At 38.7% G+C, this 72,089-nt stretch overlaps 1 protein-coding gene across 3 annotated transcripts; it reads left to right on the top strand.

Moving 5' to 3' along the window:
* Positions 1–18,030: 18,030 nt before the first annotated feature.
* On the top strand, positions 18,031–63,830 carry GCH1 (GTP cyclohydrolase 1). 3 transcript variants are annotated; one of them, XM_025870010.2, is made up of 6 exons: positions 18,251–18,767; positions 45,034–45,143; positions 50,138–50,193; positions 61,583–61,614; positions 62,512–62,596; positions 63,538–63,830. In XM_025870010.2, exons 1-6 carry the CDS (start codon positions 18,428–18,430, stop codon positions 63,662–63,664), a joined length of 750 nt encoding a protein of 249 aa, XP_025725795.1. In that variant the 5' UTR covers positions 18,251–18,427; the 3' UTR covers positions 63,665–63,830. The 3 variants fall into 3 exon arrangements, with proteins under 3 accessions (XP_073751344.1, XP_073751345.1, XP_025725795.1); XM_073895243.1 differs by lacking the exon at positions 63,538–63,830 and having other exon boundaries at positions 18,031–18,767; positions 62,512–62,600; XM_073895244.1 differs by lacking the exon at positions 61,583–61,614 and having other exon boundaries at positions 18,040–18,767; positions 63,538–63,677.
* Positions 63,831–72,089: the final 8,259 nt, after the last annotated feature.

Below are 72,089 nucleotides of genomic sequence, written 5' to 3'. Positions count from 1 at the left end.
CACCTGTGTATAGGAAATTAAAAAGACTAAAAAGAAATACAGCAAATTGATGACAATTGTGGTGAGGTTATAGGAGATTTTAACCCTATCAAAAATAACTGTCATTATTTTTCAAATAAAAAACTGTACATCATTATTTAAAAATATGATTAATTTGCTTAGCAATCACAAAAAAAACCACTTTAGTGAATACCAAAGTAAACATCTTGCCTACAAGAATTCAGACAACGTAAAGTTTAAAAAATTCTATTTGGAAGGATAAAGGGAATTTAAAGTGAGGGATATTTACACTTAAAACATGGAAAATTTATATACTATTTGCTAAATGGTTTGGCAATAACTTGACTGTTGTTTTGCCTTAAAGGTACTTGCCAGCCTGTTCCCAGTGGAAAGAATGAGAAAATGTCAGGGTAGACTCTTGTGCAGGAAAATCAGATTATTTCTTGGGTGTCTCTTGATCATCAATAGTTGTTGAAAGTCCTGCCTTTCCTTCCGGTCGGAAAACCCTGGGAGTAAATCTGTTCTGCTCTGTTTGCATGGCACAAAAATACCTGCCCAGCTGCCTTCAAAGAGACTATGGTGGCCTTGGCTATGACTCTTTGCTCAGTATCATAAAATCTCAAGAGAAAGACAGTGTATAAACATAACATTTACTCATTTCCTTTGAGTAGGTATAATCCTAATGTTTGCGGAAGGTTGCAGTCACTTGATGCAGAAGCCAGGTGACAATAAATGACAAAGGAAATTCACCTGAATTGGTTCAAGATGTGTGTTGCTGGGAAACTATGTCTAGGGGCAAATAATTATATTGATTCCTGGAAAATGGTGACAGTATGTAAGTGAACAGACAGGTGCAGCCACACAAACACCCTTTAGGCTTTTTGTTCTTAGAAAGATGAAAGGCTTGCCCTTATTTTGTTTAAAGCTGATGGAAGATTTTAAGGAAAAAAAGAATAAAGCAAAAAAAACAGCAAATAAAAAATTATTTGCTGTTGGGCGCCTGGGTGGCACCGTTGTTTAACCATCTGCCTTCAGCTCAGGTCATGATCCCAGGGTCCTGGGATCGAGTCCCCCATCCGGCTCCTTGCTTTTCAGGGAGCTGCTTCTCCCTCTGCCTGCTGCTCCCCCTGCTTGTGTTCTCTCTCTCTGTCAAATAAATAAATAGAATCTTAAAAAAAAATAAATGCCTTCTTCTGTTAGTGTTGCAAGAAGGCTTACCGATCAAGGCTTGATTAGATCAACTGCTTTGATTAGATCAAAGCTTGCCACAGTTTTTCAACGGAAAAATTTGTTTAACTAGCAGAAACTGAATTGTCATTTAAAATGGACATAAGCAGGCCTAAATGGTGGATGGATCAGACTAGAGGGAAAGATTTCAGGGTATCTCTAGTAGGACATGGGAACTAGGTGAAGCGCTGTGTAACAGTAAAACTGATCCTCTTCAATTACATGAAATATAGGTTTTCACACCTTCTAGTTACTTCCGCCTCTGATGCTAATAACAGTATTTCTCAAATTCCCATGTGGGCTCTTAATGACATGTTGTGCTTCTGAACAAATTATTGGAATCTTTAAAATCTGACTTCATTCTTATTGATTTCTCAATTGCATGTCTTTCAACAGGCTTTGAACCTCTAAAATGGCCAACAAATAACAACTGTCATTCACGGGGTGCCGAGAATCTCTCAGGCACAGTACTAGGCTCTTACGTATGTCATTTCTTTCAACTTTAACAAAAGTCGAAAAGTGGAAATCTCAGTCAATTATCACTGCACCCGTCTCTCAACTAAGACCCTCCCCTCTCTCAAAGATAGCCAATACCTTAACTCCTAACATGTCAGATGAGTTCTCCTTGTTTGTAGAAGTTATATCAATGGGACCATATCATGTATGTTATATTTAAAAAATTTATTTCAGTAACTTTGCAAGGAGGATATTGTTAGTCCCATTCTCCAGAAGATGAAAATGAAGTAGAGTGGTTAAGGAATATGCCCAAGGTACAGAGCTTCTAATCAGTGGCTAAATTGGAATTCCACAGACCTGTCTGGATGCCAAACTGTGTTCTTTCTGTACATCATTGCCAAAATCAGAACGGACGGCTTTCAGAGCCTCTTGTCTCAATCTCTGCCACTGCTCACAGATTTCCATGTAAAGACTGTATTAGCCTAGAGCTTAGCTGAGACTTTCTCTTTTGGCTTGAGGGAGTGTGGTGAGGGGATATGGGGTGAGAGTTGAGTTTCTCTGCCTTCTGCTCATTTCTTGATTTCTGTTTGATCCTTATTTAGTTGGACGCCATTCTTGGCCTAGCCACAAAAGGGCCTGTTCTCTTTCATGGTTTGAATCATATTTAAGGTAGGTGATTACAACATACAAGGTTGGGAATATTTTTGTACACCCCTCCAAGGTTTTGGTTGTATGGGATGGCTCCTGGAGCTTTTAAAATACCCTCAGAAATAAGGACAATCATGACAGCCAGATGGTACTTGAATGACTGAAGCTTGGAATATACTGTTGAAACACATGCTCCTATCATGTTAGCATTCTGAAAAGTTTCACTGTTCTAAGTAAGCTATATTTCCCAAACTCATTCACAAATGTTACAACTTCCTACTCCTATATAATTCTGTGTAGATTTCAATAAGAAGATACATATATATAATTGATACACACACACACACACACACACACACACACACACATGCAGTTTGGAAATACGCTTCATTCTTTAAGTAATCATTGATATCATTAATATTAGGTATATAACAAAAGTGAAAAGGGCAGATTTTGGCAGGTGTGGAAGAAGCCAAAAGAAGAGGAAAGAAACAGGTCAAGTAAAACCAGGGAGTCAAGAGAAGGAAATTGATTTAGCTGTGGAGAAGAAAGTTTATACAACTATCCTTTTAGATTCTTCACAACTTTGCAAATATACAGACCCATGTGATGCCATTTCCCAAGACCCAGGACTTACTGTTGTTGTTGGGATATATCCCCTTTTCCAATTTTGTTGAAGCCTCTCTCATCTCCCCCACACCTCATAGTACATGGAAGCCAAAGACAGCTCTATTTAGAGTCTGAAGTTTGGGAGTAGAGGCTTCTTATCCATTGGAAACTGAGGGGCACTGAGGCTTTCCTGCTCAAGAATACCTCCCTACCAGCCTAAAATTCTAACATTTTTTTGTCTCTAGGCTTTCTCACAAAAATGTAAGTCTGATACCTGAACAGGACTGCACATTAACTCAGAATTTTTTCTGGGACCTCATGGGTATAAACAAACATATATAACATTACTATTAATGATCTCATTCCTTAGATTTAGAAAAGCAATTTGTACTATACAGATGGAGGATGAAGAAATTGTTAGGGCTTTAGATTGTTAAACTAATTAAACAAGGAGGCCATTAGACGGAGGTAGCTTTAATGCCTTTGTGGTCTGCATAAGCAAACCAAAACCTAAGCCTGTAAATGACTCAAGGTAAAGAAATCAAAACCCAAGGACAACCAATCACAAACAGCCAACTAGGCTTTCCCAAATAAGGCAGCTGCTTAAGCTATAGCCAATCAAATAATTTCCTTGCTTTGTTTCCACATCTTCTCTATAAAAAGTCTTTTCCCTGGCTCCTTTTGGTGGAGCATTCCTAACCACATCCAGTTTAGTGCTGCCTGACTGGGATCAATTTTTGCTCAAATAAACTCTTGAAAATTTAATATGCTTCAATTTATCATTTAACAGTATAAACTCAATCCATACGTCTTCGGTTAGGAGTTTCCTTTGTGGACCAAGCTTTTCCATGGATATTAAATGATATAGAACTGCAACAAATAGCTACAGGCTGGTTGAGGAAACTTTGGGATTGTGACATAATATAGGTGTAGAGGGAAAATGTTAGTTTGAGTTAATACAGAATTCTTTTTAGGGGAGAAAGTTCTATAATAAGCAAAATATATTTTAGGAGTATAAAGTACATGATCATCAGGGCTTAGCTAGGCTGAGCCCTAGAGTATAGATGACCTAATTAACAAAATAAATGGACAGGAATGTAATGGTTGACATGGTGGGCAAATAGAGCTAATCCTAAAAAGAAGGGAAGTGGTGGGAGAGGGGCCCAGCACCTGAAGAGAGATGGGAGCTTAAGCAGGGCTGAGTGGGATATGGCCCAAGGTTGTCTGCTATTTTTCTATTATCTAAAATGATGTCTGTATTTTTTGTACTATGTCAGAGAATTCTTACTCAAACTGTCATAGTAGTGGTGGGTGTTTGCTAATATAGTAATCACTAAAAATTTGACTTGTTACTTATATCCGTTGTGATTAGGTTTAACTTCATATAGTCCAAACCCCTAAATAGCAATGGTATGAATACACAAAAGATTAATTTTCTTTCTTGTAAAAGCCCTGAGGTAGATAGTGCAGGACTCCTATGGTTGCTCCTCAGTTATCACGAGCCAGATACCTCCTATTTTTCCAATCTGCCATCATTAGTGCACTCATTCTGAAAGTTACCTCATGGTCCAAGATGGCTGTTGGAGTGCCAGTCATCACCTCTGAATCCCAGGAAGGGTAAGGGGAAATGGCAAAAGGGCTTACATCAACTGTATGTCCCTCTTGATTAAGTCTTCCCATCCTTCCAACAACTTGTTTGCATTTCTTTAACCAGAACTACTACAACATGTTTCTGGGTGGGGGAGAGATTCAGATAAAAATTTCACAAAAAGAAATCATGAATAATGAGCATCCATTTCCAGGTTTTGTGTTTTGTTTTGTATTGAACTTCTGTTCAGATTAAAGTTCCATAATAAAGGAAGCGCTAAGTGCTAAGAAGCAACTTCCTTGCTTGATGAATACCTAACCGTCTTTAAGATGCATATCCAATGCCTCCTTCTCTATGAAGCCCTTTCCTAACTCAACCATTATTTCAAATTACTGCTTCCTCTGAACTCCCCAAATATTTCACACTTAACCTCTTTAATTGTATTTATTACACTATATTATAATTAGATTTACCCGTCTGTTTCCTTTAGTAGATGAAAAGGTCCTTTTCCCATTATCCTTTGTACTTCTCCAAAACCTAATATTATACTTGGCATATAATGGAAAATCAACAAATGTTAGTTGAGAATGAAAGGAAGAAAAAAGTAGAAAGGTAGTTGTAGATAAAAACTCAGGAGCTCTTGGAAAAAGAGGTAACAGGGTAACATATTTTAGGTATAACTAGTGTAACCAACCATCCTGGTTTGCTCAGGAATGAGGGGTTTTCTATGCTTTCAGTGCATAGAAAACGTACACTGAATCAAACAAGAAAAAACTAGAAAGTCAAAGGGAATGGCAAGATCATTTCTCTAATGGTGGTAAACAGTCCTTGACCGCTATAGAAAGGAATCTAGAGGCTTTGAGACTAGAGATCATCAGAGAAAGGTCTAATTCCAGGAAAGATTAAACAAGAGTTCTTTTTATTAAAATGTGGGATTTTCTTTATTCAATACAGAGTTCGACAACAACGATATCAGTTAAAGATTGATGAATCAGATAAATCATGCAGGATGCCAACATCATACGATTGACATTTGCATCTCTTTAAGTCTGGCTCTGAAGTCTAAATTATGTATCCCAGTTGTATTAATTAGGACATAAGTCCTGCTTCCCATAATGGAGGTCCAAAATACCAGTGGCTTAGACAACAGAAGAATGTATTTTTCTCTCAAGTATATGATTGGACTGACAATAGTGGCTCTGCTCCATAAAGTCACTAAGGCTCCAGGCTCCATCTCTCTGGTTGTTCCATTACCTATAGGGGATTGCTTTGTCTACATAATCCATTAAGCCCCTACGTTCCCATTCCAGGCTACAAGAAGGGAGATGCAATCTCAAAGTTGAATACATTCCTTTTCTTAATATCCCTTGTCCAGAAATCAGTGTCTTCATCTAAGTGTGAGGTTGTCAGGAAGGTATCTTCATTGAGGGTGGCCATATACCCGGATTAACATTAGGATTCTATTACTTTAGAAGAAGGGGAGAATGGAGACAGAGACATCTAGAATTCTCTGCTACCTAGTAACCAGCAAATGTTTATGCCTTACTGTTATAATAAAACAAATTCACAAGTTTGTTTTTTTTAAAGCATTAAGTATAAACATTAATCATTCCTACAGAGGGCCTGCCTCCATGGGCCATGATGCTCAGCCCATCCACCTCCTCACAGGTGGGTAGAAGGAGAAATACACAGCATGGTCAACCAAAGACTTTAAAAACCCAAACTCATAAGGTAATAGCAACTATCTCAGAGGCCAAGATCAGAATGAGGATGATGACAAAGAATGAAGAAAATTAATACTAAAGTAACATTAAAGTGTGGTAGTCAAGAGCTAGAACACTTGGATTAATCCTGGCTCTGTTACTTACTCATTCTAGTTGTGTGATCTCGGACAAGATGCCTAACTTATGTGTGCCCTCTATACCTACAAAACTATTATAATAATAATAGTTTCCCACTGACAGAACTAACATAATAATAATCTTATGTTATGGTGTTGTAGTGAAGAATAAGTCAGTTAATAAATTTCTTAGAACAGTGCCTGGCACATGACAGCATTAAAAAAGTGTTAGGTAGCGTTATTGTTTATTGGTTTTGGCTAGGACTGACTATCAGAAAGTCCAACTTATGTATGTATGTATGTATGTATTTTTTAAGTAAACTCTATACCTGTACCCTCTAAACCATGGGGCTCAAACTCATGACCCTGAGATTAAGAGTCACATGCTCTACCAACTGAACCAGCCAGGTTCTCCTCCAACCTCATTATTTAATTAATTTGTAAATTAATGTAATTAATTTATAAATATATAATTTATGATGTAATGTAATTAATCACTTTCTTGAAGGAAGGATGATAAACTAGCAGATAATGGTAAAACCAACAAAAGCAAGGTTCTTATCTATGCATGTTCTGAAGTGAGACAAGAATAAGATGATAAGAGTGTCCCATTTAGTGATTCAACAAATTCCTTTTAGTTTTCATATGCCAGGCACCATGCAAAGTACTTGGAGTCATTCCTCTCATTTATGTGCCTTAACTAGAATGGATTCTATAATGTAAAATGCAAAGAAAATATAAAGGACCATTCTTCTTATCCAATAAGAAGTCTGGGGGTGGCAGAGCTCGTCTGGAGTGACTTGGCAATATTCTCAATGGACCAGATTCCATCTATCTTCCTAATCTGCCACCATAGTGCTGACTGAAGCACAGCAAGCAAGGTAGAGCAGAGACAGTTTGATCAAATGCCTTGCCAAAACAGGGACCACTAGCTTTTCAGTCTCCAACAGGTGGATCTTTAGAGCCCTCTGTCCGAACACTTAGTTTCCAATTTTACCTGCAGCATTCCATTTACAGGTACCAAATTTTCTATCAGCTGGGATTTGTGTTTGGCTTTTAATGATAGGGACTCAAATACTAGTGGCACAAATTGTTTCACTTTTCTCAAGTAATGGGAAGCCTGGAGGGGGAGGTGATCCCAGGCTGGAATGGAGGCTATGCTGTGCTATCAGGGACTTAGGATCTTCTTATCTTTCTGCTCAGCCATCCCCAGTATGTACTTGCGGCTTCCTGGGAACAAGATGACTAATCCACTTCTAGTGTGGCTTCTGCACTCCCGGTAAGAGAAAGAATGTGAAGGACATAAAGTGCCTATTGGCTGAGCACCTATCCACACCCTTTGAAAGGTCTTTCCCAAGAGTGCCACCCAGTGACTGATAACTCTTTGGATAGAATGATGTCATAAGACCACTGAAGCTTCCGAGAGCTTGGAAAATATGTGTTTTTAGCCAAGTCCAGGCACATTGGCTCTCTGAACTAAGCTGGAGAGCTCTCAGTAAAAAAAGAAGGTGAGAGAGAATACTGGGTAGGCATCTAGCAGTGACTGCCAGAAATCAATGGTCAACCCAGTGCAGGGCTTCATCTTGCCATAAGGCACCTCTCTTATGAGAGATCATGGCTGCCCTCTACATGTGATTCTGCAAAGGACCAACCACAGTCTTGAAAGCATCAGATCATTACAAATTCTAATGTATCTTCCCAGACACCTCTTCGGGTAATAAAGATATTTTCAATATATATAGAATTCTTTCGCTGGTTATTTAACAAGTTAGTGGAATTTAAAAATGTATTAAAATTGCTTCAGATCCATCACTGTCATGAATGATGTTAGGAAATATTTGCCAGAAGCCAAACATTTGAATAACTTTAACCATGGCATCAGAAAAACTACAATTACATTCAGGAAAGAACTGCTTGATGTGTGACATTAAAATGCAGTTCCCCAGGCAACTGAGAGGAAGATACATTCAATAACAACAGAGCTTCCATAAATGGCTAAGATCTTACAGAATTTGCAACACCTTTTATTTATTTTTCATTGACAGTTAAATTACCACTTGAAAGCGTCTGCCGACTAGAAAACAAATCGTCTACTCTGGGTGAACTAAGCATCCTCCAGAAATAAGTACCAGGCTAACTGATAGAGGAGGTCAGGAAAAGCGGAAATTCTAGGATGGTATGTACAGCCTTACCATCGCACATGGCTGTGCTGGAGACGGCGCTCTCTAGATATATTTGGGTCAGTGTCCTGATCACCTTTATCTCGGAGGACGGAGCACTGCCTCATTCTTTCCATCACACATGAGTTTGCCAGCCTTTCTTGTTGAATCATGCTGTTTCTCAATGCCTGGTCGGGAGCTCAAAGTATGGGCATTTAATAAGAAATGTTATTCAGTGAATAGGTATGAGTCTGTACCTCCACGACCAGAGGTTGTACAAAGTGCATTTGAAAAGATACCAAACTCACGGTATTTACACAGTTTTACCTCACAACCCATTACTGAAAGACTTGAAACAAATATTCTTCTTGATTTATGTTATTTTAACTTCTGATTAGTTTTCAGTTAATCCTAAGAGATAACACTAAGCTTTTCTGGTCTGAACTTTAGGTTCCCTTGAGTAAATCAGCACTTAAATACTCCTTTTCCAAGGGATCTTTTGATAATTAAAATATTCTCTTTGCAGTTTAAACACCTTTACTGTTAACAACGGCTAACATTTATCACTCAATTGTTATGTATCTAGTGTTGTTGCTAAACTCTACATGGATTGTCTTACACGCACACAACAAGCCTATGAAGGTCTATTATTGTACCACCCATTTTTCCAGATGAGGAAACTGAGGCTTTAAGAAGCTAGGAGACTCGGGACACCTGCGTGGCTCCGTCGGTTAAGCGGCTGCCTTCAGCTCAGGTCATGATCTCAGGGTCCTGGGATGGAGTCCCACATCAGGCTCCTTGCTCAGCGGGGAGCCTGCTTCTCCCTCTGCCTGTTTCTCCCTCTGCCTGCTGTACCCGCTGCTTGTGCTCTCTCTCTGACAAATAAATAAATAAAATCTTTAAAGAAAGAAGTTAGGAGACTTGCCCATGGTTACCAAATTGGTAACTGATGGAGCCAGGGCATGAACCCAGAGAGTGTGACACAGGTTTTTTTCTTAACCACTATATGACATGACCCTTATTTTTTCTAACTTGTGAACTTACATAGTTTTACTTAAAAAAAAAAAAAGATTTATTTATTTATTTTCGAGAGAGAGAAATCGTGCGTGCGAGCAGGAGGAGGGGCAGAGGGAGAAAGAGAGAGAATCCCAAGCAGACTACCCGCTGAGTGCAGAGCTCACAGTGGGGCTCGATCCCAGACCCTGAGCTCTAGGATCATGACCTGAGCTGAAATCAGGAGTCGGCTACTTTAACCAACTGAGCTACCCAGTTGTCCCATACATAGTTTTACTTTTTAAGTGGCAATGGTCTCTAGAATTCTTCTGAAACCAATAATAAAAAAAAGCAGATATGTTGTAGAGGTAGCAACATCAAAGAACTTGTTGAATGAATGAATGTAAACTCCTTGTTTTGTTTTCTTTTTTGTTCACTGCTGCATTCCCTGTGCCTTGAACAGAGCCTGACATAGAGTAGATGTTCACTAAACATTGGTTGAATGACACTGATCTTGATGGCATGATGGGACCAGTGGGGCCACGGAAATGGAACCCTTCTCTGAAGTTTATTGACTCAGCTGGAGCAGATTACAAGCTTAATTTTTGTTAATCTCTGAAACCACAAATATTTTGCACATTGTAGGCTATAGACCAAAAAGGGCCCCCTAAACATACCCAGAAATTGACTAAAATCCTGAAAGAATCAGCTCAAAGTGAAAGCATTTGGACAATTTCATGAAACTTTAAATTTCTCCTTCTTGGCTTGGGATTCTCAAACTTAAAATCCACATCTGGTTTTGGATTCAATATAGAGTAGGGGAAATTGTCTTTAGGGGTCTTCTATTGGTGTCTATTGAACATAGACAAAGTTACATGGAACATGGATGGAAAGAGGCTTGTTGCATTTTACAGTGGGTATGCAGATGGTCCTGAGCCAGGGCAGTAACTGAAGGAAGGGATCCCAGGATCGAAGCCCCACTCTCACCACCGTCGTCAAGCAGACTGAAGAATGCTTCATATCTCGCTCTCCCCGTGAATTCCACAATCTTAGCACAAGTTAAGGTGGTGACATCATGTGTTGTCTGGCTTTTTTCATACCTACTCAGGAAGCAGGAACTTGGACTTCACTTTCTTTAACCATAGTTCCTGTGTTGCAATTAACATGTAGCTCACCCAGAGAAGAAACATGGCTATAACAGCCTTTCCAGTGTGGTATTTACCTGATTGCCCACTCTGGGCATCGGGATCCAATCTTCAGTTGAGGTACTATGTGGCTTATTCCATACTTGGGACTTCAATGGAATTTATAACTGAGCCTACCCTATAGAATGAGAACCGCATACAGTTTATTGGAGTGGTAACTATGAATACCATGCAGTGGCATTCTAATATGAATTTTCAGCTCTTCGCTAAAAGCTGGTTGAAACCCTTTGCCAAATGGCATCCTATCAGAAATTCTATTTTTAATAGAAACACATTCATTTTATTTGAACTTAATAGGAAGAAAAGGGATCTGAAGCAAATCTGAAGGAAGATATTTTAAAAAATCTGTATTAGGTTTCTCCAGAGAAACAGAACCAATAAAATATATATAGAGAGATATATATAAGAGGAGATTTATTATAAGAATTGGTTCATGTGGTTATGTGGCCCAAAAGTCCCAAAATCTGCCTTCAGCAAGCTGCAGGGCCAGGAAAACCAGGGCTGTACTTTCAGTCTGAGTCCATAAGGCCTGAGAAGAGCGGTGGGATGAGGGGGGCTGACGATATAAGTCCTCATCTGAGTCAGAAAGCCCAAGAACCAGGAGCACTGATGTCCAGTGTTTGAGGGTAGGGGAAGATGGATGTCTCATTCCAAGCAGAGAGACTGAATTTACCCTGCCTCTACTTTGTTGTTCTATTCAGGCCCTCCAAATGTTGGATGATGCCCACCCACTTTGGGGAGGGCAATCTTCTTGACTCAGTTCACCAATTCATATGCTACTCTCTTCTGGAAACACCCTCACAGATGCACCCAGAAATGTTTTACCAGGTATCTGAGCAACGCTTACCCCAGTCAAGTTGACACATAAAATTTCTCTGTGGTATTTCTTTAACAGTCCCTCTAAAGTTAAAAAAAGAAATTACAAAAACCATGAAGATTTTTTTGATTTTTTACCAATATGTTTCAGTTTATTTTTATTTTTTTAAAGATTTTATTTATTTATTTGAGAGAGAGTGAGCGAGAGAGACAATGCCATTTGGGGGGGGGGGGGTTGGCAAAGGATGAAGCAGACTCCCCACTGAGTAGAGAGCCAGAAACAGGGCTCCTCCATTCTGGGACTCCAGGATCATGACCTGAGCCCAAGGCAGATGCTTAACTGACTGAGCCATCCAGGTACCCCTAATATGTTTCAGTTTAAATAATATTATTGACTCCTTTTTATGAAGGGTGAAGACTGCCCATCTCCCTTCTCCAAGTCTCGGTTTTGGTTAGTTGTATTATTCTTATATTGTCCGGGTTCATACTGTTCATGTTCTGTTCTGTAACAATGATTTCAAAATGATTTAGTATTGGCTTTGTATTTAGAATTGTTTTTTTATATTTAAAAAATTTTAATTGGTTTTATATTTATTTATTTATTTATTTATTTTAAAGGTCTTTTCCTTTTTTTTTTTTATAGATTTTATTTATTTGACAGAGAGAGACACAGCAAGAGTGGGAACGCAAGCAGGGGGAGTGGGAGACGGAGAAGCAGGCTTCCTGCCGAGCGGGGAGCCCAACGCGGGGCTTGATCCCAGGACCCCAGGACCATGACCTGAGCCGAAGGCAGACGCCTAATGACTGAGCCACCCAGGTGCCCCTTCATTTTATATTTAAATATTTACGATAACTTCTTCATTCTTGAGTTCTTTATTTTGATTATCTCTTAATTAGCAGGATCTCATATCGAGTGGTTTTCTCAATAAGAAACTTGTATGAGTTGTGTTTTCTGAGTTCATACATGTTTAAGACAGTGTACCCTTGGACTTAAATACTCTCCTGAGTAGGTATAACTTACTTTCTTTAAAGCTATAAAGCTGTCTCCTCCAAAATAAAATCAAAATTTTTTTAGCAAAGACTGTTGCTGTGGAAAAACCAGAGGATAGCTTGTATCCTTACTCGCAAACCTTTTTAGGCAATTTGTTGTTTTGTTTTGTTTTTCCGTGGCTGCTTGAAAAACTCAATCCTTGAAACTGTCTTTAACCTTGAAGTTTATCCAGCTTGGCGTTGAGCATTCTGTCTCAAATTTTTCTAGAACATATTGTTCTAGGAAAGTTATAGATATATTTTGCAAATTTTATTTTTAGTTTTTAAGAGAAATATCCTTTTTATTGAGATATAATTCAGATACCATAAAATTCATCCTTTTAAACTGTACAGTTTAATAGTTTTTAATATATTCACAAAGTTGTACAAATATCACCACAACTTCCAGAAAATTTTCACCACCCAAAAAGAAACCATACCCTATTAGTGGTCACTCCATGGCAACCACTAATCTACTTTCTGTCTTGATGCATTTGCTTATTCTAGGCATTTCATACAACAGAATTACACAATATGTGGCCTTTTGCATGTGGCTTTCTTCATTTAGTATAATGTTTTCTTTTTTTAAAGAAGATTTTATTTATTTATATGACAGTGAGAGAGCACAAGCAGGGGGGAGCAGGAGAAGGAGAGGGAGAAGCAGGCTCCCCGCTGAGCAGGGACACTCCCCCCCCCCTCACCCTGACGTGGGGCTGGATCCCAGAACCTTGGGATTATGACCTGAGCAGAAGGCAGATGCTTAACCATCTGAGCCACCCAGGCGCCTCTAGTATACTGTTTTCAAGGTTCATCCATGCTATTGGATATATCAGTACTTCATTTTTCTGGCTGAATAATATTCCAGTGTACATGTATATCACACTTAGTATCACACTTAGTTTATCTATTCATCAGTTGATGGACGTTTGGGTTGTTTCCACTTTTTGGCTATTGTGAATAATCATGCTATGAACATTCATTTACAAGTTTTGTGTAGGCATGTTTTTGTTACTCCTAGGTTTCTACTTGCTGTGGAATTGCTGGGTCATATAGGAATTCTATGTTTAACTTTTTGAGGAATTGCCAGACCATTTTCTAATGCAGCTGCACTACTTCATAGTCCCACTAGCAGTGTATGAGAATTCCTATTTCTTCATGTTCTCAGAAACACTTGTTATCATCTTTTTGAATACAGCTATCCTAGGGGTTGTAAGGTAGTATTTACTCATACCCTAATTTGCATTTCCGTGAAGGCTAATAGTGTTGAGCATCTTTTCATGTGTTTCTTGACTAGGTGTATACTTTGGAAAAATGTCCATTCAAATCCTTTGTCCATTGAATTATTGCCCATCGGTTCTTGGTCTTTTCATTGAGTTGTTAGAGTTCTTTATATATTCTAGATACTAGTTCCTTATCAAATGCATGATTTGTAAATATTTTCTTCCATTCTGTGTGGGTTTTATTTTCTCTTTTTTTGGATGGTGTCCTTTGAAGCACAATAGTTTTAAATTTTGGTGAAGTCTAATTTATCTTTTCTTTTTCCCTTTGTTACTTCCACTTTGGGTGTCTTTTTTAAGAAATCTAATGGGCTGATCCAAGGACATGAAGATGTCTATATTTTCTTCTAAGAGTTTTATAACTTTTGCTTTTACATTTAGATCTTTGATCTATTTTGAGTTAATTTTTGTATATGATGTGAGTGATCCATGATGTTATATTAGTTGCAGGTGTATAACATAGTGAATTGACAATTCTATTCATTATACAGAGCTCACCATAATAAATGTAGTCACATTTGTCACCATATGCTATTATGATATTACTGACCACATTCCCTAGGCTATACTTTTTGCCCTCCTGATTTATTGATTTTATAACTGGAAGTTTGATTTATTGATTTTATAACTGGAAGTTTATACCTCTTAATCCCCTTCACCTATTTCACCGACCCCCCCACCCCAAGTCCTTTTTTTGCTACATGCAAGAGGATGTCCACTTGCCCTAGTACCATTTGTTGAAAAGACTTCTTACCCCATTTAATTGTCTTGGCACTCTTGTTGAAAATCAATTACATATAAATATAAGGGTTTCTTTCTGGTACAGAAATATGCTTGTATTAAATGTTTGACTACATTCTCTCCCATTTGCTGAGTTCTCTATCTTCAGAACCCTAATTATTCTTATGCTAGATCATCTTTGTCTTCTCTAAAAGCTTTCATCTTTCTCTCTTTTCTGCATTCATTCACCTGCCTTTCTTCATGTCAATAATTATATTTTCTGCAGTGTCTATTTTATACCTGATTCTTTTTAACAAATTCCATAATAATGATGGTCCTCAATTCATTTCCTTAGATCTGTAACTCCTTTTTCAATTTTATTATTCTATTATCTTGTTTTTTTTATCATATTGAACTCATGTTTTTATTGTTTTGTAGCATAAAAAATTTTTGAGGAATTTTCTTCTGTTCCATGAGCTTTATTTCCTACTCAGCTGCATTTTTGTCTTTGTGTCTTCAATATGGTATATTACTTCCACCTTTGTTTAGTTTAGTTTTGTTTGGCTGTTGTATGTTTGCAATGGTTGCCGTGTGGTTTCACTGTTCCGTCCATGCCTGATATTACTGAGGATGACTTCTTTGTGTTCCCATTATTGTGGAACCTCATTTGTTTTCCTGACTCTGCTACAGTTTGGGACTTGAGGTGACTGTGATATATCCTTTCTTCTATAAGGGACTGTGAAGGTTGGGACACTGTTCATCTGTGGTAGAATGCACTCTTCATTAGTATCCCTCTTTTTAGTACATGCTAGTTCTTTTGAGGTGTTATTTAAGATCCTCTGCCAGGGACATGTGATATTTGGGGTATATCTACCCTTCTCTTGTGAGGTAACTTTGGGCTGTGGACACCTTCCTTAACTCAGTATAGAGCCCTTGATCATTCGTTTCCATCTCAGAGAGTCAGCTCAATGTTCCATTTTTCTCTCCAAAAGTTGTTCCATTCCTCCTCAGTCAGAGGAAAAGAAAGGTAAGGGCTCAATTTAGTTTGCTTCTCCTGACATTTGGGGGGATTTAGTGAGACATCTCAGGATTGCATTGACTTCACAGTTCTTCTTCTGGAAGTTAGGAGTGGAATAAGGACACTTTTCTTGTGTATCTTTCCACCTTAGTCAAGAATATCCTCTAAAGTGTGAATCTCAAATATAAAATCTTCATCAAGTGCATTTAAAGAAATTTACTTCTTTCTTTTCCAGTTACCGTTGCCAAAAGCCTAAGGTTAGTTTATCTGTTACCCTTGGTAAGTGACTATATATTTCTATAGCACTGCAGTATTCAATCTCTGATACTGTATCCCACTCATCTTCTTCTCTGTTCTGCTACTGTCCTAAAAATGGGAGAATTAAAAAAAAATCCTCGATTTTTTGATAGAAAGCCACTCCCAGATTGGGTCCAAAGTGAAAATGGGTCCCTTACTGGGTTAGAAACATAGATAGATGTCATTACAATTTCTAGCTGTGAATGCTCATAGTTTTACTGTTGAAATATTTTGTGCTAATAAATTCTGTGGAGTATGTCCCTCCTATTTTAGTTTATTCCTCCTTCTTCTCTCATTTCTACTTATAACCACCCCTGCCAACAACCTACATTTCGCCGTTAAACTGTTTATATAATAGTGATTGTAAAGCTTCCTTGTATTACCTTTGGGCATTTGGCTGAAAGGTACTGCCTCCATTTAACAAGTAAGTATTTTATAGAACAAATCCAGAGACTTTGTACTATTTGGTAACAAAAATGCTGATGCCTCAGTGGCAGTGTTTATAAGAAAATTTAATTTTTAGGGTAAAAATTTAAGTAGAAATTGTCTTTGGAGAATACGATATTAGTTAACGTTTACAAATGCTTTTAAAGGAAGGCACAAGGTTGCCACTAAAAAAACATCTTATTGAAAATGTCCCCATTGAATCCTTCCACTTTTAAAAGTACCTCACTTGGTATTTTTGTTTTCATTTGCTAAATACAAGGCCATTCTTTAATGTTGTCTCCATCTATGCTGACACATTTTGAGACCCAGTGGATAACTCTGACCAGAAAATATCAGTGGACAGTGGGCAGTGCAGTTACAGGGAAAAAATGTTACAGGACCTTGCTGAAGGGGGAAAAACCTTACAAAAATATTAGCAGACTGACAAAGAACCCAAGGGATGGTCATATTTCTTGATTTATGTAGTTTGGTATTTCATGCGTATAGAAATTCAATAATTATCTTTAAAAACCACATTGGCATGAATACTTCTTCTATTTTAGACTAAAGGTGCTGAGGAGGCCAAGGAATTTCCATATTTCTTTCCTTGATATTTAGAACAGGGCTATGCCTGGAGCAGATATCCAATAAATACTAATAATTGTAATGACTGAGCTACTGTATTAGTATAGAATAGTTTCAGGGGCTTCTCTCCTGGTTTGTCTGATCCGAAACTTTTTAAAAGCTGTATATATGTCAGAAAGCCAGCATTAGAAACTCTCTGAAGCAGGGGCACCTGGGTGGCTCAGTCGTTAAGTGTCTGCCTTCGGCTCGGGTCGGTCCTGGAATGAGCCCCGCATCGGGCTCCCTGCTCAGCGGGAAGCCTGCTTCTCCCTCTCCCACTCCCCCTGCTTGTGTTCCCCCTCTCTCTGTGTCTCTGTCAAATAAATAAAATCTTAAAAAAAAGACTCTCTGAAGCAAATCATATATTAATTTGATATGTATTTTAAAACTTACCGTTGGCATTATGAAATAATTCCTCAAGTGAGGAAAAAAGCCCATTTTTTTGAAAAAGCCCATTTTTTAATCTTAAAGAAAACAGTCAAAGCAGATGTCACTGGTTCCGAGTCCAGCTGATCAATAACGTTTCACAATTTGTACCAACACCAGGGGAAAGGAGCTTACTTAGCCCGTCACTCTAAAACGATCAGTACCAAATTTCCACAGAGCGCAAATGGGTTTTTAATGAAAGTCCTAACTTTTCTTCTCTTGTAAATCAATTTCTCTCCAGGGTCAAAGTTCTGACCCTCACAAATACCATCCACCTAGATACAGAGACTCACGCGAGTGTAACTTCGTGTAACACTCTCCCTCAGAGCGGCGAGAGGGTTCTCGTTGGTGGCAGGAGCGTCGGACGATTTTTAACTAACCAACGCCAAGAGTTTCGTGTCATATTATTCTCTTGCCCTACAAACATTAAGAGCTGGTCTCCTTACCCACAGTCTTTTCCCCTCGAGGCCACCTGTTTGGTCATCTTTCACAGAGCGAGGGGACCAGAGCACTTCAGAGGCAGCGTTTTCTTCGCCTAAGAGGAGAGGGCTGACCGTGCGCCCCCGGCACGCATCCCCACGACAAGGTTCCAGCACCCGACGCCTGCCTCCTTTTGGATTCGGTTCACACTGCAACAACCCAAGTGGTCCAACCCCCTCCTCCTGCCTGGAGCCGGAGGAGTCCCCAGCGGGTCAGCTTCGCGGCCCCCGGGGGCGGCCTTTCGGGAGCTCGCGGAGTCGATCCCCGGCCTCGCGCCCCTCCCTCGGGACCGCCCCCTCTCAGGAGCCCCGCGGAGTAATGGCCAAGGGGCGGGGCGAGCGCCATGACGCGCGGAGGCTCCTGCCAATGGGAACGCCCCGCGGCGCCGGCCGAGCCTCTGGCAGATAAAAAGGAGGCACTGCCGAGCGCTCTAGCCTTCCACTGTCTCTGGCTGGGAGTGTGTCACTGGCCGGTCGCCTACTTTCCTCAGGTGATCCTGGGCACAGCCTATTGCCTGCGGCCGCCGGCGCAATTTAGTTGCAGTCCCCGAAGCGTCCCAGAGTCCCTCCGGAGCGGCAGAGGCGGGTCCATGGAGAAAGGTCTGGTGCGGGCGCCGGCGAAGCCACGAAGCGCCAGGTGCAGTAATGGGTTCCCCGAGGGGGAGCCGCCGCGACCCGGGCCGAGCGGGCCGGCCGAGAAGCCGCCGCGGCCGGAGACCAAGAACGTCCAGCCGGCGGACGGCTGGAAGGGCGAACGGCCCCGCAGCGAGGAGGATAATGAGCTGAACCTCCCCAACCTGGAGGCCGCCTACTCATCTATCCTGCGCTCGCTAGGCGAGGACCCCCAGCGGCAGGGACTGCTCAAGACGCCGTGGAGGGCGGCCACAGCCATGCAGTTCTTCACCAAGGGCTACCAGGAGACCATCTCAGGTCAGTGCGCCTGCCGGCCGCGTGGGCGCGGGCTGCTCCGGCTTGCGGGACACGGAATAGGTGGCCGCGGGAGGCGCGCGCCGGTTCCGGGAAGTTTCCGGAGTTGCCTCACTCTTGGCAGAGGACAGAGTGATGTCACCTTCCGAACCCTACCTTCGGCCCTGGACCCGCTGTCCCGCCCAGGCGAGGGCCTTGCGCCCGAGGTGTGGCTCAGCCCGTCCCTGCGGGATCCTCCCGGCCCTGCGCGCAGCCCTCTCCTTGAGCCTCGGGTTGCGGGTCCGCGGTCACCGAGCTAACTGGCGGGTGGGAGGCAGGAGCCCCTGTCGCCTGAGTTCCCAGGGCCGGATGCTTGAAGCACGTGCCGAACCCAGACTTGCCAGGATTAGGATCACCTGGCGCCTGTGGAAGGGAGGGCTTCCTAGGTCGTTCTTCTTCTTGAGGTCTAATTTTTTGGTAGGTCTGGGGTGAAGCTTTGGCTTCGTCTGCTTGGAGCGCCGGGGTGATTCTTTGTGGCAAACTCGGAGGCCCGCACGCTCACTGACTTGCCAGGGCACCCGGGTCTTTGGAAAGTTGTAATTCTCTTTTGTCCACTTAACTCCATCTCAGGACTTTCCCAGGATTTGGCACAGCTCAGGGCATGGACTTGCCGAGAGTTTGAGGCGTGAGGTTTCTCTGGCTGGTTTGCTGTTTGAAGCCCCCGCCCCCATTCTAAAAGCTCAAAAGCAATAAAGTGACTCGCCGGGAGTCGGGAAAGTTTACTGGGCTCTGGGACCCCGAATCGGAGTACCTCCAAGCCGGGTTTGCCCAGTGCTATCCGTGCCTAAGGCGGGTCAGTCTTTCCCCCAGAAGACTGGAAAGCTGTAGGGGATGGGGGAGGGAGAATGGAAAATGAGGACTTCGCTGCGTATTTGCTGGGTGAATGGTGCCGTTCTTTACAAAAAAGAGAAAGCGTCTGACTTCTGCAACTGGGACCAAGGACGTTGTTTTCCAGCTTAAATCTTTTGTGCCTCTTGGTGACCTTTAGTTATTTGGCCTAAGAAACCTCTGACTTCACCGTTTCTTGAGGAAGAACAGTGTTGCTTTGCAAGGTAACTTCTCCGTCCCTGTTACTTTCTTGATGGAGTATCCGGCGACTCCCCTAATAGATCCTGGGAAGAAAAAAGTTATTTTTGCCCAGTCTTCCACACCACAAAGGAAGGATGGGAAATCAGTGTGAGAGGGGTGGGGCCCCAAAAGGAAATGATACTACATACTAAAGCCAGGAAAGTTCTAGTTCTTTGTCCAAGTTCACTTTTTTACCTCTTGATGGTAAAAGTTCAGAGATTGAAAAGCCGAATTTCAAAATGCAAAGACTGAAGAATAAGGAGTCTTCATTTGGTGAATATTCTATCACTTGGTGACATTCCACGATGTAATGAAGAAACCTCTTTTAGGGCCTTACTCGTTCTGCCTTTTGAGGACACTGAAAGCAGTCTTCTTCATAACATTGGTCAGACTTTGGGAATCTTGCCAAATTCATAGGAGAGGGGGATTTCTGACTCCCAGACAGGTCACAAAATTACCTAAAGTGAGTCACAATGTTTATTTAAACAAATGGTGAGCAGAAGTTTGTCTTATGAGTCATAGGGCTAATGAATCCAAAGAACACTTCAGTCTACCCTAGAAAATGGTTTTACAAGTGTTAATCTATTACTTCAAAAGTCCATGGACCTACATATAGAGAGCAGATTAGGGGTTGCCAGAACCTGGGAAAGAGGATAGAATGGGGAGTGGCTGCTTAATGGGTTTCCTTTTGGGGTAATGAAAAGGTTCTGGAACTAGAGAGTGGTGGTGGTGGTGGTTGCACAGCATTGTGAATGTACTCAATGCCACAGAATTGTACACCTCAATAGTTACAATGAATTTTTTTAAATGATGACTTTTATGTATATTTTACCACAATAAAATCCACAGGCCATTAAAGAATTATTACTAGCCATTAACTGAATACTTTTTATGCTTTAACTGCTTTATGTGGATGGTCTTGGTTAATCCTTAGTTTTGAGATAGACACTGTTCTTTTATTCCCATGATAAGGAAACTGAGGCAGAGAAGTTGACAGCTTCAAGTGGTAGGGCTGGTGTTTGAATTCAGACAGCCTGAATGCAGAACTCTTACCTACTTTCTTATTGTTATTTTGATGTGTCCGTGTATCTTATCTCTAACTATTTCAAACTGTGAGCTATGACCTAACAGTTGGGTTAGCAGCATTAAAAAAAAAAAGGTAGAGTAGAATGGAGAAGGTCAGTTTATCATATGTAGTAAGGGTACAAGTTGTGAGGAGCTTCTGTGTAGGTTTTATAGGTATGTTTTTTTGGTGTGTACTGGCTCTAGAGGTAAATATATTTCTTCACTGTGGCTTGTGGTCAAAAGTTTGAAAGCCTCTATCTAGGGGCTCATGCTTATGGACTTAATACCTATTTCTTAGAGGCACATAGTTAGAAGACAGAGATGGGAGGACAACAAAGATGGTGCTGAATTTAAAGGAATAAACCTCAAATGGTGGTGGTCTAGACCTTGGCCCAGCCTGGGTGGGAGAGAGAAGGAAGGATATTTTAAATCTGTAGAAAATATGGCAGAGAATAATAAAGAAAACAATCCTGCACAATCCCTAATTTTTATTTCTTTAGAGAGCATAAGTCAGTGACCACTATAAATTGTTTTGGAAAGAAACTTCTTTGAAACTCTCACTTTTCTATACATGTAAACAAGATACTCTGTATCTTTCATATCTCTGTGTAGTAATTCCTGGTTAATGGTATCGACTTCAGTGTTATAAAATAGAAAATAACTTGGTGTTTTACATTCTTCAAATAATTTCTTGTTACTTCCTCCTGAGTGGATTGATGCTAACTTCTGTCATTCTGGGGAATTTGTTATTTCTCCCTGTACTGCCTCTTCTCTCCATGACCCTTGCTTAGTGTACCTTTCCTCTATTTTCCAGTGTGTACCTTACCATGGGTACATCTATGATCACCAGTGATGGGGCTATGTCATGGTTGTGCAAGTCTCCTGGTCACTGTTCACCACTGGGTTGGGAGAGGATGCTGAAAGAGACACTGTGCCCTCTCCCAAGAACTGGCTCTCCTTTGAATCTGGCATCACATTGTGATCCTCGGACCAACTCATCTTTCTCTGTTGCTGTCCCATTTCCATTTAACGACATCATAGTTTTCTTATATATTCTAAGTCTTACCTTCATGAGGTCTCCTTTTTTTTTTTTTTTAAGATTGATTGATTGATTTTAGAGAGGTGGGTGGAGAGGGGCAGAGGGAGAAGGAGAGAAGCCGACTCCACATTGAGTGTGGAGCCCAACGTAGGACTTGATCTCAGGACCCTGAGCTCATGACCTGAGCCAAAATCAAGAGTTGGATGCTTAACTGACTGAGCCACCCAGGCACTCCAATGAGGTCTCCTTTCTAAATAGGAAATCTTTCCTGTATTTCCAATATTTTATTCAGAACTTTAATTAAATTGGAGGGTCTACTATTCTTTGAGGTTCTTGGTCTTCTTGTCCCTGTGTCTGACCCTTCCCATTCCCTGTCCCCTCCTGGGTATAAATGGGAATAACCTCTTAATTAGCATTATCTACCAAAGGTTAAATGCATATACCTTGTTTCATTAATTGTCCTTTTTATGAGTTTATGGGAACACACAAGAGTCTTGACTCTTCTGTCATATTTCTAATTAGAATAGGTTTTAACTTGTCTTATCCAGGATGCCAAAACAGTTTTCATAAATCAGTTGACAATGTCCCAAATTTTAGGAGACACGTGAGCATGTATATAATGCAGCATGAGGAGATGGTACCACAGGTGATAGACTTCTTGACTATCTTCCCACCGGGGTTGAAGAGTCTTGTCCTTGCCTCAATAATTTTCACTGCCAGATGATATCTATCCTGGGTGCCTGGGTGGCTCAGTTAGTTAATTGTCTACCTTCGGCTCGGGTCATGATCTCAGGGTCCTGGGATCGAGCCTGGTGTGGGGTTCTCCACTCAACAGGGAGTCTGCTTCTCCCTCTCAGTCTTCCTCTCTCTCTGTATCAAATAAATAAATAAAATCTTAAAAAAAAGATATCTATCCTTTAAAGATAACACAAGGCAGGGCACCTGGGTGGCTCTGTTGGTTAAGCGTCAACTCTTGACCTCGGCTCAGGTCATGATCTCAGGGTTATGAGATCACCTGTGTGGAGCTCTGTACTTGGTGTGGGGCCTGCTTAAGATGCTCTCTTCCTGTGGGCCCCCCAGCCCCCACCATGCAGACACTTTCTCTCTCTCAAAAATAAAGAAAGAAAGAAAGATAACAAGGCAATCAGAGACTTTGTTTAATCAAAAATGAGTCTTAGCTACTTCATGCCGAAATGTTCTAGTACTCACAAAACTTTTTTTTTCTTTTTGAATCACAAATCTTTGTGATTTACCAAATCAGACCAATGATGAACTGAAAATTATAACAATTTATAAGGTATGAATGGGAACAAGAATCACCCATATTGTGGGTGAAATGTGAGTTTATATCCCAAGTTTTAAAGTATATTAAAGAAAAATTACTCTCATCATTGAGAGGTGCTATTTTTGGATGTATGTAGTTCATTTAAATATTCTCTAATAATTTTTGTTTTAATTTATTTTGCTAATAAATACTTTTGTAGGACTTAGTTCTGTTTATTGCTAGAAAGAGTACTATGAATAAAGAAGAAAAAATAATGAGGCTGTTGAAATATATGACTGGAATTTGGGAGTAGTCAAAGTTGATTAAAGCTGTTAAGAAGTCATTGAGAATGGAGGAGAAAAACTTGTCTTAATGGTTTCTTTTATTTTTTAAATTATTTTTTAAAGATTTATTTATTTGGGAGAGAGAGAGAGTGAGTGAGTGGGAGTGGGGCAGAGGGAGAGGATCTGAAGCAGACTCCTTGCTGAGTGTGGAGCCCATCTTGGGACTTGATCTCATGCCCTTGAGATCTTGACTTGAGCAGAAACCAAGAGTCAGACACTTAACTGACTGAACCACCCAGGGGGCCCCCTGAGGTTTTCTTTTAAAAATATATTATCTATAAACAATTTTTCTGGCCTGGGAGAAAAAAATTCACTACACATAACCTTGAAATACCAAACAAAGCCATCAGGTTGGTACTTGTTTTAGTTTCATTGAGCTGATATAAAGTACCACAAACTGGGCTGTTTAAACAACAGATATCTATTGTCTCACAGTTCTAGAGACTAGAAGTCCAAAATCAAGGAGTGGGTGGAACCATACTCCCTCTGAAAATTGTAGTGGGAGAACTTTTTTGCCTCTTCCCAGCATCTGGTTGTAGCTATCAATCCTCAGTGTTCATTTGCCTGCATTATTCCAATCTGACTCTGTTGATGTTCAAATTTTCCTCTTTTAAAGACACCAGTCACATAGGACTGAGTCTATTGTATTCCACTATGTCCCATCTTCCTTTAGTTAATGACATCTCTCATTACTCAGTTTCCAAATAAGTCACATTCTGAGGTACTGGGGTTTTGGGCTTTGACGTATCTTTCTGGGGAAGGAATACGATTCAACCTATACCTATGCCAGTGCTAAATACTATTTTTCATAAGACTGGCAAATTTACAGTTTCATGTAACAAATTTATTGAATGCCAGGCTCTACACCGAATGCTGGGAACACAGGATGAGTAAAACCAGATATGTTTTCTGCCCATATGGAATTTACAGTCTTTTGGACAAAGACAGATATTCATCAGAATCACATGAGTGAGTATGTGATTACAGATTGAGAAATGTTAAGGATAAAATGGACACAGCTCAATGAGAGCACTTAGCAAAGGAATTTATCTGTGCTGGGAGATAGGAGTGTGGATGCCTGAGCTGACATGTGAATAGCAACAGACACTACCGATGACTTACTAGGTGCTGAACAGTATTCTGAGTTCTTTACATATAGCGCCTCGGTTGCCCTCACAATAGCCCTAGAGGGTAGGTGATGTTATTCCCATTTTACAGATAAGAAAACTGAGGCACAGAGAGGACCTGCCCAAGATCATATCTTGAAAATAGCAGTGTTGGGAGGATGATAGAGAATGAGAGTCATATTCTCCGACATTCTGTTTAATTTTAATAATAATATGGTACTGATTTATTTAAATTCCCTCCTCCCTCTCTCCATTTTTTTGTATTTTCTCTGCTGTTTTCTTTGTTTGGCTCTTGAAACTCTTCCATGGCTGGGTTTCCCCCACTGACTCATTTGCTGTTTACTCCTGTAATTTGAGTCCAGTATTAGGTTGAGTCAGACTGCAGTATTAAAATTTGCCAGGAGAGGGCAACTATCTAATCTTTGATGAATCCTGGATTATATGAACCATTCTTAATTCCAGTTTATATAAATGAATATATTCCCCATGGTTCTGTATTCTCTACTGAATCTATGGCAATTAGATCTGGGGATGATTTGGGTTCAGTTAATCAAAGATTGTCTGAACTGAGGTAAATTTGTTATACTCAAGGCTGAGAGGACATTTACTCACTGGAATTTTGTCCGATTATAAACCTCAATAGCAGTTTTTTAGACCCTTTTAGAGAAGATGGACTGTTTGTACTTCTCGTTGCATCCCTAGCAAACTTCCCAGCACATGTTTGAATTAATTTCATAAAGACAAAAACTCCTTCCTAATTCTTACCTTTCTTCTACCACAATCCTCTGTGTATAGATGCTCAATAAATGCTAGTTGTTTTACACACTAAAGAAAATTCAGAAGACTTGTCTTTAGGGGAAAAAAAAGCCACAAGTTATTCCAGCTGGATCTCCTGAATACTTTTAGGTCAGAGGTCATCCTTTAGACATGTTTGTAAAGTCAGAATCCTCCATCTGCCGAAACTCACCTGTTTGAGATAGCTTCTGTAGTCAGTCAGCATATTATTTCAAGGTATCAATTAAAGTGACTCGCCTGTTTCCCTGGCTCAAAAAATTATCATGGGGAAAAATCTCTAGAAAATCTGTCAGGATTGCAATCAGTTTCTAAACTATCATAGAAATGTTCAAATGTACGCCGCATAGTATAATGAGCTGCTGTGTGCCTATTAGCTAGCCTCAACTATTAACATAAACATAGGTCTAGCTTGTCTCATCCTTTCTGTCTTACCTTCCCTCACTGAATTGTTTTAAAACAAATCCCAAATATGTCATTTCATTGATAATTACTTCACTATATCTAAAATAAAAAGACCTAAAAAATATTATGCTTGAAATTAACAGTAATTCCTTACTTCCAAATATCTATCCAGTGTTTACATTTCTCTGATTTTTCCACAGGGGTCTCTTTACAAATTGGTTTCTTTGAATAAGGATTCAAACAATATTCACACATTATATTTGATTAATGTCCTTAAGTTTCTTTTAATTTGTTACAGTTTGCTATTCCTTTTTATCCCCTAATAATTTGTTGAAGAAACAGGGTCATTTGTCCTATAGAATTTCCCACATTCTGGGTTTTGCTCATTATTTTCTTATGATTTAGTTTAACATGTTCCTTTAGTTCCTGTATTGCTTATATACTAGTAGATTTAGAGGTGTGCCTCCCTGTCCCACCCCCAAAAAACTCTTAAATTTAGTCAAGAATAATTTATAAATGGTGGCATGTGCTTCTATGAGGAGGCAGCTAAATATCAAGTTGTCTGTCTTTTTGTGATGTTAAAATTGATCAGCATTAGGTGTTATCAGCCTGATTTATCCATTATAAAGTTCCCCACCAGTCTTTCACCTACTACTTTTAATAGCCATTGGTGATTATCTAGATCCAGTAATTATAAGTTGCAAATAATGATGTTTGGTTCTTTAATTCCTTTTGAATTTATTGACTGGATTTCTATAAAGAAGGTATAAAAGAATGCCTTAGGCTATCTTTGCAACTATTTAGTAAGTTTTAAAGTATTTAAAATTTAAAAATATGAGTTAATTTCTTTAATTCTGCAGTGAGGATCTACCTCATTGTGACTTAATCTAGAAGCCATAAAGGAAAATAATTTGACTACATAAAAACTATGAATTTTTACATGTGAAATACCAACACGAATGAAGTCAAATGACAAAATGGGAAGAAATATTTACAACTCCTCTTGAGATGACAGGATAATCACACTAATATGAAAAGAGATGCTAGAAATTAATGTGAAAGGCCAAAAACAGAATTGAAAAATTGGGAAGGCCTGTAAGCAGACAGTTCATGGGACAGGGAATACAAATGACTTTTAAACACTTGGAAAGATGCTTGACCTCACTCCCAATAAGAGAAATGCACACCCCCCCCCCGCCCCTGCCAAGATACATTTCTTCCTTGTTAGATTGACAAAAGTCCAGAAACTTGATATTGCATTATGTTATTGAAGTGATAGGGAAACAGATATTATTGTTGAAAAGATAACTGTCATTATGGAGGATAATTTGGCAACATCTATCCTATACAAAGTTATATATGCTACTTGAAAATCCTGCCTCTGGGAATTTATCTTAGATAGATACTTGGACACATGAAATATGTATGCTCAAAGTTAGTCACTATAGACTTGAATGTGTAAGTAACCTCAATGTCTAGGCCCTTAGAATGGCTAAATTACTCAGAGGAGTCATTTTTGTAGGAAAAATAGGGTGGGAGGGGACAATAAAATGTTGTTTATATTGGTATTAAGAGAGGATACACAGCGCTTACATGTTAATCAGGATTATGAAATGGGCAGCTAGCAGATAAGTGTAGGAGCAAGACTTTTCACTATTTTCAGTTTTTGATTTTTGAAATATGTGCGTGTATTTTCAAATAGATAAAATAAAAATATTTTGGCAAAGTTGTTTCAAATCTAGGAGTAAAAGAAATACCTTGTTACCTAAGGGCTAGCTAACAAGAAAGATCTGGTAACTGAAAAACATTTACCCTAAAATCACAGAAAAATAGTTAGATATATATATTTGTGAGCTTGATCTTCATTGTGATCTTTACTGCACGTAGAAAGAGCCTGAGTTTGAATGTGACCTTCTCTTTTAACTATCTGTATAATTACTGGCATGTCTCTAAACTTTGTCATTTTTCCCTTTTTGTAAAGGGTAGGTATGGTAATAACTGCTTTGCCTGGGCTCTTCTAAGAATTAAGGTAGGTAAAAAGCACCTGATACTTAATCTATTCCTTCTTTATGGTGGGGAAGAACTGTGGGACACTTTGGAGCCCTAAGCCACCATGTAAAAAGTCCAGTTACTCTGAGACTGCCATGCTGTGAGGAAGCTCTGCCACATGGAGAGACCACATGGGGGTGTTCTGGCTGATGACTCCACCTAAGGTCCCACCCAACAGCTAGCATTGAACAATAGACATGTAAGTTGATTCCCCCAGGTTGTTCCAGCCCCCAGCTGGAACAGCTGACTAGCTATCTCCACTGAGGCCCCAGGTATTGAGGCATGGGGGCCAGTTATCTTCTCTGTGCCCTATCTGGATTCCTGACCCACACAATCCAGGGACATACTAAAATTGTTGTAGACCACTAAATTCTGGGGTGTCTTCTTATGCGCTAAAAGCAACTGGAATGAATTTTAGATGAGGGTGGTTAGATTTGCATTTGTATAGAGGAAAAGGGAGTGACTTAAATAGGCCAAGAGACTGCATGGTGGTTTAAGGCCAGAGATTTAAATTTGTGAATTATCAGCATAAGGTTGACAGTTGAAGCTGGGAGAGTGCCTGAGTGTCACAGGAGGCAAGGAAAACAAAAGCCAAAATGAACTATTGGGACTTCATCAAGATAAAAATCTTCTGCATAGCAAAGGAAACAATCAACAAAACTAAAGGCAGGCTACAGAATGGGAGAAGAGGGGATGCCTAGGTGGCTTGGTTGGTTAAGCATCTGCCTTGGGCTCAGGTCATGATCCCAGAGTCCTGGAATCAGGTCCCACGTCGGGCTTCTTGCTCAGCGGGGAGTCTGCTTCTCCCTCTGCCTGCCGCTCCCCCTGCTTGTGCGTGCGCTCTCTCTCTCTCTCTCTCTGACGAGTAAGTAATAAATAAAATCTTAAAAAAAAGAATGGGAGAAGATATTTGCAAATGACATATCTGTTAAAGGGTTAGTATCCAAAATCTATAAAGAACTTCTCAGACTCAACACCCAAAAAATAACCCAGTTAAGAAATGGGCAGAAGACATAAATGGACACTTTTCCAAAGAAGACATCCAGATGGCTAACAGACACATGAAAAACTGCTCAACATCACTCATCATCAGGGAAATACAAATCAAAGCCACAATGAGATACTACCTCATACCTGTCAGAATGGCTAAAATTAACAACGCAAGAAACAACAGGTGTTGGTGAGGATGCAGGGAAAGGGGAACCCTGTTGCACTCTTCATGGGAATGCAAACTGGTGCAGCCACTCTGGAAAACAGTATGGAGTTTCCTCAAAAAGTTAAAAACAGAACTACCCTACGACCCATCAATTGTACTACTAGGTATTTACCCAAAGGATACAAAAATACAGATTCAAAGGGGTGCAATGCACTCTGATGTTTATAGCAACATTATCAACAATAGCCACACTATGGAGAGAGCCCAAATGTCCATTGACTGATGAATGGATGGATAAAGAAGATGTCGTACACACACACACACACACACACACACACACGCACACACACACACACAATGGAATATTACTCAGCCATCAGAAAAAGAAACCTTGCCATTTGCAATGACATGCATGGAACTAGAGTGTATTAATGGTAAATGAAATAAGTCAGAGAAAGACAGATACCACATGATCTCACTCATATGTGGAATTTAAGAAAGAAAACAAATGAACATATAGGAAGGGAGAAAAGAAAAGAAGGAAATAAGTCACAAGAGACTCTACACAACAGAGAGCAAGCTGAGGGTTGTTGGAGAGAGGTGGGGGAATGGGCTAGATGGGTACTCAGTATTAAAGAGGGTACTTGTTGTGATGAACCCTGGGTGTTGTATGTAAGTGACGAATTATTGCATTCTACTCCAGAAACCAATATTACACTGTACGTTAACTAAAATTTAAATTAAAAAAATAATAAAGATGCTTTCTAAAAAAAAAAAAAAGAGAATGAGAGACAAGGAACAAAAGGAAGAGGTCATGAGGCATCGTGGACTTGGGCCAGATTGCCTGGCTTCAAATCTGTTACTTATCAACAGTGCCTCAGTAGCTTCATCTGTAATATGGGGCTATTAATAGTACTTATCCATCTTACAGGGCTAATGTGAGGATGGAATGAGTTGGTACACAAAAAGTGCTAAGAGAAATGCCTGTGCTATGGGACGTTCTGTAGACATTTTGTATATGTTAGCCATGAGTGCTGAGATTTGATTTGAAGGGGATGTTAGTTTTAATAGCTTAATGTAGTCAGAAGCCAGATTCCAGGATTTTAGGGAGTAATTTGGCAAATTATAGAAAGCAAGAAAATTTTTGAGGTTTCTTTTCCTGACTGGCAGGATCAAGTGAGTTTCACCTTGGTGTATATCAAGGCATCAACGTGCTGGGTGCTGGATATTGGTGAACGAAAGCCTTAGGTGTCAGAGAAAAGCATGGGACTCAAAACTCTGTGAGGATGGGCCAGGTTGTGTACGTGTGATCTTACATGATGATGCTCCTGTCAACTTGGAGGTCATACCTATTCTAAAGAGGTGGAAACAGAGGAGGCTCAGGTTAAGTCACTTGCCAGAGGTCACAGAGCAGAACCCAGGCGTTTGTGACTACAACATTCATGTTCTAATCGATATCATGCCCCCTCAGTTTTTAAGTGCCTATGTTACAGTTTCATATGGAGATCCATTTAATATGTGAGGATTATAATATGTAGGAAATCTGCTTTTCTTCTTGAATCTTAGCAAAGAGAAAGCCAAGTAGGTTTAGTTTTGAGGCATTTCTTACTATCCTGACTGAAAGATATTTCATGATGTTTTTGATCTGGGGAGTTCATGAATAATTGCAAAAATTTTAGCTAAATTGCATTCAATTTTAAGGTGGATTTATAACAAACTTTTTCCCATTTAATCCTTTGAGAGAGATATCTGAAGACCAAAATTTTATATATTTTGTTTAAAGCATATTTAATTGTGTTGTGGTCATTTTATATTTTATAAATGTCTTTTAATGGTTTTATTGTTTGGAAACTTTCCTGTTTTAAATATTAGTTTTTATGGCTGTACTTTTTATTAAATGCAGTTATAAATGCTTAATAGTTTTGAGTAATTTTATCTATAACTACAATAGTATATAAATTTTGGAGATACAGACTCCTTTTTGAACAATTAGGCAAATATGCAACATAATTATGTTCCATCTGTACTAACATATCTAAATTGTGTTCCCTACTGTATAATTGCAACTCTCTCAAAACGGATACACTTGCTTGTTGTATATTGTTTTTTTTTAGTTGCTTGATTCTTATTGTAAAATATACATAACATAAAATTTACCATTTTAACCATTTTTAAGTGTATAGTTCAGTGGCATTGAGTTTATTCACACTGTTGTGCAACCATCACCAATACCCATCTCCGGAACTTTCTCATCCTCCCAAACTGAAACTGTAGTTATTAACCAGTTAACCACCTATTGCCCTTTCATCCCAGCCCTTGGTAACCATTACTTTCTGGGTGAATTTGGCTATTCTAGGTACCTTATTTGAGTGAAATCAACATGTTTGTCCTTTGTGTTTGGCTTATTTCACTTAGCATACTGTCTTTAAGATTCATCCATTTTAAAGTTAGAAAAGACCCATTTGGTCCTTGTTTAAACCAGTAACTCATTCTGTAGAATGTTGTATATTCTTAAATTTATACGTGTTAGAGCACTTGAGTGGCACAGTTAAGTGTCTGACTCTTGGTTTCGGCTCAGGTCGGGATCTCAGAGTCTTGAGATCGAGCCCCGTGTCAGGCTTCAGTGTCTGCTTAAGACTCTCTCTCCTTCTCCCCACCACTCACTCTCCTTCTTTCTCTCTCTCCCTCTCAAATAAATAAGTAAATCTTAAAAAATTTTGTCATATTTTTATTTTCTTACTTTAGAAAATCCTTAGAATTGAAGATATATTAAATGTATGTGTTTTTATGTATCTAGTATCAGCTCTATGAATGAGCCTGCACTAACTGTTAAAGGGGAAGCAAAAATAGCTCATCTGGTATTGGCCCTGAAGGAGCCTGTGGTCCATGCTAGCAGGGACCAGACACGAAGTTCCTGAGAAGAGGAGCATATGGAGTTTTGTGTGGTCAGAAGGGAGGCAGATGTTTCTGGTGGAGAGACTTGAAAACACAGATAACTATGGAGGAGGTAACTTTTAAGCTGAACCTAGAAGGAAATTCATTTTGAGGATTTAAAAAAAAATTTTTTTTAATTTTTTAAGTCCTCTTACTACACCCAACTCAGAGCTCAAACTCTCAACCCTGAGGTCAAGAGATGTATTCTTCACTAACTGAGCCAGCCAGGCACCCCAAGTGTTTTGTTGTTGTTGTTTATGTATTTATTTTTAAAGATTTTTATTTATTTGAGAGAGAGAGTAAGCAAGAGAGAAAGAGCACAAGGAGGGGAGAAGGAGAGGGAGAGGGAGCAGCAGACTCCCTGCTGAGCAGGGAGCCCAATGCGGGGCTCGATTCCGGGACTCCAGGACCATGACCTAGCTGAAGGCAGACGCATAACTGATTGAGCCTCCCAGGCACCTCTGTTGTTGTTGAAACAGAAATTGTCCATGCTGGTTTAGAGAAGACTACAGTCTAAGTGTTCTGGATTAAAAAGAATATACTAATAGTCATAGTTGTTGGTACCATAGAGCTAAAATTAAATGAAACTTTTAAAGCAATTTATTGTCAGTTTTTTAAAGGTCAGCATGGAAGGCATTAGAGTTGGCTCCTCTCTCTGATGTTTTAAAAGTCCATTCTGGGCAGTCAGCACTTCTGTGAACTTTACCTGAATGCATATTGCTAGTTGGTCTATTTGGTCTCATTGGTCTAGTCTTTATAATCTGGTTGTCTGTTTTATCTGTGATTCTTTCTTCTGATTAATCTCTGATCTTGCTTACTTGTGCTTCAAGTCCTGACTCTTGTACTTGTCGAGTATCTCTAGACTCTGTCTCATCTTTTCTTGCTGACTCTTTGTCATCTCTGACCAGAAGTACAGTGACTTCCATTTCTTGCTACCTAGCTTGTGCTGCTCCAGTCTGTTAGTGCCACTGTTTTTTACTAAAATTGAATAGTTTTTATCCTTCTGAAAATACTTGCCTGATTTTTTTTCTTGTTTGTATCACCATGGTGGTGAGGTTTTGTTGTGTTCCATTCTCTCGACTGCATTTTTTCCCCTTTCTGTTCCATCACTGTTCCCCTCATGAGGGGCAGTGTAGTATCTTAGTTTAGTGCAGAGTCTATCTTGAAAAATCATGCTGCCTCATTTCCATACTGGAGCTGGAGATCAAGGCAGACATTCTGCCTGAGGCTCGTTTTTCCAAAATATTTGGCCCTTGTTATCTGTTCTCTTCCTCTAATTTTTTTTTCACTATCCTTTTTTTTGATTTTGGTTGCTAACCATGATGATCCCCACCCACTACCCATGTATCAATAGCTATTGCTTCTCTAGAGTTCTGTGAACAAGAAACCAGATTTAGATGAGGACATTGGCTGTTGCTGAGTTCTGCATTCAATTTTTTTTTGAGGTCCAGTTGGTCCAAATGCTGTTTCAAGTGAAGAGCTTTGCCAAGAACATATGGCTTTTGCTATGAGGTATGATATGTTTTATGTATCTAGATGGGTATTTATTTTTCGAGGTAGGAATCAGAACCCATTTCAACAGAGGCCATTGACAAATGTCCCAAATAAGGAAACTCTCCCTAAAATAGCTGAAAACGCAATTATATCTATTGTATGGTAAGCTGTGCATGAGCAGCTATGAAGATGTCAGGTGCTGGAGTTCAACTGAGAGTGGGGACTTTGCCAAAAGCTAACTGACTACCCCTTCAAAATATAAGTGCTTCTGTTAATGCACAGGCAATCACGGAGGTGTGCCACTGATTGCCATCAGAAACAATTTGGCTTTCAGCAGCACAGAGTGATTAGCTTACAGCCTCCAGCCATTAGAGCCCTTGCTCTGCCTCGGTGGAGGTCATGCTTACCCCACACTGTTTTATTCTTTCATCTTCATATCCATTTCTTCCTATTCCTCCACCACCACTATAAACTGAGCTTTTTGAGGGTGGGGCTCTTTACAAGTGAAGTACTTTATAAGAGAGATAAGTGTTCCAGTTTTGTAGTTAGTGTGTTAGAAACTTTGTTCACTGATAATCCTTAGGTCCATTTGGTGTTTCTTAAACTATTTTAGTGTGTCAACAAACTCATCCTGGAATAATGGGAAGAACAACTAGTCTGGACTAGTTACAGCATCCCCACTAATTTATGACCCTAGACAAGTTCTTTTCAAGGCTTTCTTGATCTCGTCTAGAAGGAGGGGCAGTTGGACTAGGAGTGGAATTTGTCCCACCTGCCTCTCTGTACTATGGGCGTGTCTGTCAGAATTGTTTCATTGCTCGCTCTGTTGAATTCCTGCAGCTGACAGGTAAGGTTCTACCAAGGACCTCAGGCTTCTTTCATTACTAGAGGTGCTGTTTTCCTTTGAAACATTCAACCACACTGATAGTTTCTATGGTAACACGTCTCTCTCTTTTTCTCTTGTGACGCAGATTTTTGAAAAGGTTCTTCATCTATATGCTCTTTAGGGCCTGTGGTCTTCTAACCTACCCCTTTGATTAGACAAAGCCTTTATTTAAAGGACTTTTTCCTCAGGAGTATTGTAGACACTTCTAGAAGAATCAGCAGTTGCTAGTCATACTAGCGCTTGAGGTTTAGTCCGTTAATAAGGTTTCCTATCAATTAGAAGTGGAATTGTTGGATTGCTTGGTAGCATAGTAATAACAAGAAAACCAATGTTCTCTGTTAGGATTGTGACATTTTATTTTATTTTTTAAAAAATTTTTTAAAGGATTTTATTTATTTATTTTAGAGAGAGCACACTTGCATGAGCAAGGGGAGGGGCAGAGGAGGAGGGAGAGGGAGAGAATCTCATGCAGACTCCATGTTGAGCTTGGAGCCCAAAACCAGGCTTGATCTCACTAGCCTGAGATCATGACCTGAGCTGAAACCAAGTGTCGATGCTTAACCAACTAAGCCACAAGGTGCCCTGTGACATTTTATTTTACTTTTAATTTTTTTATATAAAATTTTCAAACATAAAAATGGACAAAATTGTATATGGACGGCTAACATACTTACTACCTAGATTCAAAATTAATGTTTTGCCATATTGGCATGGCCTATTTTACTGAGAACAAATCAGACATTTATTTAGAGGTGAAATGTCACCCTAGAAAGTGTTTTTCTTCTTAACCACTTATACTATCTTTAGTAAAACTATTAATTTCTTCGTATCATTTAATACCTAATCTACATTCACAATAGTAGAATTAACACCTAATTCTACACCCACAGTTGTCCCAAATGTCTTTGACTCATGATTTGTTTAAACTAGGACCCCCTCAAGATCCATACATTTGCATTTGATTGTTAGGTTTTAATCTAGAAGATTTCTTGCTACGCCCACCCCCCACCCGGGGACACTGATTTATCAGAGATTGTAAATTGTCCTATAATATATTCCACCTTTGGGATTTGTGATTGTTTTCTTCTTGTTTTCATTTAACTTGTTTCTTTACCTCTCATATTCCTGGAACTGGGAAGTTAGGTCTAAAGACTTGATTAAATTCAGGGAAAACATTTTTAGCAAGAATGCTGTTTTCTTCATACACTAGGAGACATAAAATATTTGGATCTTGAAGATTTAAAGACTGTAGTTGGTTTGAAAAGTGATTCTTTACTAGTTTCCTAGGATAAACTTCTATAGAGATGTTCCTTTTTTTTTTTTTAAGCCTTTTTATTAGTTTGAAGATTTAATGGGATTCTCCTTTCCCCTGAAACCGGTTCAGTTTCATTTCAAAAAGTAAAGGTCAAAGTAGCATTAAATTACTGAATTTTCCTTCATATAAACCAAATAAATACTTGGTAAAACAGTCTTTTGCAAACAGTGTGCACCAGCTCTGGGCTCTGGCAGCCTCTGGGTATCAGGCCGCTCTTTCTCTCTGCTCTCTTGGGCTGGCAGATAGCCTCTCTCCTTCAGCCCCCATGTTTATCACTAATACTACTTTTATTTTAAAACATCAGGTTTGTTCTCTTTGTTTCCTTTGCTGTCATTGGCTTTAGGCTTGTCACCTCATGGCTGACTGTGAACTATAGCAACTCCTGATTCTGGTTTCTTGCCTCTGGGCTTTCCCCCTTGAGTTCATTGTTCTTGTAGGCCAGGTTCAGATTTCTGGTGGCTGGTGATCAGGCTCTCCTCTGGAAATCAGAAGATAGGGGTCAAAAGCCAGCTCTCATACTAACGGGTATGATCTTCTTTAGCAGGCACTTAATGTTTCCAAAAAGAGCATCAGTTTGCTCATTTGTAAAATGGAGATGATAACTGTTTTTGACGAATGCAGAGTAAAGCAGGGCTTGAAAGAAGTCATGAGCAAAATGTAAGATTTAATTTGAAAAATGCTCTAAAATAGGAGGGTATTTGACTTCTGTCCAATGCATAGATCACTCAGGCAGTCCACTTTACTTTTTGTTGTTCCCTGTGTTTCTGTATTTTATTTCCTATAGTATCTCTCTTCCTTAACCCCTCTGGAAAACCTTACTTTCCTTTCCTTCTATTTATCCTTAAGGCCTGGATCAAATCTTTATGCTCAATATAGTCACATATTTTTTCCCAGCCCATAATTTTTCCTTTATGTAGACTATTGCTTCTGTAGTTTAGCTTCTAGGCATTCTCTCCATTTTGGGGGGCTGATTTAAAAAAAATTCTAATACAATTAACAGACAGTGTTCCGTTAGTTTCAGGAGTACAATATAGTGATCCTGCAATTCTATACATTACTCAGTGCTCATCACAATAAGTATACTTTTAATCCCTTTCACTTATTTTTTATTTCCCCAGATCTTGAGTTTCTTGAGGTCATGGTTTGATATATTTGTGTCTAGTTCAGAAAGTAGTCAGAACTTCCTATGAAAACTTGATCATGTTACCCTTGAAACTGATTTCTAGTGAGTTGGCTGTAGGAATCAACTGGTTTCTTAAATCGCTGATATTTTTCTAAAGAGATATGGGTACTACTTTCTTATGTGCAATCTTCCTTCCTTTACTTTTCCCTGGACCGCTTGGGTCTTGTCTGCCCCTGCTCTGGAAAGTTGGCTCCAGCTTCTTTGCCTTATCTCTCCCTCCGGTTACCTACCCCACCTGTCAATCTCTGTCTCTGTTCCAAGCCTCCTTTCCCAGCTGGTGTGCAGATCTCACAGTGTTCCGGAGAAATTGTCACCCTCTGACTTGGTGACTGTAGTGAGGGCTTATGGTGGAGAATTACATTGCCCACTGTTCATCCTTCCTAAATAGGAAATTAGGGCCAGTACTGGGTCCGTTTTTAACCCTCATCTTCTCTCACCTCTCAAAAGCCTATGCTCCTAGCCCATCTGGTGGTTGGAATTGTTGGGTTTTTAAAAGATATAATCCTGTGTTCACCCCCAAGCTAGTGAATCAAACTTTCTCAGGGTGACTTGAGAAGCTATATTTTCCAAAGTTCGTTATGATTGGCCATATGTGGGAGCCACTGTTCTAAAACATCCCTTCTCCCTTAATCATTTGTCACTAATGATGGTGACTTGCACACCCTGCTGGTACTAATTTGTCGGGTAGGATTACAGATGGTTCCATAACATCCGTCTGTTTGATATTTCATGGCATAAGTGAATGTAGGATGATAAGAGATGAGCCTATTAAAGGCTTCTGAAGCAAATGGATAGTTTATCAGATTGGTGTGTTCTTTCTTTAGAACTGCTGTGAACCAGACCTTGTTACCACCATCTGTTTTGTAAATTCCATTTACAGTTTAACAGCTGGATTTTGAAAGAGATACAAAATTATCCAATTAAAAAACTAAATTTGTCAAGTGTGCATCTTTTTTTTTTTAAATGACTCCTTGAATACACTCTTATTTCTTTCCTTAGATAGCCTTTTAAGGCTCTAATTTTTGTCTACCACAAATTTTCAGAGTAGTAAACTGAGACCAGATTGGGAGTCCTTAGGCTTGGAGGCTTGGATAACTTTGAGAGTTAATAATGTATAGGATTGGCAGCCTTCAGTTTTATCTATGAAAAAAAAAATCTGAGTGTTTTAAAACAGGTGTTTTTCCCTACCTTAGTACAGTAAGCTGCTAGCCACTGCCTTTGCACGTCTCAAAAGGTGACCGATCAGTGGGGGTGGGAGGATAATTGTGTTGTAATTTGGCATTGATTTCCACCACCCCTAGAGTTCTGCAAGCCAGGGACCTAGGATTCCTGTTAAATTCCTTCTCTAAAACCATCCTCTTAACCTGTGAGGACCCTGTAGCTCAGGTCACAATCTATACAAAATTCAAATGAGAACATGGGTCTTTGGGACTTTTAAAACTCATTTCTTCTAATTTGCCATTCTACTTTTTGAACCACTATGTGATTTTCTAAGAGCCAGTTAAGTAATGGCGTCTGGGTAGAGAAATTTTATGCACTTTCATTTTCTCATTTCAGTATTTCAGTATCTTATAAGTAAACCACAACAAACGTTACTGTTGTAATGAGGAAAATCTTTTGGTTAATAAAGATAACTTCGTATGTGAAAACATGTCCCTCAACAGCAGACATTGTGTTCATGACGAGCCCAGCTAAGAGGATGGGAATAGCTCTCCAGTGTTTTATTTGCTGAATAAAACATGCATATCAGTAATATTTTGAGGGCAGCCAGTACATTTATTTCAGTAGCCTTGGCTACATTCTTTTTTACAGTTTTATTGAGATATAATTGACATGCAACATTATGTAAGTTTAAGGTATACAATGAGTTGATTTGATATACTTACATATTACAATGTAATTACCACTGTAGGCTAGCTAACACCTACACATCACCCAATTACTGTTTCTTTTTTGTGATGAAAATACTTAAGATTTACTTTCTTAGCAACTTTCAAGTGCGTAATACAGTATTATTAACTATATTAAAAAAGGTGTGCATTAAAAAAAGACAGCTGTGATTAAATCCCCAGAATTTATTCATCTTTACCTAGAAGTATGTATTCTTTGACCAACATCTCCCTATCTCTCCCACCCTCCCAGCCCCTTGTAACCACCATTCTACCCTCTGTAAGAGTTCAGAAGTGAACTAAGACTTATTTCACTTAGCATAATGCCATCAAGATCCATCCATGTTGTCTTCCCTATATTTTATTTTTTAATTTTATTTTTTTTTAAGATTTTATTTTTAAGTAATCTCTATACCCAGTGTGGGGCTCAAACTTACAACCCTGAGATCAGGAGTTACATGCTCTACTGACTGAGCCAGCCGGGCACCCCTTGGCTATATTTTAATTGCTTACAAGCAACATGGGAATTTATCTCTGCCAGGGATGGCAGGAATGAAAATTTCCAAAATAACCAAACTTTTACTTTTCTCTGCAACACATTGGATCTTTCCTGCTGACAAACTTGCAGTTTATGAAATAAGTTCATGGAGCATATCCTCTGTCTACTCCAACAGATGGTGTGAATGGTTGTCTAAAGTCATCTTAGTTTCCACCGTTATGTCAGTCTGTGGAATGTTTGAGTTCATGCTTATTTCGGCCAAGTTTTGCCAATGTTAGCTCTGTCTTGTTAAGCAAAAAAGCTATGGGTGTTGAAAGTGCTAGTAAGAGGTGTACCATCATGATGGAAATGGAAGCAGAAATAGTGATTTTCTTCCTTTTAATTTGTTTTAACGTTGCCCTTATTTGTAGGACAAATTTTTCAAATGGGGGTAGAATGCAAAATATTGTAACACCACAGTGAGGGCAGAAGAAGCCTTTGTTTTAATTGCAGAGTGTGATCTAGGGAGGTTTCTGAAGGAGTTTGCAGCATTGTATGAAGCGGGCTCTGTCTTTCCTGTGTAATTGGCCTCTGCATCAGACCTTCTATGCAAAGGTAACCTCAGTTTCTTGCTTTTTTTTTCAGGAAAAAAACCAAAACACCAGCATGTGCATGAAAAACTCAATATCATTTTTTTAAATTAATGAAATGTCTCAAATATACAAGGAAAAGCACAAAGAATTAGTTTAACCAACATTCATCTAGTTTTAACAACTCTTAATATTTTGCTATAATTGCTTTTGAAAATATAGATGAAGTTTCATAGATACCTCTTTCTGATGCTCTTACCCTTCCTCCACAGAGTTAACCACTATCCTGAATTTGACCTCTACTCTCATGTCTATTTTTATACTTTTATTTCATATGTATGCCCATAAAGAACATGTAATTTTTCTTCTAGCGCATTTAAAGCATCATACTGTATGTATCTTCTATTACTTCTAATACTTGCTTTTTTCATTGGACATTGTTTCAGGAAATAATAAATTCAGCTTTGATTCACTCACTTTCACTGCTGGGCCATATTTTATTGTATGACTCTACCCAAACTGTGTAATCGTTGTTCTGATGCACATTTAAATTCCTAATTTTGTTATTACCAATAATGCTGCAATGATAATTCTTCTGTTCCCTTGGCCATATGAGTTTCTTTGGAGTCCTTTCTTTGAAATCTGTCTTAAGAAAGTAAACTCACAGGGTAAAGACTGACATATTAATTGGATAAAATGGAAGATCTATGTTTAATTCTGTCTCTGTGCATGGCATATAGGGCACTGGGTAGAAACTTTAAAATCTTAAGCTACAATGCCTGCCTCCGAGGTTGGGAGAAATTATACACTTGACAGTGGTACCAGGAAGTGTGATGAAGTAAGTGCTCTATGCTGATAGAGGCAGCTCTGATATTGGAGGGTTTGGGCCAGTGATTCAGACCTCTCTCCACTAAATCAGGGTAGGCTTGTCTTTGTTAGTCCATTGAGTTGATTTAATTCCAGCCAAGAGCAAAGAGGCTTTTCATGACTTTTTAGCTCTCACTCTCTGTGCTTTGCTGTCTTAGTTCTAAAATCGGTAGGCATACTCCATTCTCTTTCCTATCCCTTAGGATGGATGCACATTCAGTGTTCCAAGCCTTCTTCCATTGTCTATTAGCACTGTTCTCCAGGAAGGTGCATGGGGTGTGAAATTCTGGCTTCTTCAGAGATCTCTAATTTTTGGTGATCACCAAACATCCTAGATGATGCTAATTCCTATTACCATTCATTCAAAAGAAATTCCATTAGGTAGAATTTTTCTTTTGTGGGGAATCTCTTGCAGGAGAGAGATTTTGCCCCCTTTTACCTTTGCAGAAGCAGGCCCATGTTTCTTATATTACGATGTTTGAATAGGAGCATTTTGAAGATGTGAAGATTTTGGTAGCAGCACAAAACATTGAATACAACTTTAATACAGGGGCTCTCAAACTATGGTTCCCAGACCAGGGGCGTTAACATCTTCTGGGAACTTGTTAGAAATGCCAATTCTCAGTCCCACCCAGACCTACTAAATCAGAAACTTTGAGACTGGGGCCCAGTGATTTGTGTTTTAACAAGCCCACTGGGGGAGTCTGAGATGCACCCTGCTTCAGAGGGTGCTTAAATAGGAACTTGGGTTCCTGTTATGGACCTGACTTACTGTACTTTAAGGAAGGGACTAAATACTTAAGGCATGGCTGTCCAGCAGTGTTGTTTGTTGTCATTGCTTAATCATTAATGACACGAGAAAGGTATACTTTTACATTTTTCTTTGTGTGGCATTGTAATAGACAAACCTTTAACTTTTGGAGGCCCTTTCAGTTTTCTTTGTTGGTTATGACCAACAGTAGGAAATAGAATGCCATAAATCCTTGTTTCCAGGGTTACCTTCTTGCTGCTGATAACAGGCAGGAAATTAAAACAATCTGTGATAGTGTTTTGTTCTTATTAGCCACAGATGGTAGCTTTCAGATATGTTGGAGCAAAACATAAATAAATATAGCAGGGAAACTTCATTATTGAAGAAAAATGATTTGGCTAGGTCAAGTTTATAGCCTGGGTTCACTTTTATGAAATGGGATATAGGCAACATAATATTCCTCCATTACCACAAAGCATTAAGACTTATGAGGGTCACTAGTTTTTTTCTTTTTGGTTTAATTTCCAGTATGTAAAACATTTACATGATTTCAAAGTCAACTGTGTAACAAATTATGTTTAAAGATGTCCTCACTTCTATCCATATTTCTTCTCTCCTGCTTTCTTAGTCTTTTATGGGTTAATCATTTTTATTAGCTTTTTGATACATTCTTCAAGTGTTTCTTTTTGAAGATAAGCATGTAAATGTATATATGTTCATATCTCCCCCTTTCCACTTTCTTTACACAAAAGGTTGCAGGTTATTCTACAGCCTTTTAAGATTATTTTTAAAAGTTTGCTCCATTAAGGGATAACTTAAATTCAATAAAATTCACCAAATTTATGTGTACAATGTAAATTTTGACAAATACATGCAGTTGCACAGTCACCAGGATAATGAAGGTATAGACTCTTTCCATAACCCAAAAAAGTTTCATTCCACCCTTTTGCAATCCATCCTGCCTCCCATCCCTCGGTCCCTGGTAAGCCATCTGTCTGCTCTCTCTCTTTATACTTCTATTTCCTAGAATTTCATGCATAGTTTTTTGTATGTGTGTATATGACTTCTTTCACTTTGTGTAATTCTTTGGAGATTCAGCCATATTAGTACGTGTATTAGTAGTCATTCCACCTTACTGCTGAATGGTACTCTATTGTTTATACATGCCAGTTGATGGGCATTGTCCTGTTGCTTTTTTTTTTTTTACTTTTTTATTTTGAAATAATATTCGACGTACAGAATACTTACAAAGATAGTACAGAGAGTATCTATGTACCCTTGCCCCAGTTTCCTCGCGTGTTAACATCTCATACAGCCTATGGTACAGTTATCATCCCTTAAAAAATTAATATTGGTACAATACTATTGACTAAACTACAGACTTCATGTGGATTTTAGTTTTTCCATTGCATTTAGTTTTCATGTTTCTTTAGTTTCCTCTAATCCATGACAATTCTTCAGTCTTCCCATGTCTTTTTAGAAAAGTACTTGTTGGGGTATTTTGCAGAATGTCCCTCAATTTGTCTGGTGATTAGACCTCAGTTATACACTTGGGGAAGAACACTACAGAGGTGACGTGCCCTTCTCATCGAATTATACCAGGAGCTACATGGCATCAATATGTCTTATTACTGGTAAAGTTAACCTGGATTACTTGGATAAAGTAGTGTTTGCCAGGTTTCCTCACTGCAGTTACTATTTTTCCTTTTCTGTGGTCTCTTAGAAGGAAATTACTGCTTTTTAAATTCTGATGTGTATTCGTGTGCATGGGACACATGGTTTAGTGACTCTTTCAACCTTACTTATAATAATAGTAATAACAATAGCTACCACTCACTCCACTTACTTTTAAACACATGTGGGTTATCTCATTTAATCCTCAGGATACCCCTGAAAAATGTAGGCATTTTTTTCATGCCCATTTTACAGCTTAGAAGATTGAGGCACAGCGTACTTTGCTGAAGGTTCAAGAGCTAGTTAGTGATGGACCCAGATGCTAACTTAGCCTAACTTGAGGACCAGATTTTAACATGGGCCATATGGTTGTTGTCAGAGCTTGGAATTGGGGATGCTCTCGTTCTTTGCTGGAGAAAACAAATGAATGCTGCTTTTCAATGATTCTCTTTGGTTCTTTAAGAAATAATTTTGTTTGTTTTACTTTCAGGAATTTTTCATATGTAACTGAAGATTTTAATAAGTTATGTCTGACTTTAAAATCTTGGGGAAATCCAAGATATTTTGGGTAGCACTAAGGGTCTATTTTTTAGACTTCTTTCAGAAATATGACTGAAGGTTAGGGCAGAGTATTCAGAATAGAAAACTGTTTTTGGAGAAGTATTTACTTCAAGAATGACACTGAGCCTTTTCTTCCCTGGATTTTATCAGCCTCTCCAACCAGGAGTGTTGTGTTTGTCTGTGTGTATCTAAACCCTGCATGTTCACTTTTGTTGACCACACTAATGACTTTTCCACTACACAATCAAATGTATCTCTGAACAGCCTGACTCAGGGGATGATAACTGTGGTTAAATGATGATTCAATATCTGTGAGCCTCTATTCTAGTACCAGCGGGGCCACTGAAGGTCAGGCTGTGTGGGTGGACGTTTGCACTTCTTCCCTGTGACTCACTCCTCAGCCTGCCTTTCTGAGGGGACATAGCTGTAGGTGGCTGCAAACCTCAACGCACCTCCTCCCCTATGTCTCATCATACTATGTAGATGGGTATCCCCAAATCCTTGAAATCACACAGCTTGGAGTCTTGAACATGTGTAGGCTGCCAAGATGTCCAGATACCACTGCACTTCTTAAAAATAAAGCTTTTTTGAAAATAAAAATGAATCAAAAGCTATAAAAAAAAAAGAAAACTTTTTTGTTTCTAAATGTCTGTCATATGCCTGGCCATATGTACTAGAATCCAGAGGTCAAAATCCAATCTGGACAGGCATATACATAAAAATTGTAGCATTTATTTCCTTAAGGAAGAAGGCAACTGTTTAAGTCTGATGCTTGCATACAGTAACTAGAAAATTTTGTAAGAGTAGATTATTTAAGGGATAGATAATTTATCAAGTTTACAGGTGTCTAGATCTGACCTCAAAGTCAGATGGCTAAGGACTTCTGGCCTCAGAAGTCAGATATGGTTTTCTACACATCCATTCTAGAGAAACTGTTAGGTACAAGAAAATGTAAGGAAGAAAGTGAAAGCAGCTCATTTCCATCACCAGAAATAGCCACTCTTTTGTTTTGCATAATTTCTCCTTCTGTCATGCAGCAAACACATTTGTTTGTAATCCTGCATTTGTTATGTAATACTATATCCTAAGGAGTTTTTCATCATTTGAAGAGAAAGACTCTTAATTTGGTGGGAGAAAAACAACTAGCTTTAATTTGCTTTCCCTTAATATTTTAGTTAGGATTAATGTTTTGTCTTTGTTGACTGTCAGTCTGTATTTATCCATGGAGATTGTTAGTTTTTCTACCCTATATCTTTCTATAAAATTGGAAATGTTACTAAAGCAAACCTCTGATTTCAGATGTCCTAAATGATGCTATATTTGATGAAGATCATGATGAGATGGTGATTGTGAAGGACATAGATATGTTTTCCATGTGTGAGCATCATCTAGTTCCATTTGTTGGAAAGGTAAGTTTTTCTCTGTTTCCTAGGAATTTTAAAAAGCACATTAAAGTTTTAAAATTAGGATTATTATATTTAAGATCATCACCTGCTAATTCCTAATATCCCAGATATGTAGAGGTACACATAAACATTTACTCTTTATCAACCTAACTAATCTAATAGCTTGAAACTAACAAAACAAGGGGTGTCGGGGTGGCTCAGTCCATTAAGCATCTTCCTTTGGCTCAGGTCATGATCCCAGGATCCTGGGATCAAGCCCCACATCAGGGAGCCTGCTTCTGCTTCTCCCTCTCCCTCTGCCTGCCGCTCTGCCTGCTTGTGCTCTTTCTGTCAAATAAATAAATAAAATCTAAAACAACAACAACAACAACAACAAAAAAAACCCCACAAAGTAGCAGAAAGTCCTCAGGGCAAACATTTCATAGTAAATACCATGTTAATCGGTTAAAATAATGAGATTAAAGTTTCATTTTTTTTTCCCTAGGTAGCTGCTGCAGGCTCTGAAAACCTTTGCTCTTTATTTTGACTAAATAATGTTTGACCCAAGATATACTTTTGTATAATATGGCATGAGCAGCAATGATTGCAGAATTTCTTGTGGCAGAGGTCATAGTATTAGTGGATTTAATTTGTTTCCAACCTTTTCTGTATTAGGAAAAATGAACCTAATGCAAACTAGATAATGTTATCTAGCTTGTTTTACTTAAAGATCCCTTTGAAAACATGTGGATTTAGGACCAAGAGTAGTCTGTCCTTCCCCCCATGATAATTTTATTTTATTTTGACTTTTTAGTAATAGTTTTTAAACAGAAGACTTATAGGAAATAGTGTTACAAGTACCTATATACCTATCACCTAAATTTAATGTGTTAACATTTGCTTCACATTTTTTTTGTTAAAGTATTTTATTTTTTCACTTTTTTATAAAGTGAAACATAGAAAAATGCACAAATTATAAAGGCATTCCTTACTACCTCACAGATGAAGAACTAGAACATTATTACTATCCTGCAAGCTCATCTTGTGCCCTTTTTAATCCCTAACCCATCCCTTGTCCCCACAGGTAACCAGTATATCAGTTTCAAACACTATAGATCATTTTTCTTGTTTTTCAACTTATAAATGGAAAGAATCTACAGCATGAAATCTTTTGTGTCTGGCTTTTTTGTTGTTGTTGTTCCACATTGTAAAAGTCATTGATGTTATTGCCTGTCATTGTAGCTTATTTTCATTGCTATATATTGTTTCATTGTACAAACATATCACAGTTTATTCTGTTTTGGTAGATATTTACATTGCCCTCTCTCTCCCTCTCTCCTCTTACAAACAGTACTGCTACTAGCATTCTTTTGGTGCATACATGCATGCATTTCTATTAGGAATATACCTAGGAGTGGACTTGCAGGGTCATGGAGTATATGCATATTCAATTTAATAAATACTGATCTTTAGTTTTCTGAAGTGGTTGTACCACTTTATACTTCATATACTCTTAGGTAAGTCTCAGTCACTTCACATCCTTGCCAACACTTGACACTTTCAGTCTTTTTAAGTGTAGTATTCTGATGTGTATGTAGTGGTATCTCTCTTTTTTTAAACCTTTTGTTATAGAAAAGTTCAAATATATAAGAATAGAAAGGCTAGTATGATAAAGTTCCATGTTTCCTAAAACCGACTTCAATAGTTATCGATAAAGGACCAATCTTGTTATATATAAGTTCTCACTGGACTATTTTGGAGCAAATCCTAGATATTATATTATTTTTTTCCATAATTTCTTCCAGTATGTGTCTGTAAAAGATAAGGATTTTTAAGGAAATGTAACTCAGATTTGATTATTAGCCTGAAAAGTTAGCAGTAAATTCTTCAACATATTAAAGAATATAAAGTATGTTGTAGACAGCATGACTCTTCATCACTAATTATTAATACACATTTCTAAAATATTTTCTTATCCACACTAGCACTACTATAAACAAAATTAACAGTAATTCATAAATAGCATCTAATAACTAACCCATATTTACCTTTCTGCAATTGTCTCAACTGTGTTAATGTTGGTTTGTTTAAATCAGAATCCAGGGTGCCTGGGTGGCTCAGTTGGTTAAGCGACTGCCTTCGGCTCAGGTCATGATCCTGGAGTCCCGGGATCGAGTCCCACATCGGACTCCCTGCTCAGCAGGGAGTCTGCTTCTCCCTCTGACACTCTTCCCTCTCGTGCTCTCTATCTCTCACTCTCTCGCTCAAATAAATAAATAAAATCTTAAAAAAAAAAAAAGCACTAAAAAAAAAAAATCAGAATCCAAGGGCACTTAGCTGACTCAGTTGGTAGAGCATGTGACTCTTGATCTCGGGGTTGTAAATTTGAGCCCCATGTTGGATGTAGAGAGTACTTAAAAATAAAATGTTTAAAAATAAATAAACCAGAATCCAAATAGGAGTCACACATTTGCATTGCTTTGGGTTGTTAATGCTTCTTTTTTTTTTTTTTAAGATTTTATTTATTTATTTGAGAGAGAGAGAATGAGAGATAGAGAGCACGAGAGGGAAGAGGGTCACAGGGAGAAGCAGACTCCCTGCTGAGCAGGGAGCTCAACGTGGGACTCGATCCCGGGCCTCCAGGATCATGACCTGAGCCCAAGGCAGACGCTTGATGACTGTACCATCCAGGCGCCCCAAGAATTAAATTCTTGAAGAAAACATAAAGATGGATATGGAGACAGTATTTTTTTTTATTTTATTATTTTTTTAAAGATTTTATTTATTTATTTGAGAGAGCGAGAATGAGAGATAGCACGAGAGGAAAGAGGGTCAGAGGGAGAAGCAGACTCCTCGCTGAGCAGGGAGCCCAATGTGGGACTCAATCCTGGGACTCCAGGATCATGACCTGAGCTGAAGGCAGTCGCTTAACCAACTGAGCCACCCAGGCGCCCTGGGTTGTTAGTGCTTCTTAAGTCTCTTGTAAAAGTAGTTCCTCCCTCCCACCCCTACATTCTCTTACTGAAGAGACTGGGCCAGTTGTCCTGTGGAGTGTCCCACCTTCTGGATTTGTTCCGTTCAACCTTTGGATTTCCTATAAACTAGACTAGATCTAAAACTTCCTAATATGAAGGCTAAACATTTTTACTAAGAGTAGTTCATGGGGTTGCTGACGGCTCTGTATTCCATCTTACCAAGAGGCATGCACTGACTGGCAATCCCACAATTAATGATGCTGGCCATGTGACATCAGAGCTCAGGTTTTTCAAGAAGGGGGGGAACTTTGAGCTTATTACTTTTTACTGTAAGTGAGGGATTTAAGGATAGAGGGAGTTAGTGATTTGGCTGGGGTTAGACCTAGGAGGTTGATCCGTGCTCAGCCTCTCACCACTATATCCTGTTACTTTCTGCTATGATTATCTCCGTGATTGTGTTCTTGCTAACTTTTTAAAAAATATACTATTCTGTGAGGATTTTCTATAATCAACATTTAAATGACTTAGGATCTTCAGAAAGATAAAAAAAAGTACAAACAATATAAAGTATGGCTTTGCATATAAGTATAAAAATTTCAAGTGGTACAGAGATCTAAGTTCTGTGGGAAAGTTTTAACTCTATTTTTCTTTGAAATACCCAGCGTTCAGGTGCTACTTTACTTTCTCTTTCTGCTGACCAGGAAGGTGATGAATTGGTATTCTCAAACTCTCAAAGCAAAGTGCTAATAGATGAAAAATCATTAATTACTACTAGATCAATTATTTACATGTATAGTATTAGCTGAACAATTCAACAAATGCAGGCAAACCATGATGCAAATGAATCTATGATTTTATATTAAGCTAATTGATTGCCTACAAATGACCATTTATTAGCCTTTTTGTAGAACTAATGTTTTCTCATAATTGATACATGGCTCAAAGAGAGGTAACATGGACATAGGAGATATTAGTGACTTTTAAGATTACAGAATTGGCTTGGCCTTAGGTAGGTCCTATGAGAACTTAGGTCTTAAGGTCCAGGTCTTGAAAGTCACATTTGTAGCTGTGTCCTTTATCTCCCATCAGGAAGATAGTGTTCTCCAGCAGCTTGGAAATGAGGCCACCAAGCATGACAGAGAGCATGGAGACCCTCTTTCTGGGCAATGGGGTGGGATTTTTAAGGTAGAATAGCAATATTTACAGTTACAGTTTCAGCCATTTAAAGGAAGCTTTCCTGGGGCTCCTGGGTGGCTTGGTCAGTTGAGAGACCAACTCTTGATTTTGGCTCAGGTCATGATCTCAGGGTTGTGGAATCGAGCCCTGTGTTGGGCTCCCCACTCAGCACAGAGTCTGCTGGAGATTATTTCTCTCTCTCTCTTCCTCTGCCCCTCCCCCAACTCATACTCTTTCTTTCTCTCTCAAAGCAAATAAATAAAATCTTAAAAAAAATTAAGGATGCTTTCCTGGCTATATTTTAATGTTGTTACAGGATAATTTGCACTGTCTGGAGAGTGTGTCCCCTCAATAGAGGAAGGACTTTAAGAATTATATCAAGAGTTTAACTTCACCAGGAAATACCATGACTGTATTTCAAATTTGTCATTTCATTAATAGTCATTCATGTATATTTTCCTTTTACTGCATATATGTAATTTTCTAAATATTTTTGTAAGTGCTTCATTTTCTAAGTTTTTTTTTAAAGATTTTATTTTATTTATTTATTTGAGAGAGAGAGAGAATGAGAGACAGAGAGCACGAGAGGGAAGAGGGTCAGAGGGAGAAGCAGATTCCTTGCTGAGCAGGGAGCCCGATGTGGGACTCGATCCCGGGACTCCAGGATCATGACCTGAGCCGAAGGCAGCCACTTAACCAACTGAGCCACCCAGGCGCCCCCTAAGTCTTAATCTATGTATCTTAAAGATACATTTTTCATTGTGTTGAATTACATAATGCATATACTGTATTGTTTCCTTATTTCCTTATTTTGTTACAAAGAAGCATTGGATTTTCACTTAACTCGTGATTTCTGTCCCTTTGAAGGTTCACATCGGTTACCTCCCTAACAAGCAAGTCCTTGGCCTCAGCAAACTTGCAAGGTAAGTATGACTGTGGTGAATAGGAAAAGATTTGTAGGACCTGCCCCTATTATGGCAAGAGTCTCATAAGGCTTTTTTGACTGGTGTGGATCTAACTTGGAAGTCACATTGCTACTTAAAATTTATGGTTGCAGAGACAAACATATTTGGAGGACCTGAAACACAAATCCCTTTTCTTTTCACCCCTCACTGCCTTCCTCCCACACCTTCCAACCCTCTTCCACCAGCACATCCTTAAAGTTTTAGCTCATACCTTTTTCTGTAGAGCTTTCCTTGACTGGAAAGGATCCGAGGATGCATTCAGTCCAGCCCCCATACTTAAGGGTGGTTTAGCTAACTGGTGGGAAGAGGAAACTTGTGCAGGGGTCTAATTGCACTGCACTGTTTTCAGACTTTTAATCAAACTACTGTTTGGGGTCTCAACCCCACTGCACCTGGGTGTCTCTGGGCATCTCTTGGGGGTCCTGCAGGGCCATTCATTCACTTCTAGTTTCTTTACCTCTGCAGACACAAGACTGTGCTGTGCCTTTCTTGACTTTCTCAGCAATATTCCGAAACAATACTTACTCTCCTATTTCTCTCTTTTCTACTACAGTCTTCTTTCCCATTCTTTACTGTGGGTTCATGCCTTTTAAAAAATTCCTTTGCTACTATTTTTATTTCAGCTTTAGGAAGGAGAAGTAATGAACAAGTATGGTCATCTATGTTTAACTGGAAATCAACTTGAGAATGTGTTCATATATCTCTGATAGGCTCAGTCACCAATACTTCATTGCCCTTAAATATTCTTTTTTTGGTAATTTCTTTGTATAGAGTTAGTGAGTCCTGGGTATGGGGAAATGCTAGGAGGTGTGTGTGTGTGTGTGTGTGTATGTGTTGAGAGAGAATTAAGAACAAAATGAGTGAGGGGCGCCTGGGTGGCTGAGTTGGTTAAGCGTCTGCCTTCAGCTCAGGTCCTGATCCCAGGGTCCTAGGATCGAGCCCCGCATCTGGCTCCCTGCTTCACAGGGGACTCTGCTTCTCTCTCTCCCTGCTTGTGCTCTCTGTTGCATGCTCTCTCTCTCCCTCACTCTCTCTCAAATAAATAAAATCTTAAAAAATAATTTAAAAAAACACAATGAGGGAATAGGTGATGAACATATAGTCACGTGCCCATCACCCCTTAAAATAAACCAAGCTAGGTGTGGATAATTTGAGGTTATAGTGACTGTATCAAAATTGGAATAAATGAATCTTTGTGACCAATTAACTATACAATGGCTCTGATGGGTTCCTGCTTCTTCTCCACTTAGACACTGGGATTCACCACAGTCCTGAAATGGTGGTCCAGTTTTTTTTCAGTTCTGTGCTGGAATCTGTAAAAACCACCCTGCCAGTCTGACAGCTGCTCTCCACAGCTCTTCTTTTTACTTTGTTTTCACTTCCACTTTCTCACTCATTTCCTCTGTGGATTAAGGAGAGAGTAGGTAGAGGAGAGAAATTTAACTTCCCTAGTTTCTGACCTCATTCCTGCTCAGCACTCTCTCCATCAGACAGGGCTATTGGTACCATGAAAAGATGTTTTTATATCATAACTGTAATTTCTTCACTGCAGAAAGGCTCTTAACACAAATCAAGAAATATCTCACCACTTTTCAGTGATCTGTACCCAGTGGCAGTGCCAAGGGGTGGCTGAAAAATGGTATTGGTGGTGATGGCAGAAAATAATCCTACTGTAATTTCTCTTAGCCACCCCCTCCCTAGTAACTTACTCCTAAATAATAAAGTCATGTCAACTGTGAATGGAAGTGTCTTTACTGAAATTGGTTATTCTTACTGTTTTATAAGACACAGTCTAAGTAAAGTCAGTGTGGTTGCCCTGTAAACCTAGCTCCACGCCCAGCCCTGTGGCATGCTGCCTTCCAGCAAGATTGCTAATGCTATGCCTTTCCTATATGGAAATTCTGGCACTGCTGATGCTTTTAACAGACTGTCCATATGTGAAAGGTATGTAGTGGATAGTTTTCACATTATAAGGAAGCTTGGTAGACCATATTAAGCCTTGGTCTTAATGTAAGTAGCCTTCTCTAGAAGACCACGCTGTGTAGACTATGGGTAATACTATGGAAATGGATTCTTGAGTAATCCAGTGAGACCTTGGAATAAACGGTAATTTAGGGGTAGAAAGGAATAATCTTTAGTGACTTCTTTTCCTAGTGAAATGGAAAGATCTCTAATAACTAAGCTTTTATGAAACAACACAAAAGAGTTGATTATTAGCATGGGGATTTGTCCTTATGCTAATGGGATTAAAACTTAAAAAAAAAAAGGAACACTAAACCAAAGAACAGAGTGTATGTTACTTTGAGATATTTGTAAAAAAATTGATTGAAGGGTCTATTAAACAGGAAAGAAGGCTAAGACTTTATCCAACCACTTATTTCTTATAAGAAGTAGGAATATTTAGGGAATGAAGAGTAATAAAGAAAGCTGGATGTCTTGGCAAAACTTCACTGCTCATTTTAATCTTGTATGTGAAGTCTGTTATATGCTTGCCTTTAAATGAATGACCTTTCAGTGCCAGGGAAGTCAAATATCAAACAGTAAAGCCTTAAGTAACAAGAAAATGCCAGAAGTGAGTTGATCTGGTTTAACTCTAGTAGAAGTCTAGAGTAAATGTAGTTTGAATAGAAATTCCTTTTGTTGGGGTCCATGGCTGGCTCAGTCAGAGGAGCATGTGACTCTTGATCTCAGGATCATGAGTTCGAGCCCCATGTTAGGTGTAGAGATTACTTAAATAAATCTTAAAAAAATAAAATCTTTAAAAAAGGGTCCTTTTGTTGCTGAAAATCCATTGAACATATATTCATTTTCTTGCCTTAGAATAACTGAGTGAACATAATTAAATCTTGAATATAGAACTGAAGTGCCTCAGGGTAGCCATGGTTAATCTACTTATTGAGCATCGATTGTGAAAGGGTATTGTGTCAGCTACGATGGCTGCTAGAAAGGACACTGCCACTGCCTTCAAGGAGGGTGGACAGTGTGAGGCAGCAGGTACCTCTGAAATGCCTGGTTTGGAGCTCCTAGTTCAGAGGAGCCAATATAACTGTGGCCTGGCAGGGTTGAAGAGACCGAGAGGTGGAAGGCTGAGCAGAATTCTAAATGAAAAAGAAATTCCTTTAGGTATAGTTAATACATAATAAGCAAAGGCAAATAAGAGGGTAGGCACAAGGCCATATTCCAGTGGATAAGGAGCAGATTGATAGAAATAAGAGATTTAGGCAGGGATGACTGCAAGATAGTTGGAAAGATAGGGTGGGCATTAGATTACAAGGGGAACATTCTTTTTTCCTCTATGATAAAAGTAACATACTTACCAATTAAGCTTAAATACAAATGAGTGAGTAAAGGGAAAGCCTTCCTTTCTATTTCCATTCCTCAAAATTAAAACTAGAGAGCTCTTGTCTCTTGACTAGAGATTGTCCTTCTGGAAAATTTCTTTGCAAGCACAAACAGAGCTCTTTAAAACTAGCAAAAACTAAACAGAATAAAAAAGGGAGATCATACCCCACATTCTATACTACAACTTGTGTTTTTTATTTGTTTCTTAATTTTTTATTTTTTTAATTTTTTATTGTTATGTTAATCACCGTACATTACATCGTTAGTTTTTGATGTTAATTTTTAATTTTTTTAAAAGTAATCCCAACAGGGGGCTCAAACTCACATCCTGAGATCAAGAGTCACATACCAGGCCCCCCTTGTTGGTGATTTTAATTTAAAAACTTTGAAATCCCTTGGACATCTTTTAGTCCAGAAAGTCTGAGTTCATTTTAATGGCTACATAGTATTTCTTTAATTGTTTAATATAATTCATTTAACCAGTCTTTGATAGAAGTATAGTTTATGGTTTGAGACTATTGTCAAAAAAAGGGAAAAAATGCTTTCGTGAATATGTTTTGTATATTGTAAATTACTGGAATTAAATTGTGGGGTTCAGGGTAGCTGAATTTTTGATATTATCAAATTGCTCCCCCCCAAAAAGCATATCAGTTTATATGGTCAAAGGGTGTGTGTTTCTCCACTTTTGCCAACAGTGGGTTTCATCACACTTTTCAATCTTTCCCAAACTGATAAGTGAAAAAAGGTACCTAGTGTTTTAATGTATTTTTTTAAAACTTGCATTTCTTTAATAGAGTTTGAATCCCTATAGAAACTTCCCGCTTTTAGTTAGCTTTGCTAATTTTTCTGTTGGATTGCTTGTCTTTTTATTACTGATTTGTATGAACTCTCTGAATGTTAAACCAGTTAGGTCAGGTGCTGCAAATAATTTTTCCAGGCTTGTCATTTGTCTTCTGATTTTGTTTTAAAATATCATTTTTCCACAAAGGAGTTTTAAAACTTTTATGTAGTCATAAACTCATGTTTTTGGGCTATTTTTATGGCCTTACTTTTATATTTAACTCTTTGCTCCATCTGGAATGTATTTTGGTGCAAGGAGTGAGAAAGAATCCGTCCATTGCCGTTTTATGCTCACTGACCTCCTGCAGCACCCCCATTTCCCTCCTGTTACCATGCTGCCTTCTTCCATCCTTGCTGCCACTCTCTGTTGGGCCTTTCTTATGTTCTTTATGCATTCTAAAACTCTGGACTCCTCCTTGTCTCTAATCTCTCAGTGTCTTTAAATCTGCTCTCATACACTGCTAGGATGTACTTTCTAAAGTGTGGATTTGATGATGCTGCTCCTTTGTAGCTCCCCATAGCTTTTAAGATAAAGTTCAGACTCCTTACTTTAGCTAAAAAGTCCCATTGTGATCCACCTCCACCTCCTGCTGCTTTTTGCTCTTTGCTCTAACCATAGTTGAGAATTTGCAGCCTGGTGACAAGTCAAGTTATATGAAGACATCAAAAATACTGTTAAGATTTGCAAGGGTTAAATTATACCATCCACTTGCAAAGGAGCTACCTTATTACTTTCCTAGTTGCCAGAGGAGGAAAAAGAGGAGAAAAAGCATAATGCAACACAGGGAAGAGAGGACCTAGCATAGATTTTATAAGACCAATAAGTGGGCAATTCAGATAAGATGTCTACTGGGTTAAATCCAGTACCTAATTATGTCCCCTTTATTAAAAAAAATTATAAAAGTTAAAAATAAAAAGGAAAATTTATCAAAGGAGACAAGGTTGGCCTTGAGGAAGTTTGTATAATAAAAGTGGTCATGAATCTTTTTTTTATTTTTTGGTCAAATTGGTTCAAAACAGAAAACAGGAACTGGACTAAATGCATAGAGAAACTGACAAACCTGAAAGAAGTGAGTGGAACACTAATTACCTCTCAGTGTTGGTCACACACTCTACTGACTGAGCCAGCCAGGTGCCCCCCAAAACCATTTAAAACTAGGAAAAACTAAACAGAATAAAAAAGGGATGGGCAAAAATTTATACAAAGCAGAGTAATAGGATTTTGGCCAAAAGGCAAGCTTTAACTTAAAAAAAAAAAAGAACAGGCTATTGTATAACAAGAATACTAGAAATTAATACAAAATTATTTAAAAATGAGCTTTTTGGAAGTTAAAGTTCTTTTAAATTCCTTTGATATGATAGACAATCATATCAAATAACCCTAATAAATTCAGTTAAGGGATACAAATTAATATACAATAGTTGTGTTTCTACACATTAAGAACAAACTGTCAGAGAAATTAAGAAAACAATCCTATTTACAATTGCACCAATACCTAGGAATAAATTTTACCAAACAGGGGAAAGATCTGTACACTGAAAACTATAAGACATTAATGAGAGAAATTGAAGAAGATACAAATAGATATCTCATGTTCTTGGATTAGAAGAATTAATATTAAATGTCCATACTACCTAAAAGAAATCTATAGATTCAATGCAATCCCTCTCAAAATTTCAATGGTGTTTTTCACAGAAATAGAAAAAACAATCCTAAAATTTGTACAGAACCACAAAGGACCCCGAATAGTCAAAGCCATCCTGAGAAAAACCAAAAAAGCTGGAGACTTCACACTTTCTAATTTCAAACTAAATTACAATGCTGTAATAATCAAAACAGAATGGCATTGTCATATAAATAGATACATAGACCGATGGAATGGAATAGAGAGCTCAGAAATAAACCCATGCATATATGGCCAATTAATTTATGACAAGGAAAGAATAGGGGATGGATAGTATCTTCAATAAATGGTTTTTTGGGGCACCTGGCTGGCTTAGTCAGTAGAGCATGTGACTAAGCTGATGTAGTTGACTCTTTGGTTCATGAGTTTGGGCCCCACATTCGGTGTAGAGATTACTAAAAAATAAACTTGGGGCACCTGGGTGGCTCAGTTGGTTAAGCGTCTGCCTTCAGCTCAGGTCATGATCCCAGGGTCCTGGGATAGAGCCTTGTGTAGGGCTCCCTGCTCAGTGGGGAGCCTGCTCCTCCCTCTGCCTGCCACTCTCTCTGCTTGTGCACTTGCTCACTCACTCTCAAATAAATAAAATTAAAAATAAATAAAAAAACTGGACTCCCTTCTTATACTATACACAAAAATCAACTTAAAAAGGGATTGAATATAAGACCTGAAACCATAAAACTAGAAGAAAACATAGGGGTAAGCTCCTTGACATTAGTCTTTGCGATGATTTGACACCAAACATAAAAGCAACAAAATAAAAAATAAGTGAGACTACATCAGACTAAAATGCCTCTTCATAACAAAGGAAACCATCAACAAAATGAAAAGGCAACCTACAGAAGGAAGAAAATATTTGCAAGTCACCTATCTGGTAAGGGGTTAATGTGCAAATATATAAAGAACTCGTACAACTCAATAGCAAAGCATCAATCCAATTAAAAAATAGGCAGAGGAACTGAATAGACATTTTTCCAAAGAAGATATACAGATGCCCAACAGATACACGAAAAGGTGCTCAATTTCATTAATTGCATTAGGGAAATGCAAATCAAAACCACAACGAGATATCACCACACAACTATTAGAATGGCTACAGTACTATAAAAAAGACGATGTAAGTTCTGGTGAGGCTGTGGAAAAGGAACCCTCGTACACTGTTGGTAGGAATGTAAATTGGTGCAGCCTCTATGGAAAACAGTATGGAGATTCCTCAAAAAATTAAAAATAGCACTAGCATATGATCCAGCAATCCTAATTTTGGGTATATATCCAGAGGAAGTGAAGATAGGATATTAAAGAAATAGCTCTACTCCAATGTTCATTGTTCTCACTGGGGGGAAAAAAGATAAATATGTGAGGTGATGGGTGTATTAATTAACTAGATGGGGGATTTTTTTCCCCCAGTGTATACATATGTTAGATCACCATGTACACGTTATCTTTACGATCTTTGTCAATTATACTTCAGTAAAGCTGAAATTTTAAAAAAAAACCTGTGCTTTGGAGATAAATTTATAGCCACAAATGCTTTCATTATTAAATAAGAAACCCAACAAATAAACTAAACATTCAATATTTTTTTAAAGAAAAAGCAAGCTTAATAGGACAAATAGGAAAGAAGAAAAATAAAATGATTAAATTAGAAAATTTAAAAAATAGAAAACATAAATCCAAAAGATCATATACCATAGATTGCTTAGCAGTCTGATTGAGAGGAGAAATACACCTAGAAATGAGAGGCTATGTAACCAGAAATATGCTTTAGAAACTTTAAATCTTTATGAATAAGTTTAAAAAGATGGAGAGAGAAGGGAATGAACCAAGAGTTGGAAAACCAGGATAAATTAGTAACCATTGGAAAAAGTCAAATTAATGTTGGGAGTGGGGTGGGAGGGAAGGGGGTGGATGATCAATTTAATAGACAACCTCCAAGTAACCACTAATTCCAGTGTTGTATAAATTATTCAAGAGCATGGAAAAACCTGAAAATTTGGGGCAATTAATTTGATGAAGCTGCCTATCCCTGACAAAAGTCTGATAAAACTAGCATTTAAAAAGGTGATAGACTAATCCCATTTATGAATATAGTTGAAAAATCCTAAATATTAACTCCTACTTTAACAGGCTCAAGTACTGTTTCCATCATGACCCAGGGAGATTTATTCCAAGAATACAGAAATGGCTTAGATTAAAATTACGAACTACTGATTCTGGGACTATGGTAAACTAGATGGTAATGATATCCCTCCTAGTATTGCTTACTAAGATAGAATATGTATGAACGTTTCAAACATTGGGGTGAGATCCCCAAACATCCAGTGAGAATTCACAAGAATTAGCCAGCACTGGAGTCAAAGGCAGGGTTCTGCCCTCCTATTCCACCCCAAATTGGGAGAGATATTACCTGTTAGCTTTGTTCTGGGGAGAGCAGGAAAAAGAACACATAGCCATGTATTCACAAGGGTTTAGGCTCAGAATTCACGTCACCATGTATGGACCTCAGAAAACCCAGGGCAATAATTAAAAACATTGCCAACGAGGTAGCCTTTTAGCACCTAGCAGAAACAAGTGCTCATTCTCTGATGCACTTTTATTTTGGCTTCAGAGAATTCTCACAAATGATATTCCAAGGAGCATGAATTCACCAAAAGTAAAAGAAAAGCCACCGTGAGAGTCAGCTGAAACAAATGGCCAAAGAGGGCAGAGGCTGGAGCTAACAGATACAGAACATACAACACATATGTTAGAAAATAAGAGTCCTGAGGGACGCCTGGGGGCCTCTTGATTTCAGCTCAGGTCATGATCTCAGGATCGTGAGATCGAACCCCATGTCTGGCTCCACACTCAGTGGGGAGTCTGCTTGGGATTCTCCCTCCCCCCACCTCTCTCTCTCTCTCTCTCTCTCTCTCTCTCTCTCTTTAAAAATAAATAAATAAATCTTTAAAAAAGGGAATACAGAAAGTTTGGCAAAGGAATAAACTTTTAGAATTAGATTAGGGGAAAAAAAGGACCAAATAAAATGTCTTGAAAAAAAGTGAAAATTGGATTTGAAGCCCAATACAGTCACATTCCTGGGTGGCCCAGTCAGTTAAGCATCGGACTCTTGATTTCAGCTCAGGTCATGATCTCAGGGTCTTGGGATCAAGCCCTGCGTCCAGCTCCACACTCAGTGGGGAATCTGCTTGAGGATTCTCTCTCTCCTCCCTTTGCCTCCTCCCCGGCTCATGTGCTCTCTCTCTCTCTCTCTCTCTCTCAAATAAATAAATACAAATAAATAATACAAATAAATACAAAAAGATCGATAGATAGCAGCTTAGACACAGCCAAAAATAGTGAACTGGAAGAAAGGTCTGAAGCAATTGCATTCAGAGCTAGGTGGAAAATATGGGTGAGAATATAAGAGATGTGGAAGACTGAGGAGGTCAAATCCTTAATTGAAATTCCTGGGGGTAACAGAGGCCATGGGGTAGGTGCAATATTAGAGAAGGTGATGGCTGAAAACATTTCTGAAGCACATGCAAAAAAATCAGTCTTTAGATTTAGGAACCCGAATGAATCCCAGACAGCACAAAAAAATTAAATCCCCACCTGGACACAACACAGAAAATCTCAGAGTACACATAATGAAATATCATAAAAGCAGCTGCAGAGAAAACATTACCTACAAGGTAACAGCAATTAGACTGACGATTGTTTGCCAGTGGCAATATTAAAAGGCAGATGAGAGGCACCTGGGTGGCTCAGATGGTTAAGCGTCTGCCTTCGGCTCAGGTCATGATCCCACGCTTCTGGGATCGAGCCCCGCATCGGGCTCCCTACTCCGCAGGAAGCCCGCTTCTCCCTCTCCCACTCCCTCTGCTTGTGTTCCCTCTCTTGCTGTGTCTCTCTCTGTCAAATAAATAAGTTTTAAAAATCTTAAAAAAGGCAGATGAATATTAGTGTTAAATTAGAATTCTGTTTTCAACAAATACCTCTCAACACATTATCTTAAAGAGGGCAAAATAGTTGTTTTTTTTTAATTCAGGGAAGCTATATGATTATCTTTAATGCTAAGAAGACAGAAATTCAGCGCCTTCTGCTTACTTGAAAATGAAAACCGAATAAACCAGGAATAAGTTATAAACTCTCTGAGCATAGGGACCCTCTTCATCACCTAATCATATACGTAGAAGGCACTCAATAAAGATCTGCGTGAATGGCCTTCCTTTGGCCTGAGAGTGACTATTTACCAGCAACCAGCAGGTATCATCGATGATAGTAAAATGTTACAGGCATTCCTATTAAAGTATAGAACGAAATATGAGTGCCTAATATTGCCACTGTTGTCTAATGTTGTACCTGAAATTCTACTTGAGAGAAAGAAATGATGACTATGAGAAGGAAGACATTACTGATTTTTAAATCAATGGCATCTCTTATTCATACAACAGAAATTAATCACCTGGAAAGCTATGAGAAGTCATATTTAGAGATTTGACCTAGAAGAAATAAGGCATATTTCCTATCCAGGAGCTTGAACAGCATCCATCCTTCCTCAGGTTTTTGTTCAAAATCAAAAATATATAATGGTATTCATCCAATGGTATAAACCTACTAGAAACTTGAAGAAGAATCAGGTTGGCTCCTGCCTTCAGTTTCAGTGGTAAACAGGGCAGCATATTTTGGCTATAATGGGTATAAAGGAGCAACTTTTCAATTTTATCTGAGCATCGTAGTGGGGGGATGGGGGCGCGGGAAAGAGCCATAAAGTGCCTCCTAGGTGAAGTGATCCTTAAATTGAGTCCAAATTCATGACTAAAAGGCCACGTTTTAAAGAAAAGATCCTTAATGTGAATTGTTATCCTCAAATAGGTAATTCATGTGGCCATCTTTACATTTCACGACTAGAGTGAAAGATGTTGAAAGGGGAAAATCCGTCACTTGACAGATTGTGTTATAAGCCAAGATCAGGAGGCTTTTATTTTGGGGAGTTAAATCATACCGAGTGCTTGTATAGATGTAGCTTATAAAGAGATGTCTGAAGAAGTCTGTTCAGTTCTAATCTGATTATCCTAATAGGTTTAGTGGGTACAGTAGTTGACAATGGCCTGCTATTAATTAACAAATAGTCTTTTTATTTTTAACTTGAAGCTCTGATTAAACAATATGATTAATTAGAACACTTGAGACTTGGCCTAAAGTTGATGACTTCGGAGCTCTAAAATCATTGTGTTTTTCCTAAGTGAATATGCACATAACTCTCTCTCTCTCTTTGGGGACATAGGGAACTGCCACTCTGTGTCATGCTTGATGGTCTCCTCAGGACCCTCCCACTTCTCATTTCCATGTAGATTTTGTATCTTTCCTCCTCTTAGAAACATTAATCTCCTGCCCACACCCTACAATTGCTTCAATAAGGTCCTTTTGGTCTTTTGAGGAAGCCTTGCCAATTCCACTTCAAACAAATTTATGATTAACTAAAACAATTCTTTCTTTTCTAGGATTGTAGAAATCTATAGTAGACGATTACAAGGTAAACTTTTAAACTTTTATTTACAGAAAAACATTTTTTTCTTAAGGAAAAAGTATTTTTTGTTGTTCTCATTACACATGTAATACATATGACTTACCAAAGTCAAAACCTCATAGGAATATAACCTAGAAGAGGAAAGTCTGCAGTGTTTCAAGCCTCTGGAAGAAATCATTGTTGTATTTGCACATTCCTTCATATTTTGTGCATCTACCAACATTTTAAAATCAATTTATTATATTTTTAAATGGGCTCATATTGTATGTAATGGGCTTCACTTTTTTCCCCTATTTTTTTTCACTTAATAAATCAAACATTTTTTTCCCACATGCATGTAACTATCTTATTCATTTTGCTGGCTGTTTAGCATTCCATTGTACGATTGTGCTGGGGCTTGATTTAACCAATCCCTGCTCTAATAGGTATTTGAAAATTTTGTCAGTTTTCAAATAGATGCGATGCTGCAGTGAACACTCTTAATATGCTTTCAAAGACGAATTTTTTATTCAGCACAGAGACTGCATTGTTTAGGTTAGATTCTTGGTTTTCAGCTTTACATACAATTCAATAATTGGGTTTAGTGCCCTTGTTAATCCTGTCGCGAGCTATTTATTCATCTGCAGGGAGGTGCTTGTTATCAGTTGGTCTTCCTGCACGCCTAAGAGACAGTTGTCATTCTTACCCACTTCCTGCAGTGGTGCTGACCTGCAGGTGAGGGAATTGAACAGCTCTCTCCTGTGGGCGGCAGACAAAGCAAACTGGTAAAAGCTGGTGTGTCTTGGTTCTGAAGCCTCACAGAAGTCTGCTTTTTAAGATTTCAAATATTCTAAAGACAGTGAATATTCTAAAGACCGCTGTTTGTGTCAGACTCTTCAGCAGAGCTTCTTGTCACCCCCACAGTTCAAGAGCGGCTGACGAAACAAATTGCCATAGCAATCACAGAAGCCTTGCGGCCTGCTGGAGTTGGGGTGGTGGTTGAAGCAACGTAAGTCCATATTTGTCCTTAATGATGTCATCGTGGTGCACGGAAATGGTATTTAGTGCTGCTCTGTTTTTCCAGCACCAGGTGATGCCACATCATTGACACTGTCACGTTTTCTGTCTCTGACCTGAAGCTTTTTTTACCTCTTGCATTTACTGTGTGGCTGATACAGGAACCAGAGTACGGGAGACTGGTTTTGTTTTGTTTTCAGTGGGGTTGGTGGAGGTGTTGGGAGTCATCAGCCTAAGCGTGGTGATTTGTGCAACCAGTAGCATTTTATGTCTTCTCTTGATTTCTTCTTTGGCTCTTTGTTGCTCCAAGCAGACTTTTCCTAATATTTTGTCACACTTTTTAAAAAATGGAGCTAAAACTGGGTATAAAGGGCACCTGAAGAAACTTCTTTAAGTTAGAATGAATGATGAGAATTGCACACATCTTGTCCATTCTTCTGACATGGCATGAGCTCTGTGCTGTGCAGGTTGTCCAGCTTCACCAGGTTGCTTACGTGCCTTGGGATCACTGTTCCCTAGATTCTGCCTGGTGACACCAGCATACTTCAGTATTTCTCCAAATACCTAAGCTAATATTGTGCTGTTTGGGTCCTACAGACGGAGCAAGTGAGAATTCTGAATTTCTTTTTATCCAGAAGGTGTTTTTATTTCTGTGGACCCCTTGTATTATTTTCACCTAGGAAGAAAATTCCCTTGTTTCCCCTTCTGCTAGATGCATCAAAGATTCAGCCATTGCTAAGAATAAGAGCTATATGACTAAGAAACATAAATAAAAGTTTTAGGTCACATTTGTCTAAGAAGTGATCTTTGGATACAGTTGGTAGCTGTGAACTCAGTATAATCAGATTTAATTTTTTGGCCTGCTTTTGACTTTAAAAACCAAACCAGCAACTGTCTGTTTCTTTAAGCCACCTCTGTTGTTTTGTTTTGTAGACACATGTGTATGGTAATGCGAGGGGTACAGAAAATGAACAGCAAAACTGTGACCAGCACGATGTTGGGTGTGTTCCGGGAAGATCCAAAGACTCGGGAAGAGTTTCTAACTCTCATAAAGAGCTGAACTTCAGTGTGTGTCATGTGCTTTGAGGATCGTGCCACTGATAGCGTTGTTTGGTCTTAATTGTTTGTACATTCCATTTTCAATTGTTACAGATGTGAACTTTATCCTTGTCACTAATGGTGTTTAATAATTATTTATAGCAAATCAAATAAAAATAATTAACAAAGGGGTGAGCCCTCTACTTTCTTCTTGCCACCTTTTAGTGGTAACTTTCAAGGAAACTGCCCATAGTGTAAATTACATGCACAAAACCACTGCCATTTGGATAACCTTGAGGGTGCTGGGAAGGAAGAAAAATACAAGTATTTTGTTCAAATACTGTGGTTATTGGGTTCATAAGCATAGGAATGTTGGGAATGGGGAAAAACTATGGCCAATATACTGTCCCCCCCAGATGGTGTAGGGCGTAAAATAATTTTTGTACACTGTGCAGCATCGCTCTGCAAACTCAAAGTCCAACAGGTTTCACTTTAATCACATTTATTAAAAACTGCCAGTGCACTTTATTTTTTATAAATTTATTTTTTGACTATCCAGTTGTAACATTAGTCACCAAAGGCAGATGGTGGAATATCTATGTTTTTGATTTTGTGAGTTAAAAAGGCACATTTCTACTTTCTATTCGTTTTTAAATTCAAGTACAGGGAATTAGTTCCTGTTGTTTACAAGTGTATTCTCAGGTCAACACACAGGGATTTAGGCATTTAACTCTCTGTGCCTTGATGAGAATATCACACCACTTAGAGTGTAGATACCTTGGCCCTTTTTTAAAAGCCATTATTCTATGAGACTTAAGTATTCACCCTGCAAGTAACTAGTCCTCACTGTTTTACCTTTAGGAGTTTCTTGCAAGCTTACTTTGTGTATTCCTTGGAGATGCCTCAAAACTTTTTTTTTTATCTTAACAAATATTTTTCTAAGTATTTCCAGAAACTTTTGAGAATGTCCATCATTTTCAGGTCTGCAGAACCATAGCTTCTGTGAATAGGAAAGCATGCAGAATGAACTGTGGACTGCATTGTGAGTGATATCCAATGTTCAATGAAAGCCACATTATTGGTATCTGTGAAAATGCACTGTAATTTTCTGGAATTACTGGAAATTATTGGAAGCCCCCATACTGGTTCCTCTTGTGCTCCATATGGGTCTGGTCTTCAATATAACTGTTCAAGTGGTATACAGGTCTTCTTGTCCAGGAAGCTGTTGCCTTATTAATGACTCCTTAAAATTTCCTCCACTAGGGCAGTCTGGGCCAAATTAAAATAAACAACAAAAAAACCCAACTTCCCTGCAAAAACAAAACCACAGTCATTTCATGGAAAAGTCTCTTATTTAGTTGACATTGTGCTCTTCAAATTTATTCCATTACCTTAAGAAGAATTAACTATAGTGATTACTATAACCTTGAGAGTCCTGTCTCTGCCATTTTGATGTCATTTGCTTTATGATGGGACAAGATGGCAGAAGTGCTGTTTTTAAAAAAAAAAATTCTTCCCTACTTCTATTTCCTATATTTTTCTATATTTAGAGTTTCTGAAGTACAGTGGTAATTTATTTTGAGTTCCTTTTAAAATCTAATGTGATATAAACATTATCCTGCTTAATAGACATTTAGAAGTAGAATTAAACACTCATGTTTGGTATTTTAAAGTAAAAACAGATGTGACTTGGAGGACCAAAGAAATTCTTAGCTATAAATTCATCTTTCTGAGATCAATTGTATTCCTTTTTAATGAGTCTCTGTTCTAACATTGCCTGGAAGTGTTCTCATAAAGGTCTAATGTATCTACAGGCTGTTGTCTTATTGGTAAATGCAAAGTAATAACCTTGTCTGTTTTACTGTAGTCGGTAGTACTTTAAAATTACCTTTTCATATCCATGGCCTCGAGTCCATTTTGGGGATTTTTAAGAATTTGATGCATTTAGGTATACTGTTCAATTAAATTGTTTGAATTTAATGTGTGTGTATATCTATTCCTGAATTTGGTTCTATTGAAATTATTAAAGTGTTATAACTTAGTTTCTTGTGGAAGTAGTTTCTTTTTGAACCATTTTTATAACTGTACCAATAAATTAGATTATTTTAATTGTATTCTCTTTACCAAAGATACCCATCATCAGGGTTTCCCTGCGTCATCAAGCTATTAGAATATAAATCCCAGTGGCAGTACAAATTAACCTGGGGTTCTCTGTCTTCTTTTGGTATTTGGTTTGGGTAATACTGTCCTCACCCTCTGGCTGGTAAGGGAAGAGAAGGTCTGGGGTGAAAGCGAGGAATCTGAGTGGCCCTCATGTCCTTGCTGTCCTAAATCTAAGTTTGGGAAACTGCAGCCTTCTGAGAACTGGCACTGTTTCTGTGTGGGAGCTATTGGAGAAAGAAGAGCAGACTGGGGCAGGAAGCCAGGCAATGCAAGGAGTGGAAGAGAGTTTCCCTCCTTCTTCTAGGGAAGAGCCTGCCCTGGACAAAACTTCCAAGTAAGTGTGAAGGTTTTGCTGCCTCTTTTTTGTCCTGGTGACCTCATCATTCCCTCCTTTGCGGTGTTCTTCTCCCTATTTTCTGCTCTACCTAGGCAGAGGCCCCTGCCCTCACTGATGTCAGCATGCCCAGATGTTAGGGTCTGGAGTGGTGTGCTGCTCCTCGAAGGACTTTGTAGACTGTTGGGTAATGAATCTAGTCTCCCAAACTAGGAATGCTTATTGAATAAACATTCCTAAAAGCACAACTCACAAGTGTCAGTAAAACAATGAGCTGCTCAACTAAGTGGAAGAGCACTTGGAAACACCAAAGATGTTGAGCATGTCATCAACACAGAACACTTAAATTCACACTGAAGGGCCTGGGTTCTCTCGCTGATAGAAGAGGAAGTCTCAGTAGATGAGCTCAATGCCAAGTATAAGTACCAGATAGCCCCAACCCTCCAGAGGCATTTGCTTTATTTTAGTCTTTATTACAGAAAAAAAATATACCACAGTAGACAGTACATAATTGCATGACCCCCATGTACCCATCACCTGGCTTCAATAAGTCTCAACTCGTGACCATCTTTATTCTCCTGTACTTGCCATCCCTGCTGGATTATTTCAAAGCAAATTCCAGATATTATTTCACCCATAAAATATTTCAGATTAAAAGGAGAGGAATCACATAAAAAACCCATTCATTATCACACAAAAAATTAATGCTTTGTAATATCAAATATCCAGTCAGCATTCAGTTTTTCCCTATTGCCTCATAAATTTATTCATCACTTATTGGAATCAAGGTACAGATGAGATCCATACATTACAACTGGTTGATCTGGGTTTTTTTTTTTTATTGTGGTTTAAAAAAACCTCATAATATAGGGGCTCCTGGGTGGCAGAGTCAGTTAAGCACCCAACTCTTGGTTTTGGCTTAGGTCATGATGTCAGGGTCATGAGATAGAGCCCCCCAGTGGGCTCCACGCTCAGCGGGGAGTCTGCTTGAGATTTTCTCCCCCACTCTCTGCCCCTCCCCCCGCTGGTGTGCACTCTCTCTAAAATAAATAAACCTTAAAAAAACCCACAAAATTTACTATCCTAACCATTTTTAAGTGTACAGTTTGTAATAACTATATGTATATTGTTGCAGGACAGATCTCTAGAACTTTTTCATCTTGTAAAACTGAAACCTTATATCCATTGAACTCTTTTTCTCCCTCCTCCCAGCCCCTGGTAATCACCATTCTACTTTCTGTTTCTGAGTTTGATTACTTTAGAGTCCTCATATAAGTAGAATCATGCAGTATTTGTTTGTTTTTTTGTGACTGGTTTAATTTCACTTAGCATAATGTTCTCAAGACTCATCCATGTTGTAGCATATGACATAATTTTCTTCTTTTTATTTTTTATTTTTTTTAATTATTTATTTATTTGAGAGAGAGAATGAGAGAGAGAGAGAGAGAGAGAGAGAGCACGTGAGAGGGGGGAGAGTCAGAGGGAGAAGCAGACTCCCTGCCGAGCAGGGAGCCCGGTGCGGGACTAGATCCCGGGACTCCAGGATCATGACCTGAGCTGAAGGCAGTCGCTTAACCAACTGAGCCACCCAGGTGCCCCTGATTTTCTTCTTTTTAAAGGTTGAATAATATTCCACTGTATGTATATAGTACATTTAAAAAAAATTTATCAGTCTTTTGATGAGCATTTATATTGCTTCCATGTTTTGGCTATTGTGAATTATACTGCAATGAATATGGGAGTGCTAATTTATCTCCTCAGGAAACTGTTTTCAATTCTTTTGTATATATACCCAGAAGTAGGTTTACAGAATTTCTATATTCTCTCTATATGATAATTCCTCAAAACTTTTTGAGGAACCTCCATTCTGATTTCCACAGTGGCTCTACCATTTTACATTCCCACCAACAATGTACCAAGTGTTCCAATTCAACACATTTTTGCCAAAATTTGTTATTTTCCAATTTTTTTGGATTATAGCCATCCTAAGGGGCATGAAGTAATAGTTCATCGTGGTTTGGATTTGCATTTCCCTAATGATTCGTGATGTTGAGCATCTTTTCAAATGCATATAGACCATTTGTGTATCTTCTGAGGAGAAAGTCTATTCAAAGTCTTTTGCCCATTTTTTAATCAGGTTATTTTTGTTATTGAGTTGTGGGAGCTCTTTATAACCCCTTATCAAATAAATAGGTTGCAAAAATTTTCTCCCATCTTATAGATTGCCTTTTCACTCTGTTGATTGTTTCTTTTGCTGCACAGAAGTTAAGTTTGATGTAGTCCCGTTTGTCTATTTTTGCTTTTGTTGCCTATGCTTTTGGTGTCATATCCAAGAAATCATTGTCTGTTCCAATGTTGTGAAGATTTTCTTCTGTGCTTTTTTCTAGGAGTTTTGTAGTTTTAGTTTTTACATTTAGATCTTTAATCCATTTTTAGTTAATTTTTGCTTATGGTATAAGGTAAGGGTCCAACTTCATTCTTTTGCTTGTGGATGTCTGGTTTTCCCAACACCATCTGCTAAAGAGATTCTCTTTCCCCATTGAGTAGTGTTGGCACCTTTATCAAAAATCATTTGATCATATACATGTAGATTTATTTCTGGGCTATCTCTTCTGTTCCATTGGTCTATATGTCTTTATGCTAGAACTACACTATTTTGATTGTTGTAGCTTTGTAATATGTTTTGAAATCAGAAAGTATGAGGCCTCCAGCTTTGTTTTCCCTTCTCAGAATTGTTTTGACTATTCGGGGTCCTTTGAGATTCCATATGAATCTATTTTTTTTTTAAGATTATTTACTTATTTATTTGACGGAGAGAGACACAGCGAGAGAGGGAACCCAAGCAGGGGGAGTGGGAGAGGGAGAAGCAGGCCCCCCACCGGGCAGGGAGCCCAATGTGGGGCTCAATCCCAGGACCCTGGGACCAGGACCTGAGCCGAAGGCAGTCGCTTAACAACTGAGCCACCCAGGCGCCCCCATATGAATCTATTTCTGCAAAAAAGGCTGTTAGGATTGCATTGAATATAGATTGCTTTGGGTAGTATAAATATTTTAATAATATCAAGTCTTATAATCCATAAACATGAGATATTTTTCCATTTGTGTCTTTAATTTCTTCTTTCATCACTGTTTTATAGTTTTCACTGTACAAGTCTTTCCCTGTCTTGGTTAAGTTTATTCCTATGTATTTTATTTTATTTTTTAACAGACTTTATATATTAGAACGGTTTTACGTTCACAGTAAAATTGAGTGCAGAATACAGAGATTTCTCATATACCTCCTGCCCCACTCATGTGTGGACTCCCCAAATATCATCACCCCCCCATCACCAGAGTGGTGCATTTGTTACAATTGATGAACCTACATTGATTGACACATTGTAACCATCCAAAGTCCATAGTTTGTATTAGTTTCACTCTTGGTGTTGTACCTTCTGTTGGTTTGGACAATATAATAATACAGTATAATAATGTGTATCCACCATTACATTGTCATACAGAGTAGTTTTGCTGCCCTAAATATCATCTGTGCTCCATCTATTAATCATCTATTTTATTCTTTTTGATACTATTTTATTGTAAATAGAATTTTCTTAATTTCTTCTTTGGATTGTTCATTGGTTGATATGTTTCATAAGTCTGTTTAAAGTTGTAGATTCACCTCTTTCTCCCTTGCTTTCATACTTCCCTGACAATTTATTTGGTCATTTGCTTTTGGAGAAGCTCCATATGTACCCCACGAAATGTCAACAGCTGGGATGTCTGTGGCTGTCTGAATGAAGAGAAACTTCAGCTGAGCAGAGGGAAAGGGGTTGCTCTCTTCTACAACATTCCTTCATGCCCTTAAACTCCTATTCCCGAGATAGCCTGCTCTGCTCAAACTTCAACTTGGACACAGCTCTTTTTAGTTTTGTACCCTCCCAGGTAGGGAACAGAATTTATTCCTCTTTGGGGTGGGTTGGGCTGGGTTGTCTTCCCCTTCTGGATAGGCTTCAGTTTTAAACATCTACCACATGGTTTTCTTGGCTTCAGTGTGGTGGGTTCCTTGGCTGTCAAGATTTTGGTTAAGGTGGAAGGGTTATTATAGGACTGGAAATAGTGAATCCACCAAGACTTGACATCACTTTGAGGGCTGATCCCTGGGGAATTCTGAGGTTTGGCTTGGACAGTAGGAGTGTTTGGGTGCCTGACTGCAGTTATATTTGTATGGCCCTCTGAGTAAGGATATAAGGCAGGCTCCGGCTGACTGGGGTGGAGAAGGAAGTGACACACCAGGTCTTGTGTTTAAGCAGCTTCTTGTATTCTCTCCCTAACGGTGTAGTTGTGACTTGTTTACAAATCCTCTTGGGAGAACTGGTAGCAAATGCCTTACGCAGCCCTAATACACCCATCCGCTTTTCCTCCTATTTCTACATTTTCCTGTTTGGTTTGAGCAGTGTGTCCACAACCCTGACCTTCTGAGAAATCCTTTAACTTCTGGAACTGATGTGCTGCCCAGAGAGACGTGGCTTGGCTGTTGGTCAGTACAGAGAAGGCTGTGTTGAGGGAGTCCTGTGATGAAATGCCTGGGTATGTATGGAAACTTCCTCTGAGGCCATCACACTTAGGCTTTGTTGATTTTCTCCTGACTTTAGGATGATTGTCTTCTCCCTCTTTTTTTTCTGGAATTTTTTCTTATTTGAAAATGTGCTGAATGACTAGACAAATGGGATAATTTTCTAATTTGTCTTTTTTGTGAGGTTTCCCATTATATGTGTGATGATACTAATCTTTACAGTCATATTCTATCTTGAATGGTAAATTTCTTTTTGGGGATTTTTCTCTTTGCAGGGCCGTTTCACTTCTAAAACCTAGGGATAAACTGAAAAGAGACAGAAAAGCCAGTAAATTAAAAATCAGTTTAAAACAACTAGCAGGGACCGTAGGATTATTTCATATTGGTCATTTGGAAAGTCACATTAACCAAGGACAACTAATCTCAGAGCAAAATTTCTCATTCTCATTTCTGGGTTGAAAGTTGATTCTCCTGAAAGTTGGTTCACCTGTGAGCTAGGAGCGTGTGAACTTGAAGTCCTTATTCAAATCTTATTTGACCTTGTCCTGCTTAGCAGTTGTCAAAATCACCTCATAATGAAGGGATAGGAGGAGAATGACTTCCTATGTCAGTGCTTGAATATTTTGTTAATGGGATTTCTGTATAAACTTAATATTTAGAAAATAATCATAAAACAAAAAGGGTCTTGTGCATTTGAAGTATAGGTAGGTCAACAATGAATTCTCACGGCCTTTTAAACTAGAACACTATAAAAAAAATTAAAATCAAGGTTAAACCCTGAGTCCTGAGAAATGATAATTTGTTTCCTGCCTTGGAGATGGAAGAGAAATTTTCCAGATGGAAGAGAATTTTCCAGATTTAACAGTGGAGATGGAGATGGAAGAGAAATTTTCCAGATTTAACAGTGTGTGTGTATGTGCACATGTGCATGCCTACCCAACGTTAAGTCTGGAAAAGTTGTTATAAGGCACTTTTTTAAAAAATGGGGTATAGTAAACTTTCAATAGTACTTCCCACAGTATTATTTTCTCAACAATTTTTTTAGTAAAGAACACTTCTATTTTATCAGGGAGCAAGTTTGGGCTCCAGGAGGCTTAAATAACTTGCATCACTGTCATTGGATTAAAGAGCAGAGGTTCCTATCTTGATTCTCCATCTGTTGGTCTTTCTATTAACCAGTGGGCCCAGGCCATTAGATTACTTTTAGCTCATCATTGCAGCTGGTTAATCTTTTCCAGCTGACCTCTGTAATTTTGAGCCCCTATTGTTTTGAATTAGAATCAGATTTTTGAAGATGTTTACAATTGGCTTCACCCTTTGAACTCAAAAGTGCTTTGGGGGAGTAACTTTAAGATAGGACTCTGAATTGGCTACCTGTATAGTTCCATCTGGTCG

The sequence above is a fragment of the Callorhinus ursinus genome, unplaced genomic scaffold, assembly GCF_003265705.2.
Source record: "Callorhinus ursinus isolate GAN/ISIS: 27379988/994484 unplaced genomic scaffold, GSC_fseal_2.0 scaffold8, whole genome shotgun sequence".
In the NCBI taxonomy this organism is placed as follows: domain Eukaryota; kingdom Metazoa; phylum Chordata; class Mammalia; order Carnivora; family Otariidae; genus Callorhinus; species Callorhinus ursinus.
This window is presented reverse-complemented; position numbering and strand designations above follow the sequence as displayed.

Coding starts and splice junctions, on each gene's coding strand:
- GCH1 (XM_073895243.1), top strand. CDS start 18,182: ATGACGCGCGGAGGCTCCTGCCAATGGGAACGCCCCGCGGCGCCGGCC. Junction 18,768..45,033: donor CTACCAGGAGACCATCTCAG/GTCAGTGCGCCT, acceptor CTCTGATTTCAG/ATGTCCTAAATGATGCTATA. Junction 45,144..50,137: donor TAGTTCCATTTGTTGGAAAG/GTAAGTTTTTCT, acceptor GTCCCTTTGAAG/GTTCACATCGGTTACCTCCC.